This window comes from Rattus rattus, chromosome X (genome assembly GCF_011064425.1).
Source record: "Rattus rattus isolate New Zealand chromosome X, Rrattus_CSIRO_v1, whole genome shotgun sequence".
Classification (NCBI taxonomy): domain Eukaryota; kingdom Metazoa; phylum Chordata; class Mammalia; order Rodentia; family Muridae; genus Rattus; species Rattus rattus.
In genome coordinates, this window is record NC_046172.1 from 9,264,203 (window position 1) to 9,335,272 (window position 71,070).

Below are 71,070 nucleotides of genomic sequence, written 5' to 3' on the forward strand. Positions count from 1 at the left end.
ATGGATTTTTTTTTTAAAGCCCCATTGGTAAGCCTGGAGTTCAATTGCTAAATGACTGTAAGACCCGTAAATGTGGGGTCTTTGTATGTTTTTAAAAGATAGTTAACATTAACATTGTTAACATTACATAAAGTAAAAAATGCATTCTTACCATTCATGTATGGAGTGTTCCAATAACTCCAATAATAAATCCAGTAACATCAATCAGAAAACACCAGCTGAGGAGGCCTATAGGTGGCCTATAGAACTGGGATTTCCATTCTATACATACCTGTCATAAACGAATCCCCAGCCACACACCCAGTTGGGAACCCAGATTGCCCCTAATCGCAGCAGGTAGGATCTCTGCATACGATGCAGATGCAAGGCCTTAGCCCAGACCTAGGGGTGACAAGACTGGTGGAAGTTTGGGAGGTCTTAAAATCAGCAGAAGTCAACAAAGACAGGCTGGTTTCAAGTTTGCTCCCAGAAGCTCCAATTTGGTTGCCCAGTTGCAGAGCCTGCTTAGAATCTTCTGCAGAGAAGGCCTGGGAGTCTAAAGTCCAGCCATATGTTATAATCACGAGACCTTTTCATGGGGGATGAGGCTGGTGGGGGAGGGGCAACACTCGCAGCTCCACCTCGCAGTACTTCTCATTTCCTTGCTGATTTATTTCTCAGCTGGCATGACAGCCTCCCTTGCCTTGCGCTCCCTTGCTCATCCACTGCGCTTTGCTTTCACTGAAATCCTTTTCCGAGTGCAGGATGGATATATATAAAATCGGCTTGACATCAGGGTCAGCTCCAGAGGGGCTTAGGGGAGGGCAGGCAAGAGCCAGACCTTAAGCATCTGAGGCAGACACTGTGCACCCCCAGATCCAGTAGCGATCCCTTTGAGTGAGGGCATAAGAGGGGGCTGCTTTTCAACAGCTCTTTCCCAGGCAACAATTTTTGACTAACCAGGCCAATGGGTGTGATCCTTCTCCACTTAGGGACCTGGGAAAATCTCACATTTTAATTCTCAGTGAGTCAGAAACACCCCCCCCCCCACACACACACACACATACACACTTGTGTGCCTGCCTCTTAGGACTCCCTTAATAAGATATTTTTAAAATCCCACGGAATTGGAAAATGCAGTCCCTAGGAGATGGAAGAGAAAGCTTTTAATCCCACCAGCCCACTGGAGAACACCGTGGAGTCCAGAGACTCCCGTAAAGGACGGGGTGACTGCCACAAATTATGTCAAAGGCGAATTTACTGGCTTGTTTGTCTCCAGCATCAAATTTCTCCAGCAGGCAGCCTTCGCCCTTACGGCACCCCCCCCATTCATTTTAGTTCTAGGACTTAAAGTTAGACAAACAGACCCCATTGTCAGCAGTCTCAGGAAGCCCTAGGACTCCAGAGGCCTCAGGCTCCAGGCTTACCTCCTGGATTTTCTGAAAGTTCTGGACAGTTAACATAACTTGGACGTTGGGAAAGCCTGTTCCTGGGAGAATTGGGAGGTGAGAAGAGGGGGAGAGAAGGTGGCTGGGCATCGAGCCAGGGTTTCTGCGGTGTGGCCTAACCGAGCCGGATGAGCCTGGCACTGCTGTGCTGTTCGTCCAGGCCAGCCCTCCTGCCCAGCCCACAGCCAGCCGCACAGCGGCCTTTCTGCCTGGAACCATGTTCAGAGTTTCCCCACAAATACCCAACTCCAGCTTTCCCGGTTATTTAAGACTTGTTTTGAATAAAAGGAGTCGCTTCAAAAAGAAATGTTTCTCTACAACACACAACCAGGCTTTCCCCCCCCAGCTGTGTCTGTAACTTCGCATGCTCAGTCTAATAACTTTTAATGTCTAGCCCTAAAACGTCTTTATAAAAAATAGCTTTACAGCATAATAGTCCAGGTGTCTTTCTGCTTGTTACCGGAGATTAAAAAAATGTGTAGGTTAGCTTTCAGAGGCACCCCCTCCGCCCCTCAAGAAAGACCAGGAGGAAAAAGGCGTGCATTCCATTCTGCAGGCACTGGTCCTGGAAGCCTTAGCGGCCCAGCCAGCACAGCTAGGCACTACCCGCCGACCTGCCTGTCTTTTGCATCAGTTGTTACAAGCAGTTCTGGAGCATGAAGATTTAATTCTGTTCAAAGTTTCGGGTTTCAAACGGTAGAGATGTTTCACTTCTGCTTTGAGAAGGGCTGTTTTTATAAGTATGCTGAGAACTAAAACAGAATGAATAAAATTGCACCTAATATCAGTCCCACAGTCAGTAATGGGTGTCATTTTTAAAAGGGAAAATATCTTCTAGCTAGAGATGAAATTTTGGCCTTGACCTTGACTTGGTAATCAACTTGAGATGCTTTTGATTAATTTTTGGCATGTAGACGCTCCAGGATATTTAAAAACTTTCCGTGTGGGTTTACTAGCCACTTCCATTTCGGACTTAGGTTCTCATCAAGCCTGCACCATCCTGTTCCTAGGCAGAAGACATACTCCAGCCCATCCCAGAATCGAAAGACCCCATAGAAGCACCGAATGGGGTAACCTTTTGGCCTCGGTGTCAGAGCTCCCAGCCAGGGTGCCCTGACTTCCCTTCCCGCCAGCTTTATGAAGTGAAGCTGGGTTTGCCCTTGAGGCTCTGCGCTCGGGGGAGGCCGGAACCTCGCTTCTCGGCTTCCCCCTTTCGCTTGCCTGCCCTTCCCCCCTCTGGCGCCCAGAGCTGCTCCTGGTGCGTAGGAGAAGCTCGATACGTGTCAATTGAATTGAACTGCTGCGGGCGCAGGCTGTACACTGCCGCCGAGTCCTGATCTGCACGACGTTACCGAGTGAAAATTTATGGGCTGAACGGTGAAGCCAAAAGTTGTTCCCGGCCAAGTAAAATAAAACGCGGGAGATACTCTCACGAGGCCGAGGTGAGAGATGAGGGCAGACCTTTCAGCCATCGCAGGTCCGGGCCGTGAAATGCTCAAAAACTGGGAGAAACTCAGGCGCATCCCGGTTCCCTTTACGGTCCTCCTACCCCCTTGTGTCCCCGGGAACACCCCCCCCCTCTACACAATTCCCACACAATTGAAATGTCCGGGGAGCAAGGGCGCGGAACTGCCACTGTTGCCCGTGGTGGTGTTTTCACGTAGCTCTTAACGCCTGAAGGGGAAGTAGCTCCTCTGGGAAGAAGGGGCGAGGTGCTGTGGGGGTGGACGCCCACGCACACTCAGGCTTTGCTGGGCTGGGTCTCGGAGGGGACGCTAGGCCCGGAGAGCGCAGCGCTGGTGGCGAGAGGAGGCAGTGGCGCCTGCCGCTGGGGTTTGACAGCTTTGGCTGAGAGGAGTGCGAGGCGCTTTATGGTAATTGCGGTCCTCCACTGGCCTTCTGGGTAGCAAGGGGAGTCTCGGCGCGCTGCAGGAAAAGCCGCCCCCGCCGCCCCCAATTCTTGGGGCTGGGGATCTGTTGGCCGACCTAGCCGTCGCCGCTGCGGAGTCGGTCTCCACTCCCCCTAGGACGTGAGCCCTGGCTGGGCGTGAATAGCCAACTCGGCCGGAGCTGGGACGGAGAGGACAGAGGGCGGTAGAGTTGGGGGGGGGGTACTACGACAAGACCCGCCACCCAGGTGGTTTGGGGTTCAGATGTGGCGAGGCCCCAATGCACCCGGCTGGGAATCGGTGACAGCCGGGGAAAAGTCGGGCGATGAACCTTTCCTGGGAATCACCCTCCTGAAACCCCACTGCGGAGGCGCTGCAGCGGAGGGTGAGCGGAGACTGGGGGGATCCTAAACTTGCGAGAGCTGGAGGCGGCGGTGGCGGTGGCTGGCGGGCGGTTGTCGCCCGAGCGCTGCCCTGAGGGGGGGAGGGAGGCGGCTGTTGGGAGGAGAGGAGGGCGGGCGGAGGGAGGGGGAGGAGGAAGAGGAGGGAACCTGGGAGGGGGGACGCGTTGGGATCGCGGCGTGCGGCAGCAGACGGAGCCCGGGCTCCCAGCGGCAAGGTGAGGCAGAGCCGCGCTCCGGGCTGAACGGCGGCCGAGCTCTTAAGCCGAGGGGGAGACGCGCCGGAACCCAGAGCACGACCGAGAGCGGGAGCGAGGCGGGCGGTGGTGGCGGAGGGGGACCACGCGAGTCGCCGGGCGGAGAGCCCGAGCCGCGCTGTCGCCGCGGAGGGACGACTTGGCCAACACACTCGCTCACACACACCACACACACACCCAGCCTGAGCGGGCGCTCTCGGCGAACCGTCAACATGGCGCTGGGGCTCTTGCCCGAGCGCGGGCGGCAGCGGCGGCGCGGGAGCTGCTGAGGCTGACGGAGCCCGGTCCAGCTGCGGGAGGAGAGGATCGCGCGGGGCCGTCGCCACCTGCCCTAAGCTCGCAGCCCGCCCCGCCCCGCCCCACCCCCACGCGGCCCAAAGCCCACCCCTCTGCCGGGCCGACCCCTTAGGGCAGCAGAGCCGCTGCAGACAGAGGCGAGCAAGCGCGGCGCTGGGAGTGGACTGCGGGCACCCGAGGAAGCCAAACTTTGCTGCTCGCTGCGCTTTCCCGGCCGGGCTCCTCTGCTCTTTAGCGTAGCCGCCCTCTCCCGACCCCGCACACGTCCACCCAGCCAGCCAGCCAGCCGCCCCCGGATCTTCCTCGCCGCCTGGACTCCGCTCCGGGGAAAACTTCAAAGCGCCGGATCGAGGGCTCCCTGCCTACTTCCCGACTGGGGATTTCAGGTCAGTGCCCGGAACACCTTTCCCCGGGGGCCGCGGGCGGGCTGGCGCGCCGGGACTGCAGCCGACCTCCTCCCTTAAAGGGTTTCTCCTTCTACTCCAGTAGACCCCCGTCGGGAGGTTTAGCTACCTTGCTCGCTTTCGTTTTTACATCAGAGCTGCAAGTTATTAAAAATGCAGCCAACCTAAGCGGCCCCCGCATGGGCACCCGGGAGGGAGGGACTCGACGGGGGACCTGCCGCCTCCCGAGGGGTTGGGAGGACCGAGAGTTCAGCGAGTGGAAGTTTGCAGCCTCTGTGTGTCTGCGCGGGAGCGCGGTCGTCGCCGAGCGTCGGGAGTCAGGCGCGGGGGGGGGGTGCTGGGCTGGAAGCTAGGAAGCTCGTCTCGGCGTTACCTCGCTAGCAGGAAGGGGAGGGCGGCGGGTTCCCGTCTGCTTTCTTTTTCGACTCGGAAAAGAACTGTAAAAACCCCCAGCCGCCGCTGCTTCGTCTGGCCTCTCCAGGGGCCGGTGGTGCCTCCGAGTGGAACGACGGCTTGTGCGTGCGCTAGTGTATGCAGCGGGCGCCTCGGACGGAGCCGAGCTCGACCTACCGTCGTCGCTCAACTCCGGAGGGGAGTCCCGGGTTTTTTCTTGGCTTGCCCCAAAGCATGAATCACGTGGAATAACGGGGGGAAAACTACTAGGAAACCTTGGAGAGCTCGAGATTCGGACTGGGCCAGTCCGCCGGCCGGCCAGGTCAGATGCATTGTTTTGTAAAGGTTCTTTTAAGATTCTAATTCGACCCCCCACCCCGTTTTTCCCCATCTCTTCCCTTCGCGTAGGTTTTAAGTTCGGAGCCTCCTGGAGCCAGTGTAGACCGCTTGTTTAGGGGCGGCGTGGGGGGAGCGAGCAGAGCTCTCAGCCCTCCGCTGGGCTGTGGGGAACCTGGTGGGAAGCCCTGATGGGCGTGTGAAAGTCTGCGGCCCGGGGAAGTTGGTCCCACTCGGAGGGCGGGCGACGCGAAGGCTCTAGGCGAAGAGGAACTTGCGCACCGGGCGCGATCCTCGGCTGAGGCGGGGAGGGCGAGGCGGCACAGGGCCAGCGCTTGGAGCAGGCGGGAGGCTGCGCTACAGAGCCGCCACAAACCCGGGGACTCCGGGCTGTGGCGAAGAGCGCCTGCTATTTACGAAGAGAGCCTAGGAGCGCCCTGAACCGAGTAGGGTGGCTCGTGGCACGTGTAGTCCCAGCGGACTTCTGGCTGCCCGGTTGCTCAACGGAACACGTACCCACGTCCCGAAGAAGACCGAGCTTGTCCCCTAGTAGGCCGAGGCTGAGCCAGGCTTAATTTGCTGTTAATGAATCTTTTCCAGAAAGTCCGCGACCTCCAGCTAGACGCTTTGAGTGCCCGCGCGAAGGCGCGCGCCGCCGGTGTCTAGAGGGTGGGGGTTGGGGGAATAGAAAAGCGAAGAAGGAACTGGAGGAGGGTTATGTTTATTTAAAAACAAACCTTAAAAGAAACCAGCGGGCCTCAAATAGGTATTCATCCTGCCTGGTTGCGTCTAGACTAGACAGTCCAGGGTTTTAACTGTGTAACCCCCTCCCCGCGCACCCTTATTGAGAGAATGCTAGGGGACGAGTACTGCTACTTGGTTCTAAGGTGAGCTCCTTGGACAGAAAAAAAAAATCCTTTAAAATGGACCGGGAGTTTAAAAAAAAAAGAGGAAATAGCCCACCCCAGAAGGTAGTGGGTGGTGAGTAGACAGACTTGGTATTTCTAGCCATCTGACACTTCCTGTGGATTGGAAACGGACACCTCCGGGAGAGATCGACCTGTACACGGTGCTGGATTCTGCCAACAGAATTTCTTGTGTGGAAGGTATTTTAATTGTCGACCTCAGAGACGCCTATATGTGGACTCTTGGGGGAATACTCTCTTCTCGATCCTTTCCACTCCATCCCTGACTTGTTACCTGGTCTGGGTTGCAGTGTCGCCTCTGCTGTTTATTTGGGGTTGGATTGTGTCGCATAGACGCGAAGGGGTGATGATTAATTTGCCGTCCAGGTTTAATCTGAGGCTGGCCTTTGGTGTGCCGGTGAACACCACCACATACGTGAATTGCCTGCGGTGGTTAGGGGATCACGCGGGTTTCGGTCACCAGGCGCTGGGCGGGTAGGTCTGGATTGGGGCTCGATCGGCCCCAGCTCTCTCCTTTGAGGCGCTGTCACCAGTAGGTGACTGAGAGTTAATTAGGAAGTGTTCTCTGGATCAATGGGCCGCACAGCTCATTAGCGATTCTCTCCAGCCCTTTGCAGGGCCGGCCTGGCCTCCGCCTCCCACACAGCCCGGGCCCCCGCGGTCCGGGCTGCGGAGAGTGCCGCTGGGAAGTGGGGAGGGGTGGTCAGTGAGGGACAGCGGGCAGGCCAGGATAACTTCGCAGGGCTGTGTGTTGCGTGCGGCGCCGCGAGGTCCTCACAGCCCGCTCTTTCTTCCTGCTCGCGGCGCCTCCACTGTGTCTTTAACTCGCTCTAGCTCGCTTTGCTGCCTGGCTGCTCCTCCCCGCCTCCCTCGCCTATCTCTTGTTCTCTAAGCACGACGCCTGTGCTCCCCGCCCAGTTTGGGATTAGACAAGATAAAAATAGGACTGCCCAGCGCGCAGAGCTGTGACAGTGCCGGGGTAGCCTGGCTGATGCGAGCGCAAGGGGTAGGGTCTGGGGAAGACTAGCAGGGTGCTCGGGGCGGCCAGATTCTTATTGGACCCTCACCCCCTACCCCGCAGGCGCCGTCACGCTCGCTGGACTCCTTCCGCTGTGAACCGTGCGGGCCAGGGGGACCTGAGCAGGGTCTCCGCGCTCTCGCGGGTGTTGTTGGTGTGCGGGTGATAGATCGGTCTAGACAGGCATGCAGACTCCCTCCCGGCTGAAGGACGGGGGGTGGGGGGCAGTGGAGACCGCAGCAGACTCCCGAGAGCTGTGAGCCAGCAAGCTAAAGCTAGCCTGCAGGCCCAGCAAGCCAGGCTTGCTTACCGGGTGGAAAGCAGGTTGGGGGGGGTCTCTTAACCCTTTAAGTGCGGTAAATAGTTTAATGCGGGGGGTCGAGTCTAGTAAAAGTGACTGGGGGTAGAGTGGTCCGCGGGGTGGGGGCCTGGGTTCTAGACCTACTAGTGTTTTCCTTTCTCTTCTGTGTGCATCCGCCAATTCTTTCACAAATCGAATGCAGCTGCTAGACAGAGTACTAGCTTGACCTAGTACTTCTGTGTGGGGGAGCTGTGAACACAAAATGGGCTCCCTCACTTAAGAATCTGAGTTTCAGAGCAGACTGTGTAGACCTCTGTTTCCAATGGGGACCTGATGCGTGTAGGGGAGACTTGAAGTGAGAGAAGAAGGTTAATTGGGCAAAGGCGCTGACCCAAACTCCTCCAGATTAAAGGCCCCAAGCCTGAGATGCCAAGTACAGTGTGCATGCACTGGTGGGAGAACATAAAGAAACACTTAACCACGAACTTGTGAATAGTTATAGTCAGACATGTGCGGGAGACAATCCGAGGTGGTCTGGACACTTTAAAAAAATCTATCATTTGTATATCAATGGCGTAAAATTTAATGTAACTCATCATAAGTTAGTCTAGTTTAATTCTGAGCTGAATATTGATAAATAGATCCCCCAATAGATAACTTATTCCTTCCCTTCTTTTCCCCTTAACAGTTTGTGGCCTAAGGTTCCTCTGTTTACACTTAGACTGCAAAGCCATGCTGGTTTGGCCAGGAAATGAACTTCATTAGACTGATAGCCAGAGAACCTAAGGAGTAGAAAGGAATGCTCAGATTAAGATGTATCTCTGAATGACAAGTGCTGGGACAAATCAAGAGGCTTTGGTCCCTATGTCCTAATAGAACAAGAGATCATCAGAGCTAAAGAACTGGTCAAGAGGAATGTAAACATGGGTGTGCGAATGTAGGAAATGCATAGTGATAGTCTAAAAGGAAAACTAGAGATGGCGTGACGCTGGAACCTGGGGCAGGGTTTCTATGTGTTGCCAAGACAAAACCCATTTAAAGAAGTAAAGAGGAGGGTCACTTGGGAAGGCACAAAAGGCACAGAGATGCATACATAGCCTGTGCTTAGATACAGGGGCCTAATTACCAAGACCTCCGCTTTGTCTTGAGGTAGACTTTCACTAGTGATACTTACTGAAAGGAAAGGGGCAACTGTACGGGACTTTAGCTCTCAGAGAGCTAATGCTTGGGCACAGCAGCCTTCCAAACAGGTGATGGCCCTTGTTTAGGATTACTTCTAGTTCTAGCCCTGCTGCCTAGGTAACAGGAATTTCTAAAGAGCCTGGGAGTTCTTGACCTTGGGTGGCTGGAAGGTCTGTAGTAGTGGCCGGGGAGAAAGAGATGGGAGGGTGTGGTAAAGTTGGTGAAGGTGGAGCAAGGCTTGGCCTGAGAGAATCGAAAGAAGTGTGCCTTCTGGGAGGAGCAAGAGGGAGAGCAGTATGCTTGCATTTTGGCTTTATTATATATTTTTCCTCCCTGCTGGAGGACACTATGCTTGTGCAGGGTGTATTAGCAGGCGCCTCAGTGACCCCAGACATGTAAACTCCTGCTAGGGTTTAGTTTGCCCGAGGCACTGATTTGCCTGCTCCTCTTTGTCTAAACCCAGTCAGGAATTCCAGGTTTTATTGGGAAGATCACACTTGGGTGGAGCCCAGGGAGAGGGTGTGCTGGGCTGCGAGGAAGGCTGACATTCTCCTAAAAGGCCCAAATGCTGCCCCTACCCTAACATGGCCCTCAGGAGCAACCACCGTGATTCCCTCAAGGATTTATCCAGACAGACACCTAGCCAGGCAGGGTAGGGGACTCAAATGGGCCAACCTCGGGGCTGAGCCCCACTCCAGCTAGGAAGGCCCTTTGTTAGGCCCTAGTGTCCTAGGAGTCGATGAAGAGTGTAAATACACGTGTTTTTGCCTAGGAGTCTCTTGGGACACTCTGGATCTGGTCTCCTGGCTTTGTCTGGCCACCATCGGAGGAACTTGGTCAGTGTTGATGGCCAATGGGATTCCTTGCTTTTCTTTTCCTTTTTTCCTCTTTTTTTTTCTGCCCCAGAGTTGGTCTCCCTGCTGAGACCTAGGTGATGTGTTGGGGGAGGGGAGCGAAGCACAGGAACTCTGTCCACCTCTGTGGTCACCCAACAGGGCTCATCCCTGAGCACTTGGCCCGAGGCATGTATACTTTCCTAACAGATTCCCAAACTTGCTTCCAACGTGTCCCTCAAGACAGGACATATATATTTTGTGGAGTAGCAGTTTTTGTGCTCTTCCCGGGTATATTTCTGAAGGTTCTCATTCTAGGCTGACTGATGCTCAATTCCGTGTGTCTGTCCTCAATCCATATTCTTGTGGTATGACCCCATTTATTTTTTTCAGAGGGCAAGTATCACTAGCCAGCACCCACACAGGCTGGGCTCCCCACGATTAGATAAATGGAGAAGTCCACTCAGAGAAGATCCTGACAGCATAAAATATAATTTGTGATCTAAAAGACAGTTTCCAGTATAATCTCATTATGCACCACGGACTCCCGGTGTTATTTTGTGGAAGGCGGACAATGATCAATTTACATTGACCCGGGGCTGGGCGAGCTTTTAGATGGTAATTGCCATATTGATTTGCATGCAAAAAGGAGACCTGCTAAAATTAAAGACCGGAAGCTAAATTAAACTAAATTTATTGTCTAGGTGCAAACCAGGGGAACTATTGGGGGAGGGAGGTGAGTCAGGCTAGGTTGCCAGGGGCAGAACAGGTAAGAGGCTAACAGAGCTTGGGGGGCAGTTTACAACTTTCCCCAGCTATCTTTGCCTTGAGATTTCAAAATGTGGGAAAGGAGTCGAGTTTAGGGGAGTTATAAAAAGGTACAGTTTCAGTGAAGGCCTTAGGTCTTTTAATACTAACGGTAACTATGGGGGGGGTATAGGGTTACAGGGGTGGGGTGTCTTCCTGCACCATTTCCGGCATCCCCCACCTCCCATTTCTATTGTTTTGATTCTGAGGCCTTCGCTACGGTGCCAGGGACACCAAAATCTGAAGAGAGAAAGGAAGCGCGGAGGTGGGGGGAGCCCTTCTCTGTTCCCGCCTTGTCCCTTCCCCTGCCCTCTCTGGAGCGGGAGACCTTGTGGTGGGCGTGAAGGTGTTAGAGGGTAAGTACGCCCTCCACCTTGGCGAGGCCCGGTGGGTCCCCACGGATGGATAGGACTGTGGGCAATTGTCTCACGATGGAAGCTAAGGTCGCAGGCTCGGCTGGATGGCAATTGCCCGGGAAGCCGCAGACTCCAGGTGGCCGATGTTGAGGGTGGAGGGGGATGGGTGGATTGGATTGGAGTGGGAGAGGGTGCCTACCAGAGCTTCAGGCCTGCCCAGTGCTAGGGTCAGGGGGTCTCCTTTACAAATGCTGCCGTGCTAGGCCAGTTCCGAGCCAGGCCAGGCAGGAGCTGGAAACTCATCTGGCTAGCCAAAGCTGGAAAGTTTTAAAAAGAGAAAGAAAGCCACTTGCTGGAGGTCTGGCTGGGCGCCAGGTCAGCTGGGCCGCATGGCCACTCAGGGTTGGGGGTGGGGTGAAGGGAAGGAATATACGGACCTTCTCTCCTCCTGGACCCTCTCCCTCTTCCTCCCGGTGGCTCTGCGGGGTCTATTTCAGGGATCCTTTTTGAGTCTCAGAGGCTGGCAGGGGTGACCAGATGTCTGGTGCCTGAGCCAGTCCTCACTGGGCAAAGGTGAAGATTAATAAGCCTTTTGGTTCGAAAATTCCTAAAGCAACTGAAAGCTTGGGGTAGGCTTAAAAATCAGGAGGAAGTGGAGAGAGGATCTTTAGGCAATATCCTGGGAGGAAAGGTTGGGAAAAGGAAAGTCTTCCATCTTGCCTTGGTTGGCTTTTGGTAGGGACATTGGGGTACTCAGTAAATAGGGCCTGGTATCTAGAAGTCACTTGGCTGATATTTTCTCCCCCACCTGGTCACTAGGGTTGCCTCATAGAGTTTTAGGAGATACAGACAGATATGTAGGATTCTCTTCCAAAGGCCCCTTGCTCCGTCTAGATATTCGATTGCATTATGTGACAAGTTCAGGGTGGCCACCTCAACCATAGGACGAGAACAGCAGTCAGCATTTTCCCTGAGAACAGAGAGGCCTGGCCACCTACTACTGTGGGCTAGCACCTGGAGAGAAGGCCGCAGGTACCTTGTTGGATGCCTCGGTCTCCCCAACAAGGGCATCTCATTGTGAGAGATTTGTAGTCTGTAGGGGGAGATTATGAAAACCTTTTCAGTGACCTTAGAGATTGCTGTGATGTTTAGGGGAAACTGAGCTCTGGGCTCATACTGAACTCACCTGAGGTGAAGGAAGACAATATGTGAAAATGGGGATTTCAAGTCACACAATTAGGCCAATAATTGGCTCCTCTCCGCAACTCCAGGACTGAGTTTGACCATGGCCCATTTTTACTAGCTGTGTGACCTTGGGGGCAAGTTATTTATGGCCTCGGAGCCTCAGTGTGTTTCTTCATTTGTATGACTGGGAATAATTACCTACCTTTAGGATCAAAGACAATGCTTGGCACATAGTAGGCCCAGAGGGTTAATAATTGACTTGAATGACTGGTCATGTTTCTAGAAGTTGCTCCCTAGTTCTCCAGTGTCCCATGGACCAAGGATGCATTCAGGTCAGATGCTTCTGCCAGGGGCATTCCTCTGGGTAGGCCTATATGGGTTCCTCTCTTTGTTTAGAGTTCTTTGCCTTATGCCTTTAAGGGATTCCATATGCAACGACTTGGATTTCTCCTCCCCCCCAAGTCCCCCACCCCCAGTCTTAAGTGGGATCATTATATGGGTCAGAATTGATTCCAGAACTGGTATCTAGGTGCTGTTTGGCAAATTTTCCAGTCATTATTCCAGGGGAGGGGACAGGGGCTGCCAAAGGAGAAGACCTAGTTGGAAGAGGTGAAGGAATGGCCTGCTGCAGCAGCCAGAGGTGCTGTGGCTTGATAGGGATTAAGTCCGGATGTTATGAAGGCTCGATGTGGTTTTCAATAAAGTCAGCCAGAGATTGCTTCTTTATATCGCGATGTATTTAAACGAAATTACCAGCGCGAGAAGAGAAGCAGACCTGTATGGATCCAGACCGGTAGTAAGCTACTGTGATCAGGTTCCCTCTTCGTCTCCCAGAGGGGAAGTCAGCTTTTGATTGAAGCTACACTTGGTTCTTGACTCTCAGGGGATGCCTGCTCTGAAACAGGAGCTCTCGCTCCCTTTCCCTCCCCCCTATTCCCTTCTTTCCCTAAAAGCCTTTGTGCTGAAAGAGCTTCAGTAGGCATGAATCTCTGGTCCCTCTAAAGAAAGCTTGCAGCCTTTGCTGACGTTGGTTTGTGAGCAGTGGCTTTTACCAGGCCAGCAGTTTTGCCCCCCACCCCCCTCGTTTTAGCTCACTATTTTAGAGGTAGTGTATGGGCAGGATGCTCCCAACTATGGTAGTGGCTGCAGTGTGGAGCCCAGCCGCCTGGAGTCTGAAGGCTCTGTAACCTTTGAAGGGGGGCCCCTCCGGAGGGGGCAGAGGTGGGGAGCTTGAGGACCCAGGATTGTTTTCGAGGGTCTGTTTGTTTTCTCCAGCCCGAGAGGGTGGAGACAGGCAAGAGTGTGTTCTAGCTTTGAGTCTGATTTTAAAAAACTTGATTTAATTGGAGAAACTCCGAGGCATTTCACAGTTCTGTACAAATGCAAACTTGAAATAGCTCGAGACCTACGTCATTTAGGAAGGGATAAATGAAGTACAAAAATGTTCAAACTATGTAAATCCTTGGAGTTGTCTGCCCTCCCATAAACACATGACAAGTGCCAAGGCATTTCCAGTCAAAACACCCATGGACCCAGCAGTCTTCATCCTTTGTATTTATTATTTTATTAACAGCATTTTACACAGCATTTAACAAGCCCAGACTGCCCGCTTTCCACAGTGACTGGGTGGAAAATGGGTGGGGGTGGGGGAAAGTGGTCTACAAACCCACAAGCTGGTGAGATCTCCAGATGGAGAGGCAGTTTATTTCTACTGGCCAAAAGGAGCCAAAAGTAGTACTGAGAGAGCTCCCTTCCTATCCTAGGAGCGTGTTTGGGCTTCTAGAATGTGTCTGCTCCCAGCTTCTACTTGGAAGGTAAAACAGGGTCTCCTGGCTCCTCTCTCCTCTGCCCCTTGGTTCTTGGTGCTCTTCAAAGAACGAGTATTTGTCTGTCGTTATTCTATATCCTGGTGGAAAGTTTCTAACGAAAAGTAATGCCTTTCTTAAGTCATAAAATGAGCCTTGTATGATTATTTAATTAAAATCTATTTAAGGACCGATTAGGCGTGTAATTTGCGCTAATAATGACGATTATGGAAATGTTCAACTTAACCAAAAATCATAAAGGAGACATTTTGATCAGTGGGGCGACCAGTAAGTATTCAATGAGTTGGGCAATTTCTGAAAGACCAGAGGCGGACCTTGTGGCCCTGCACAGAATCCCAGACATGCCCAGCCTCTGTGACAACCTCAGGGGCCACAGGCCTCCCTGTCACAGCCCCAGCCTAGCCACCCAGTTGGCCTAGTAGCGTGAGCAGCCCTCTCTTCCCATCCAGCTTCTCCAGAGTCTACCAGAGGCACAAACTCTGGGAGAGGCTACTAAACCACAGTGAAATCACTGCGAAATGGCGGTGCTCTTGGGTTTAACAAACTGCACCGAGAAATGCGCGCTTCCTTGGCTGGCCTTGGCTAGAGCCCGGAGGGGTGGGGTGGGGGGAGCCAGGGTCCCTTGTTCCGGAGAAAGCTGCCAGCTGCTGGTCTTGGTGCGAAGGCGAAGGCAGACACAATGCTGCTGTTGTTGGTTTGATCTCTAACTGTGGATTGTTAGTCTGGCTTTAACTATGTGGTAAGGGGGGAATGTGAAGGCTGTTTACAGCGAGTGCAAATAATGTGACAGCTGTTGGCGCGCGAGCAGCGCTGCGCCTCCTTAGCACTCACACAAAGCGCGCACTATGCAGGCAGGCCCGTGGAGGAGCTGCAGAGGTGGCCACCACTTTGTGGCTGGCGCTTTCGGATGAGAGAAAGCTGGGTCACATCCCGTCACCAGTCAAATCCCTAGCACACATCTTAAAGACTGCCCAAAGGATGGGGCAGGGGTGTGGGGTGGTTTATATGTTGTGGCTTAGGGATCTTGTTAGACAGAGGTGACAGGAGAAGGCTGGAGGAAGGTGGGGGTAGGGGCTGGAGTGTCACTGTCTAGAGGGGTTTGGCCAAGATCCATGAACCTGGGTCCTCAGCTGCTTGTGACAGAGTTTGCAAGATTTGGGAAAACAACCAGCAGCCCCAAGTAAGCTGCTTTGGAAGACTTGGTAAGAATGTGTTAGTAACTGAAGGCTTTCTGGGGATCCCCGAGGCTCTGAAGGCTGTTCTTCCTCTGCAGTGGCTCTATTCAGATAAGTTAGAGACAGGCGCTGCTGTGTTCTGGGCACTGCGCGCTGTTCTTCAGGATGGAAATGCAAGTGTGTGGGTTCAGGATCCGAAGGAGTATGCATTTTCTGGGGAAGGGATGCAGGTTGACTTCGAGCCACACGGTCTCATAACCTTCCCCTGTCAGAACACACGGCCTTCAGCTACAGCCGCAAAAGGCCTGGTGGAAGAGGCACTACTCTCTGGGCATTCGTTCGGGTGGACAGGAGAGCAGGATGAAGGGGATGATGAGGACTGTCACTCTGTCTGTCCACTCATGGCCATGCCTAGCTAGAGTCAAGAACTTGGTCTGTCTCTTGGGTGGCCTGGGGCAAGCTGAGAGTAAAGTGCCTTCCCAACACCCCAGGAATCCCAAGGTCGAGAGAAGCCTTCTTGGGGTATAGAAAGGCTGTCCCCAGGATATAGGAAATCTTTGCAGGCAGACTTAGTTCTACAATCTTGCCTTCTGTGTTACCTTGGCCCTTATGAGGACAACGGATAGGATGTCTGAGTCTAGATACTCACCACCCCCCAGGTAGGATTTTTCCTACATAGTCCCCTTGGGGAGCTGGGAGATGCTTCTGGAGTGATACATGAACTTCGGTGCCAGTTCTATAAATTGGTCTCTTTTTATGACGTGTGCCATTTTCTGTAGGAATGTTGCTTGCAAAACGAGTTTCGCCTTGGAGGAAAGGCGGAAAGATAAACAAGCCTGCAACGCCAAAACACTGGCGGTCTTTCCTTCCTTCCAGCTCCCTTAAAGCAGCCGGGCTGTATTTCCAGGATTAGACTCATGCTTGTAAGGAGGGGCTCTGTTGGCTTTTTTTCCCCCCAAGCAAATGCAAATTAGAGAAAAATAATTTTCTTTCAACGATATGCAATGTATTAGTCACTTGTTATCGTGCTCCAAGGCAGGCCTCATTTGCGCGTCTGCCAGCTCGCTCACATCTGCTCGGCGCTGTTGGGGCATTTTAACCTTGGCGGTGTCGTGTCTAGTCCCATGGATCAAGAAAGAGTAATTAAGCTCTGAACAGCCACAAAAATTCTTGGGTCCCCATCTATATGGCTTTGTTTTGGGGTGCTTTGAGTTCCAAGACTGAGTAGCAGACATGGAATTCTTATTGTTCCTTGTAAAGAAAATGAATCTCTCTCCTGCCTGTCCCCAGCCCCCCAGTCTTCCCAGGACTTCAAGCTCTGCACAGTCACCGAGAAGCCTGCGTACAGATTTCGGGACCCTTGCATTTTGCATCTTACTTCCTTAAAAAGTTCTTTTGTGCTTCCTAGGGACAGCCTTTTGTAGAACTTGTTACTTTTTGTAGCAAATGTGTATACGAAGCTTTAGTGGAGACTACTAAGTACTCCACTACTTAACCAAGTACTACTAGGGCCTGTATTTAGGATTCCTCTCTGTCCGGGTGGATTCCCCAGTGGGGGACAAAACTCTGTTGGGCCAGGCCAGGTATTAGGAAGGGGGTGGGGGTGGGGAAGAGGATGGGATGTAAGAAGGAGCGCTGGCTTTCTTCCTAGGTTCTGGGTGCTGGACCCACCTTCTTTTCAAGGACTTCTTGTTTCCAAATTCACACCTCCTGCACTTTGGATGCAGCTAGAGCTCGCTGACTAGTTATGTGGCACAGTCTGAAGGAGTGGGAAAAGAACAAAAGGCAGGGAGAGAGTCTCTGGCCATTCCTGTAGAAGGGAGGGGGAATGGCCATCTCTGTCCTCGGGTTGGGAGCAGTGGTAAATCTGATCCCCATAGCTGGGGCTCTGCCTGAGTAGAGGATGGATGCCCGGCAACCGACTTTTAGTAGACTCCTGGGCTCTGTCCTACCCAGGGCTCCATGCCTGTCCTATTTTACAGTACACTAGACTCGGCTGTCATCTTCTCAGGGGAGGGTCCAGAGGAGCAACCCTGTAGTCTGACTGAGGGAAGCTCACAATGAAGGGAGGAAGGGTTTGCAGTCTTTACCCGTGGGCTTGGGAGCATGTCCCTTAAGGGCTCGAATTCTGCCCGAACCCAATCAAAAGTTTATTTTTGTTTGAAATTTGATGGTGAAGACCAAAGGAGTAGTGAAGACTCCGAATCGGAACTCCGGAAGTTCCCATGGGAACCCAGGGTTCCAGGCGTCAACTAAGGTCTTTGGGGAGGTTGGCTGACCAAGGGAGAACTGGTAGAGTTTCTGGAAGGTCTGAGAGGATTTCTGGCCCAGGACTACTACCTCTTCCTGCTGGGACCTTGGCAGGGGGCTGTGAGGAGGGGCAGAGGGGGCTAGTGAGCTTTGAGCCGGGAGAGTGTGCGCTGGGAAAGACAGTCCCTTTGTTGCAGACGCGTCACATCCAGCTCTGCAGAGGCGTGGAGAGGGGGCCGCCCCTCCTCCTCCTTTCTCTCTTCACTGCCACTGAGGGCCAAGTTTATTCCCTATCCTGATGGCTCTCTGCCGTGACCCTGGAGCCTCAGGAAGAAACTGGGGAGGTTCTGTATCCTAGGAAGATCAGGTCTGTGTGAACATTGTCGTCGTCCGTCTCCTCCTCCGCCCCTGCTCCCTGACTTTTACTAATATAAAATTTGGGGTTGTGGGTGGTGACACCCACGGAACCAGTGGTTGCGGTTTGGAGTGTGCACCTGGGCAGCCTGGCTCACACACCTCTAACCCCACACCTCAGATAGATGCTAAATGGCTCAGGACCTGGGAGCCATTTGAGGGTCCCCTACTCATCAGCTATATGACATCTGGGAAAGCAGCCCAGGAGGACCCGCCCTGCATTGCACATCCGGGAAAGCATTTTCGTTTCCAACCCCCACATAGGCCCTCCCCCCAACATTCTAAAATAGGAACGTCTTCCCCCTCCCTTCCTTGACACCCAGAGCGTGGTGCTGCTGTGACTCAGTCTGCGTTTGGAGCAACCCCAGGAAGGGCTGGCACTAGCTTTAGGCTTGGGTGAAATCCACACCAGTCTGTGTTACCCCCTCCTGGTCTGGCCCCTCTGTATCTCCTTCCTCAGCTCCCCACCCATGATAGATAGAAGACCATGTAGCCATTCTGGGACTATATTAACAGTGTGTTTAGTGGGGTCAGATGCTGTCTGATGGGGTTAACCGTGACAAGCTCCAGCTATTGCCAGGTAAAACTCAAGTCCATAGTGCAACCAAAGCCTCTAGAAAACACAGGGCCAAATTTTTACAGAGGAGGACCAAGGTTGGAGAGATTCGGCCACCTGCCCAGGGACACAGGGTGGGTGAGGGTGAGAGCCTAGGAGAGCCAACAGGTTTCTTTCCTCGGGATCTCACTGACTGGGACCAGGCTGCCTGTGTACCACCTAAGTTAGACGCTGCTACAGACAGGTTTGTCCAATCTTTGGCTGCTGCCCACATAACTGCCTGTAGGATGGGGGCCGGAAGGGCCTTAGGGAAAGAACCTAGAGAAGCCCCAAAGAACAGACTGCCGATGTTGAAGTGGACAGGTTTTTGTCTCTTCCCTAGTCGCTGCTTGGGAGCGACACTTTTCCTATTGTGGGTGCAGGTGGCATTGATGGCAGTGGAAAATGGTCTGCTACAGTGGGGTGGCAGTGGGGAACAACAGGGACAGTTAAGCCTAATGTTGTCTCTCTCTTCACTACCCTTTCCTCAGCCTCCTCACTTTTGTCTGCAGGGGTAAATCTTAAATGTCCTTAAAGATGAAACAAGTAAGTTGGCTGTGGTGGTATATGACTTTAATCCCAGTAGATACAGATCCATCCCTTGAGTTCCAGGCTAGCCGGGACAGAAAGACCTAGTCTTTTAGAAAAGGAAAAGGTGTGTTCTTTTTCTGGATCTCTACCGCGCTGTCTTGGCAGGGATTGTACACCCTGGGGGTCACCTCATGAGGCAATTGGGCTCCTTTTCAGAGTTGCGGGGGTTGGAGGGACAGCACCTAATCTTGGGCCCTCTGACCTGCTTCTGCCACTCAGGCCAAGCATGGGTACTCTAGCCACAACCTTTGGCTCAGGAGCAAATAATTGCTCAAAGTCTGTTCAGGTGACTCCTCTGCCTGTCTGTTAAACCCAGTACGTTCTACCCAAGACCTCGGTTCCAGCAGGCAGGTACTGCACTTAGCAATCAACCAGTTCCCTCACAACAGGCTGGTGCTTGTAAAGTGCTTTTTCATGAGTGACGCCCCACATCTTGGCACTTCTAGAGGCACAGCCTGCATGTGGAAGAAGGGGTAAAGAATGAGTCTCTTCTTTATATATAACAGCCAAGTGCCTTGAGGTCTTCCATATTCCATCTACCACATTCCACAGCCAAGGGTCAGCAAAGTCAGGTAGAGAGAAATGTCCCGGCTATTTTACTGGGACTTTCTAGAAACTGGATGGGATGAAGTGTTGCTCTCTTTTTTTCACCCAGGAGTTTGGGTGATGGTACTCCCTGCTCCTCCATGGTTTAGTAGAGGCAGAGTGCTTCTCCTGAGTGTATTTCTGCTGGGTTCTTGGGCTGCCCTTGTTTGTCACCCTAGAGAAGGGTCTCCTGCTTAGCAGGGCCCATCGTCATTGACTCTATTTCGCTCAGTCGCTCTTTAGCCAGGCACCTGAAGAGTTAAAAGTCCTTAGCTTGTTGCAATGAAATTATGGCTGGCGGTGGCGCCACTGTTCGTTCAACAGACCTCCACTTTTAAATAGTTCAAAAAAAAAAAAAGTTCACAGGGCAGCTAAAGATTTCAAATGTGGGTACACAAGTGCGCACAAGCACTTGCACATGTGTGTGCAGTCCACGGTGCAACTCCCCCTGGTTTAACCCGCTCCCTGCAACCACATACAGAGGAGAATGAAATGCACCCCAGGCCTTAACTCAACTCTCAGTCTGTCCCTGTGTCTGTGACACTTCATTCTGATGGCTAGTGTTATTTATCTGTGACAATAATATTGAAAAAAAATGATGCGTGAACCCCAGACAGGGGTTAAAGTTTCAGTTCTCCAGGCCGTTCCTTGTCCCTCACAGTCCGGGTGGCCTTTTCTGGAAAAACAAAAGCTACTGGGCTTTTCTGGGAAGAGGTCAGGCCTTCTATGCTGATTTTGATGGTTCTTGAGGGTCCCCGAGGTACTCTTCCCAAGGTTACTCTATGTAGGACACAGCTGGATTTCAAGCCTGAGGAACTGGACCATGGAGATCTGACTTTTCTCAGGCGGGTTCTTCTGAACCTTTTCCCTGGGGCTTGATTGTGGGATTTCTGCACTTCATCCGGGCTCCATGAGGGCATGGTCTGGCTCCTGCGGTGGCCTGCCGTTCAGGACACCTGCGCCCAGAGACAGTGCTCTTCTTGGTCAGACTACCCACAATGTCTTCCCTTTGTTGTGAGAGTGGGCAGGAAATCCTCAGGAAAGGGACACTCGATGGAATGGGTCTTGGGTCTTTCCAGTCCCCGTGATGTGACATTCCCTGCAGGAAGAAATGGTGAACAGCTCCCACACAGCCTTCCCTAGTACCCCAGTGGGTTCCTCCGTGCTCTGTGGCTAGGACATTTGGAGATCCCGTCTGAAGAAAGACCCTTCCCAGGAAAACAGCTTCGCCAAAGTCCATTCCCATGATGCCGTCACAAAGTCCATTCCAAGCCTCTTTAGGGCCCTCCCCTTCCAGCTTCATTGTTGAGCTCTAGCTGTGCGTGGTGTGTTGGTGCGTGTTGTTCTAAGGTTGGGGGGCCGGTGGGGGTTGCTGGTGGAGAAAAGGCCTAGTTAGGACAAAGAAAGGAGCATAGCTGAGCTTTCGGATTCAGTCCTCCCAAGCCTTCCCCACCCCCACTCCAGTCCCTGGCAGAAGAGTCCCTGGACGGGGTGCCTCCACCCAACCGACCTGGCAGTCTGCTTCTCGTGTGCTAAAGTGTAAAAGCAAGCATTTGCATATTTTCTCCTGCTAACAAAGGAAATGTGTCGACTTAAGGGAACATTTGGGCTTTCGGAAACTGTGTGGGTGGGTGTGTGAGGGAGGAGAAAGAAAAGTTCCCCTGATGATCATCTGCACACCCATTATTTCACACTCGCTTTTGGGTCCCGTGGAAAAATGCCGAGGCCTGTCCTGGACAAGGGAAACTGAGATGTGTTTGTGAGCAGGGAATTGCCGAGGGCCAACGGTCCCAGGCATTAAAGGCTCCCCTACTTATTAACCCAGCATTTAACAGCAGGATATGGGCTGAAGCGCAGTCAAAAGAAACGGCTCAACCTCCAAAGAGCAATTAAAATCCTGCACGAGGATAAATCACGCGCCGTGATAATCCTGTTAATAAAATGCAGCTTGTCCTGACCCTTTACTCATGCAGCAAACTAGAATGTGGTGTGGGTAGGGGCAGTGGGCTGAGAAGGTAAGTGGGGGAGGTGGTCTGGGCTCCTTTGCACCCTCCCCTCCACAGCTTCCCCCTCCCATGAGGTGGAAAATGGGTGGCTTTTGCCTGTTCCCTGTGCGCCAGCGGCTCGGAGCCCATGAGCATCAGCCCTGGCTGCAAAGACTTATGCGCTAATGATTTCTTGTCCCCAGCGAGCAGGCGTCATTGAATTACTCAGCCGCCTCCCCCTGCAGCTCCCCGGCAAAACCACCCCTGTTAGGTGCTTAATCTAATCCAGGGCTCCAGTAGAGAGGTTCAGCAGCCCACTGGACTCTCTCTTTCACCCTCAATCTTCGCGTTGGGCGCAAGACAGCTTTGAAATTCAGTCCTAACAATGTGCCGTAATTCGAGTCCCAAACCTGCGTCCTCACACTGTTCCTGCCTCTGCCACCCCAAAAGAGATGAGTGTGCCAGTGATCTAGCAACCTGTGCCTTTCTACTCCCTCCTCAAATATGGCTGCTTTCTCTGGCAAAAGGGTGGGCAGGCCCAGACCCGTGACTAGGATGGGTTTCTTCCTGTTAGCTTGCGCCTGATCTTCTCCACTCACTGGGACAGGTGTGTTCTTGGTTCATGGACATTTGTAGACAGTCTGTCAGGCACAGGTTATGTCCTGTGTGAATTACCTTGAAAGAGGCTTTGCTTTACCCAACCTCACGGGAAACACCCCCCCCCTTTCTTTTTTTAAACAGACTAGACGCCTGAAACCAAGCTGCCATCCAAGGAGACGTCATGCTTTCAGCAACTCCTCTGTATGGGAACGTTCACAGCTGGATGAACAGCGAGAGGGTCCGCATGTGTGGAACAAGTGAAGACAGGTGAATAGTCTCCAGGGCCAGGCCTGGTGAGGGAGAACAGGTCTTCTCCCCCACACTCCTGAGCAGAGCCCATGCATGCCCACCCCACCCCCCCTCCTCCTCACAGCCAGAGAGGGGGCCCCAAAGGTCTGGACAAGAGATCTCCTAGCTGGTGGCCCTTGATTTACAGTTTTAACAGGCAGCCTGGTTCAGCTGAACATTGCCGCCCTTTAAAAGATTAGCCCCTAAAGCGGCCTTTCAGTGCGCTTTCGTCCTTAATTTATTATTTCATATTTATGAAGGAGAATTAATCCCCATCTATATGCTGCTTTAACTCTAAATGTCAGGAGTGTGGGCCCAGGTGGATCGGCATTCGATGTGCTTTTAAAACCAATAGTTTGCTTAGTAATAAATGAGGAGATGGCTATCCTTTCCTTGGGTACAACCCAAGGCTTCAGGTTGCCCTCTGCTGCCCTTCTGTGTGGCTATTGGCCGGGATTCTGTACTGGACAGCCCAGTTAGGCTTTCTAATCCGAGGTGTTGGACTGAGGCAGAGACAACTGAGCTGGGGGTGATTGGAGCAGCTTTGGGGTAACTGTGAAGCCTTTCCTCTGCTGCTTCTCAGTGATGTTATCCTGAGGATTTGGAAGTTGGCGTGGAACACTGTCTTTATCAATGCTCTCTGATAACAAGTCCCAGGACAGCCCACAGCAGCCTAGCCCAGAAGTGCGGCTTCCTCTTCTGCCTGGAGTAGCTGACATGTCTCTGATATTATTGTACATCCCCACACATCTCCACATTGTTTTGATAAAGGCTGTAAATATAACTTCACTATCACCATGGAAACTAGTCTCCTGGACAGGGTCCCTAACTTGTTTGGTGGGGTGGGGGAGAAAGTTTTGAACGCCTGCCCTTGGGGTTAACGCAGAGGTGGGTAGATGAAGGGGCTAGCCTGTAAACTTCTAGCCCGCTTGGTCCATGGCCATTTGATTTCATTTCTGCCCTCCAGAACAGCTCGTAAGGGTTAGCTAAGACAGCACTTGGCCTCTGTAGAAAAGGTCACGTGAGAAAAGTGTGCTTAATTTCTGACTTGCCCACCTCTGGGACATATGTGTTATTCATGTCCCCACACATGAAAGGCCTGCCTTCGCTTTGTTCTGCCAGGGTAATATTGAATCACCATTTGGGAGCGACTTACACTATAGGTCATGGCAGGGAGGGTTAAGACAGTTCAAAAAAATAAATGAGATTAGTAGAAACTGCTCTGGTCTGGGGAGATAGATGAAAGATAGATTCAGCAAGAAATGTTTTCATGAAATTGGTGTGTCTTTTTAAATAGGAAAATTCCTGTGAATGATGGCGATGCTTCAAAAGCCAGGCTGGAGCTGAGGGAGGAGAATCCCTTGAATCACAACGTGGTAAGGGATGAATGGCCTCTCTGGATAGGATGGCTATCAGTGATTTGTAATCAACTATGCATTAGTTTGTATTTAATTAGGGAGTGTGTGTGTGTGTGTGTGTGTGTGTGTGTGTGTGTTAGCTTATGTGTGAGCTCGCTCATGCACACAACGTGAGTGGGGGAGGGCAATCAGGGCCTAGCTATGTATTGCTTTTAATACAGTCTGCCCTCGCAAACCCTTGGCCACTTGGAAGCTGGGCCTTCCATAACCATCTATCCTGTTAATGCTCCTAGCTAGAAAATAATTTTCTAGCCTCCAAGTACTTCCTGAGGTTTACATGTTCGCAAGTAAAATAGGAAACACTGGACTGTCCTTTAAGGCACAAGGGAAAGGAAGTCAAAAGATGCAGCCATACTTTAACCATCCCCTTCCCAAGCTCCTTCATTGATTTAGAAATAAGATAAGCTAAAAAGTTCTTCATACCCATTGTCCTGAGGAAAATTGCTTCTTGTCCTGTTAAATACCTTTCTGTGTCCAAGAAAAATGAATACCCCTCTCCCCAATCCAACCTGACAGGTTCCACAGGGATAGTATCTTGTACCCCACTAAGAGTGGTGCAGAGAATGTCTTATTTGGTGTTTTCCGTGCTATAGCAAAGACTTGGGACTGCAGAGGAAGAGTGTTGCACAGATGAGACTTCTGAAGGATTTGAATGTGGGAGGAGTCAGGGCACTGGACACAGCAAAGCTGTCTAACTTTTCTGTTGGGGTGTTAAGGGTGATGTCATGTGACCCAGTGGGTGGCCTTTCTTCTGGATCAGGGCTGCTGCTGTGACAGGCGTCCCAGGTAACGTGTGTTGTTCTTTTATAAAGGTGGATACCAGTGGAGCCCATCGGATTGACGGCCTGGCAGCACTGAGCATGGATCGCACAGGCCTCATCCGGGAAGGGCTCCGGGTCCCTGGAAACATCGTTTATTCTGGCTTGTGTGGATTGGGCTCAGAAAAAGGTCGGGAGGCTACCCCAAGCTCTCTCGGTGGCCTTGGGTTTTCTTCGGAAAGAAATCCAGAGATGCAATTCAAACCGAATACTCCTGAGACAGTGGAGGCTTCTGCTGTCTCTGGAAAACCCCCAAATGGCTTCAGTGCTATATACAAAACCCCACCTGGGATACAAAAAAGCGCTGTAGCCACAGCAGAAAGCTTGGGTTTGGATAGGCCTGCCAGTGACAAACAGAGCACTCTCAACATCAACGGTGCTAGTTACCTGCGGCTGCCCTGGGTCAACCCTTATATGGAGGGGGCCACTCCAGCCATATACCCTTTCCTCGACCACGCCAAAAAGTATTCACTGAACATGTACAAGGCCTTGCTACCTCAGCAGTCCTACGGCTTGGCCCAGCCGCTGTATTCTCCTGTCTGCACCAGTGGGGAACGCTTCCTCTACCTGCCACCCCCACACTATGTCAACCCCCACATCCCGTCCTCCTTGGCTTCGCCCATGAGGCTCTCTACACCTTCGGCTTCTGCAGCCATTCCACCTCTCGTCCACTGCTCAGACAAAAGCCTCCCGTGGAAGATGGGCGTCAACCCTGGGAACCCAGTTGATTCCCACACTTATCCCCACATCCAAAATAGTAAGCAGCCCCGGGTGACCTCTGCCAAGGCAGTCAATAGTGGCCTGCCAGGAGACGCAGCTCTCCTGTTGCCCCCGTCACCTCGGCCCTCAACCCGGGTCCACCTTCCAACTCAGCCCGCTGCAGAGTCCTACTCCGAGTTCCACAAGCACTATCCCAGGATCTCCACCTCCCCCTCAGTCACCCTGACGAAGCCATACATGACAGCCAGTAGCGAGTTCCCCACAGCCAGGCTGTCCAGTGGCAAGTACCCCAAGGCTCTAGATGGGGGTGATTGTGCCCCATCCATGTCTGGGCACTCCCGGAAGACAACGGTTCAAGACAGAAAAGATGGTGGCTCACCACCTCTGTTGGAAAAGCAGACCGTTACCAAAGACGTCACAGACAAACCGCTTGACCTGTCTTCTAAAGTGGTGGACGTGGATACTTCTAAGACCGACCACATGAAAAAGATGGCTCCCACAGTTGTGGTCCACAGTCGGGCTGCAAGTGGATTAGTGCTCTCTGGAAGTGAGATTCCAAAAGAAACATCTCCTCCGGGAAATGGCTGTTCTATCTACAGATCAGAGATCATCAGCACTGCCCCCTCATCCTGGGTGGTGCCAGGGCCAAGTCCTAATGAAGAGAACAATGGCAAGAGCCTGTCACTGAAAAACAAGGCTTTGGACTGGGCAATACCGCAACAGCGGAGTTCCTCGTGTCCCCGCATGGGCGGCACAGATGCTGTGATCACTAATGTTTCAGGGTCTGTGTCCAGCTCAGGACGCCCAGCCTCTGCATCACCAGCCCCCAACGCCAATGCAGATGGCACCAAGACCAACAGGAGCTCTGTGGATACCACGCCATCAGTCATCCAGCATGTGGGCCAGCCCCCATCCACGCCTGCCAAGCACAGTGGCAGCACCAGCAGCAAGGGAGCCAAAGCCAGCAACCCAGAACCGAGTTTCAAAGCGAGTGAGAATGGCCTCCCGCCAACCTCAATATTTCTATCTCCAAATGAAGCATTCAGGTCCCCACCAATTCCCTACCCTAGGAGTTACCTCCCTTACCCAGCACCAGAAGGCATCGCTCTAAGTCCCCTCTCTCTACATGGCAAAGGACCGGTGTATCCTCACCCAGTTCTGTTACCCAATGGCAGTCTGTTTCCTGGGCATCTTGCCCCCAAGCCTGGCCTGCCCTATGGGCTGCACACAAGCCGGCCAGAATTTGTCACTTACCAAGATGCCCTAGGCCTGGGCATGGTACATCCCATGTTGATCCCACACACACCCATTGAGATCACAAAAGAGGAGAAGCCGGAGAGACGGTCCCGCTCCCATGAGAGAGCCCGTTATGAGGACCCAACCCTCCGTAGCCGGTTTTCTGAGATACTGGAAGCCAGCAGCGCCAAACTACATCCAGACGTCCCCACTGACAAGAACCTGAAGCCAAACCCTAGCTGGAATCAGGGGAAAACGGGGGCCAAAAGCGACAAGCTAGTCTACGTAGACCTTCTCCGAGAAGAAACAGAGGCTAAAGCTGATGCAGGGGCATCCAAAGCAGGCCTTGTAGCTGAGAATGCGGGTCAGAACACAGACGCCGCCAAGCCCTCAGCTGACCCCGTGATCCAGCAACACCGTGAATTCATCTCCCTCAGAGAGGAACTGGGCCGAATCACTGACTTCCACGAATCTTTCACTTTCAAACAGGCCCCGGGCCAGCCAGTGTTCAGCTTAGGCAAGGATAGTGTGGCAGCAGGAAGCAACAAGGAGAACCTGGGGGTGCAGGTAGCAACTCCATTCTTGGAGACAGCTCTGGGCAGCGAGGGCCCTGCTGTGACTTTTGGGAAAACCCAAGAGGATCCCAAACCATTTTGTGTGGGCGGTGCCCCTCCAAGCATGGATGTCACCCCCGCCTATACCAAAGATGGAACCGATGAGGCCGAATCAAACGATGGCAAAGTTCTCAAACCGAAGCCATCCAAGCTGGCAAAAAGAATTGCTAACTCAGCAGGTTATGTGGGCGACCGATTCAAGTGTGTCACCACCGAACTGTATGCAGATTCTAGTCAGCTCAGCCGAGAGCAGCGGGCATTGCAGGTGAGTCCCCCACTTGAATTTCACTAACTTTATCAGTTGTCAGTTTTTGTAATGTACAAAGGGGATTTGGGGGAATGTGATAGGATAGAGCACCAGGCAGATTTGGTTAATAACACTTATGCTAATTGGAATGTATGAAGTGCGTTCAGTAAGGGGACGGCGGTGGTAGCTTTTAGGAGGTTCATGTGTCTGGATACTTTAAGCTATTCTGTAGATTATATGAGAACTCTACTGAAATGCTGATAACAAGTTGTAATTATTTGTCTAAAGACTGCATGACGTTTACCTAGCAATTGCTTTGATGTCTCTGCCTGTAAGATAACAGATGTATCTGGAAGCATTGCTTAGAATACCTTACTTGATACTTGGTGGAGATGTGTAGCAGTCGCATGTTTGTGGGAATCGTGCAATTTTTTTTTCACCAAAAGAAAGAAAGAAAGAAAGAAAGAAAGAAAGAAAGAAAGAAAGAAAGAAGGAAGGAAAAAATTCGCTTAAAGGGATAGAGTATGTATTTAATTTGCTAGTGAATTATGATAGATGTTGTATAGGAATTTCCTTAAGATATTTTACTTATAATTAAAAGATGAATAAAGCCAAATTGTTTTGCAATTGTTAAGAAAAAAATTGGTTTATGCTGATAAAAATGGATGAAGTTATCTAAATGATCCATTGAGTGCCCATTTTAATTACATAGATGGAAGGATTACAAGAGGACAGTATTTTATGTCTACCTGCTGCTTACTGTGAGGTCAGTTCTTCAAATTTTTATTACTAGAATCTTCCATAAGCCTTTTGAGTTCAATTTCATTTCCAAATATACAAAGGGAAGTTTGTGGGCCATGGTCGTCTTTATTCATTGTACATTTTGTTTCTTTTCTGTTGTGTTTTCCTTTTGTTTCCTTTGCGCTGTGGCTTTGTTTTATTTATAACCTTCAAAAAAGAATGTCTGTCTCTATGCAATCGTGTACGTATGGCTATACATACACATTGCGTCTATATCTATATACACACACGACTTTATGGATAAAGAATGTGACTATTCACATATAGACACTCTTAAATTTTATCTGCTAAACTTTAAAATATCTGAGTTGCATCTCATAAATTGTGGTTGGCTTTGGGCAAGCTTTTCTTTGAAAACACTTTCCTTTATAGTATAAGGCACATGAAATAGCCTTTATGGTAAGATGTTGTTTTTTTTCTTTTTCCATCTCCGTTTTCTTTCTAGCGTGCAATGATGCGCTTCTCAGAGCTGGAGATGAAAGAGCGAGAAGGTAGCCACCCAGCAACCAAAGACTCCGAGGTGTGCAAATTCAGCCCAGCCGACTGGGAAAGGTTGAAAGGAAATCAGGAGAAGAAGCCAAAGTCAGTCGCCCTGGAAGAGGCCATTGCCGACCAGAACGACACTGAGAGATGTAAGTATGCCGCTGGCTGCGGCACCACATTGGTGAGCAGGGCCACCTGCTTCCAAGGCCTGGGATGGAGAGGAAGTGATGGGACCCAGGAATCTCCCACATGACAGTCTACTGGGGATTGGGAAAGGGACTCAGGTTTTTTCCATCTAGACTTTGTTGAGGTGTTGAAGGTTGGTTAAAGCACCAGAAAGACGACAACAGGTATTCACTGAGTTTGTTTGCTGTCATTGGGAGTTATCACTAGAACCCAAGAATAGCGTATGTGAAAAAGGCTACCAGATAGATGGTGGTTTATGGTCTGGAGTAAATGTGGGAAAAAAAAGTGCCTTCCTGAGGATCTTTCAGTCTAAACAATGGGTCCCCTGCTGGGTTGGACTTTGGAGAGTTTTAAGGGTGCAACTCTTGGCGAAGGTCTTTGCTTTCCTCTAATGTGTATGCCTAAGGTTTGAGGCCTGCTCTGGCCTTCAGAATCCTTGCTAGGGAAGGTGAACTAGAAAGTCAGGGGAAACATGGAGGACAGCAGTTGCAGAAGCCTCCTAGACAAGCCAGTCAGTGATGTTGAGTGTTTGATAGTCCTGTGTTGTTGCCCTTGAAGGTGTAACATTACCTGGTACATACAGTTCTTGGTGCCTGAAGGAATTGGAGGATTTCTGGCCCAAGAACATGTGGTTTTGGCTATCTAGGGCGCCATCTTTCCTTCACTACCTCCAGTTCATCCTTAAGATCCAGCAATGCTCTGGCCAGCCTGCAGCAACAATCAGACCCAAGAAGGTTTGCTATGAGTTAGTCCTAAAGAAAAAGGTGGTTTCTATGGCAAGCAAGTGACACCCTTGGAAAGGGGCTCTTGATGTGCATCTAAGTATCGGAATGTTACTTCCTCCACTCTGGTGCTTAGAGTGGACACAAAGCAACCAAATCACCAGTACCTTGTGAGGTGCTTGGCAAGGAAGGAGGCCCGTAGGAGCTGAGAAGTAGTCAAGGTGTTTCTAGAAGGGAGGAGCTAGCTGCAAGTGGGAGTCCCCTTTGTTCCCAGTGAACGCTCGCTGAGAGATGCTGTAAGAAGAGGTTGAAAGGTTGGACATCTTCCAGCCTTTTGGCCTTTTCTTTAGTTTTCAAGTAACAGAGCCAGGCCCCAAGTGGCCACTACCATCAGATAAGAATCTGTGAGGCCTCCTACCTACCTGCCTGGGAGGTCTACCTCCTCCCTACTTGTTCTGTTTTGTTCACACCCCTCCTCCCCCCAAACCGTAAGAGATAAGGAATTGGAATGGCTTGGGGGGTCCTCCAAGGCTCAGACGGTAGGCTCTTTGGTAGGGGCTGGGATACCAAAACAGGGTTCCTGCCACTTATAAGAGCCGGAAATTGCCATCAAGTGCTCTCTCTGTAGGTTCTGTGCAAAAGGCTTGTTTTTCAAGAAGGAAAAAAATGTCACTATCCGGTAGATGTAGCAGGGTTGGGGTGGGTGGGGACTATGACCAAACTGTTTGCATGAGAACTAGGGGGGATTTGGAGTAGAGGGGACAGGATTCTAAGCTCTACTTATTCCGTTTGGGGCTTGTTTGTTTTGCTGGGAATGCAGTAACCACTCATCCCAGGCTGGCCTTAGTCGTCCTGCCTCACCCCTTTGGATGCTGGGATTATAGGGATACATGGCCAGTCTCTGCTCCCTTCCCTTTCTGAGGCAGCCCCCCTCTGCTCTGAGGTGGTGGGCACATCTTGTTGTGGGGGGGGCATGGTCAGGATTTTCATTTGCCCTCTTTCATAGGGTGGCTGAGTTAAATGATGCTAGAAGTTGATCAAATGAGTGAAGTGCTTCCCTTCCAACCTGACAATTCATGGGAAGGAATTCTCCGGGACAGTTTAGGGATGGGGAAGGGCAAGGAAGCATTAACTTGGTCTTTGCCAGTCTCTTGGGTGGGGTGGGCCCAGGAAACTACTAAATGATAGCCTGAACAGGAACTGGAGGGAGCCTGAGTCAGGGGATTTGTAGGAACTTCTCGTCTGGGGAATTTCTTCCCCAGGACAACAGCAGCATGCTTTATAAACTAGAGAGATCACCTACTCTGCTCAGCAGTGTACCTGCAGAGGGGAATGACATCTAGGATGGTCCTCAGAAGTCTTCAACTCTCCCATCTTGTTTAGGGCTCACTGGGCATGGCTGCCACAGTGATGAAGTTGCTTTGTTGCCATGGCGATTTGTAAATGTTGCCATGGCGATGCTTCTACAAGGTATAGTATGGCAGCACAGTCATGATAAATTATGGGATGTATGTGCTACAAAGTCATATGACCATGCTATAGGGAGCAAGTTTCAAACTTTGAGCGACACAGCCACACTCACATCTGCCTACATGGCATGACCAAGGGGCCAACAGTACGATCAGTGGTAGGCAGTAGAGCCTGGTGGTTAGGGCCTCACTTGCTTGTTCTCTATTGGCCCATGCCCTTTGCTGTAAGGATAACCTTGTTGGTAGTGGTTGGCCCTGTTTTAGAGTGGTCCAAGGGAAGGTATATAGGAATGATATGGAGCTTCCTGTGGCTGATGGCAGTAGGGGTATGTTTGCTTCGAAATTGTTATTAGCTCCTCAAAGATCACCCTGGTGCAGATCTTTGGGGCTTCTCTGAAAGGAATGAGAATGGTTGCCCTAAGAGGCTTGGAGGATGGAGGAGACTTGAAGGATGGAGGAGAAGTTGGCTATGCTGATGGTATGTGGACTGGTGTGAACCTCAGATTCATCAGTAAGAGTTCTTGATGGTAATTGCGGTGTGGAGAGAACAATAGGCCCTGCTCTGGCCTTTCCTCAGGATGAGGCAGAGGGAGGCCCAGATGAATGAGGAATGGTGAGGAGTTGAAGGAGCCAGTGAACAATGTGTTAACTCCTCTTCCCTACCAGTCTCTCTATCAGGGAGTCGTGGATGGTAATGGGGTGAATGGGGTGGTAGGGGCACCCCCTGTGTGTAGGTTTGCTCAGATGGGAAAATCCCAGAAAAGAGTAAGATGGCCCAACCCCCCACCTCCACCCCCGGTCTTTAGGGATGCTCCTGTCATGTAAGGAATGGAGGCAGGCCCCTCTCAGCTGATGGTAGGCCATGAAACAGTCTTGGGGTGGTTTTACCAGGGCACGTTGGGCAACTGATTGAGATAAGCTTCACTTCCCTGTTGACAGTGAGGCTGAATGAAAACTTGAGTGGAAAAGCTCCCCAAGAAAGATAGATAGCTTAGGCAGTGATACAGGTGCCTACTCGAGACCTGGAGTTCAACTGTTAAGACTAGGAAGTGAATGTAAAATGTTCAGGGCAGAGAGAGAGTCTTAGCGATTGATTGGCAGGAGGGGATATGATGCTGGAACAAGGCAATGGAATCTGGGAAAGACCCCACACTGAATATGCTGCTATCTGAGAGTGATGGATTCCATCCATAAGCAGTTATGACAGTACCCAGTTACCTTCCTCTCACATCACCTACAAAAGGGAGAAGTGAACGAGGTACACTTTAAAATTCTGGGCTAAATTGAGCTGGTTTAAGGATCCTGCATAAATAATTTCTCTGGTCCTTGCCATCAGCCTGAGCAGCCAGGGTTGATGAGGGAAGAGGAGAGGCAGCTGGTCATCCTGTTCCCACTTTATAGCCCAGTGCGGCCAAGTTGTAGGTGTACTGTCAGCGGCAGAGCAGTTAAGAGAGTCACAGAGTGGCTAGCACAAGCGAGACCGGGCAGCCTGCTATCTCCAAGACCCCTGCTGGACTCCGTGCAGTGGTCTCTGGCAGTCTGCATGTCTTCGCAGCCTTAATGGCGGGACATTGACATTGCTGAAGACGTGTTTTGACCATGTCCTTGAGTTAGATGTACTTGAACTGCAATGGCCTGCCATACCAGGGGTCCAGCTGCTGGCTGTTCTGTCTGTAAGGTATATCACCATGAGGAAGAGGAGCGGCTGGGGACGTGTAAGCATTCCTTAGCTCAGATTGGATCTAGTACCATGTTCCCGAAGGTGCTGCTCACCCGCAGCTGACAGCCACTCAATGCTGGATTGTCCTTGAGAGAAGTCGATGATGCATGAGCAGAGCTGGTCGGAAGTAGAGGGGGAATTTGAAATGTATCGAGCTCATCCTATGAAGTGAATGTTTATTTCACCTGCAAATGACTCCTGCAGCGCTATTACCAGAACACCAGACCCACACCCTTAGGAGACCCACACTCCCCGGAACATGTGGAATCATTTTAGTGATCGGTGGGCAAGCATTGAGCCTTATGGTGGTTGTTACATAGTGGGTTTTTGTTGTTGTTGTTGTTGTTGTTGTTGTTGTTGTTGTTGTTTAGGGGATTTATTTTCCGTGTGCGAACACGTATCACAATACGGATGTGGAGGTCAGATAATAGTTCTTCTACCTTGTAGGTTCCAGAATGGAAGTCAGTTCCTCAGGCCTACCTTTACCTGCTGAGGCAGCTCACTGGTTCCCATAGTGCTTCTATTTTGTTGGTATTGGGAAAAAACTGCCATACCATAAAAACTGTGGGCTGCTTCTTGGTTAGAGTAACAATTTGGAAGTGACACTGGGCTGTGGTGATTCAGGGAGAGGGTTGGTGACGTAGGTGTCTACTGGTCCTCTTCTCCCTTGGTCTGATATAGAGAACTGACAGAGCCCTGGAGAGCTGGAGCCAACAGTTTTGTTAATGCTTGACTGGTTACAAAAGACTGTGAAGGGGGTGAGGTCTTGTCTATAGATGTTTGCTTGAGAGAAAGAGCACAGGTTAGGTGACCTGAGTCCCCGTGGGGAATCCCCTACTTTGGACACTAGATGGGAGCAGCTTGATTGAGTGATAAGGATTTCTGTCTCTCGCTCGCTCGGCAGCCATCACATTGAGCCCTTTGAAGTTGTCTCTGAAGTTGTAGGTTTTGCTAAGGTATCCTTGCCTTTGGCTCTGCTGGGCCCCCTCCTCCCAGCAGCCCTAGGTCTGCAGGGGTTTTTGCCCCCTCTTGCCCACCCAGGTCCTGGGCTTCTTTCAACACTCCCCCATCCACATTCCTCATTTTTTCATCATCTTTTGTCTGTCTGTTCGGGTAAACATAGATGTTGCCCCTTGGGTAAATGACATTTTGGGAATATCTAGTCTTTTACTACAACCCTCTGCCCCTCTGTATTTCCAAATAGTGACCTAACACATGCTTCTCCGAAGATGTTTTAGTTTAAGCACACTTGGTTGGGAGTGTGGGTACCCCAGACATTTCTGGGTTCCCCTATCCCCCAACTACAAAAAGATTAAAGACAAGGTACCTACCTTGCTGCAGTTGCTGACTCGCTTTTTGGCATGCCCTTTCTCTGGAAAGTTCTGTTTATTCTGCTTCCGTGCTCCTGATGGGTGAGGAGATCTGTCTCCCAAGACCTGTCAGGTGTTCATCCTTGGCCTTGGCTGAGGCTGTCCCGCCTACTCCCCCATATCCTGCCTCCCTGCCTCCGTGTAAGGACCTAGATCTTTATTTCTGTATTTTCTCTGGCCCTCATAGGTGACTATAGTACTGGAAACAAACATGATCTCTTTGAAGCCCCAGAGGACAAAGACCTTCCTGTGGAAAAGTATTTCTTGGAGAGGCCGCCTGTGAGCGAGCCACCCACGGACCAGGGGGTGGTGGACATGTCACACAGCCCCACCCTCCGACTAGACAGGAAACGCAAAGCGTCAGGTGACAGCACCCACACTGAGACCACTGTGGAGGAGCTAACTGAAGACCCTCTGAAAGCCAAGCGGAGACGGATCTCCAAAGGTGAGCTCGTCCAGCTTCTGCTGCTTGCTTGGGTGGCCTGTGCATGCAGTCGCAGAGGGCACACTTGCGTGTGGTCGTGTGGGGTCACAGTGGGGTTATTGCAGCACCTCTCCCCCTCCCTCCATAGACAGCTTTGCTCCTCCCACAACGCCTCCTGAAGCCCTGGGGAGGCGGCACCCACCTCCCCTCCCTCCAAACCCAGAGGCGGCCAAAGAAAAATAAAGCGACTTGCCAAGCAGAGACAGTGGCCACACCCTCCCCCTCCCCCACCCCATTGGTGCTATGTAAGACAGTTTTTTCCCTCCCCATGGGGCTTTTTGATTAATTTGTAGTTATTTCTCCATTAGATGACTGGCCTGAGAGGGAAATGACAAACAGTTCCTCTAACCACTTAGAAGACCCACATTGTAATGAGCTGACCAACCTGAAGGTGTGCATTGAATTAACAGGGCTCCATCCTAAAAAGCAGCGCCACTTGCTGCACCTTAGAGAACGCTGGGAGCAGCAGGTGTCGGCGGCGGCCGAGAGCAAACCTGGCCGGCAAAGCAGGAAGGAAGTGACCCAGGCCGTGCAGCCTGAGGTCACCTCCCAGGGGAATAACATCACTGAAGAGAGGCCTGGCAGGAAGAAGGCAGAGGCCAAAGGCAACAGAGGCTGGTCTGAAGAGTCCCTCAAATCCTGTGACAATGAGCAAGGTATGCAGAGACCACCTCGTGACTACTCACTGTGCCTCTAGAGCATAGGTCGTGCATTCCATGGGAAAGGGCCTCTTGGGGAGCACGGGAACTTGGGCCATCCAAGTTTGTGGCAGGTGGTGCCGTTTGGTGCTGTCCTCGCACACCCCATTGCCTGTCTTTCCACTTCCTTCCTGAGTTCCCAGTATATGGCTGGGCAGGAAGGAGAGGCCGGGTGGCCCCACAATCCTTCCAGGCTCCAGCTGCCTCAGTCATCTGGGTTCCTGAGCACCTGAGCCCAGAGGGTGGGGGAGAGCAGGAAGAACCAGTTTCTGTCCTCTAGTCCTGGCCCTTTGAAGAAACTTACCACTTGGCATTTTGAGGGTTAACCTATTTGCCATTTGAATGTGGGATAATTAAAATATTAATGCTTTGAAAACATAATTGGTATATCTTTAAAAACTGAAGCCGCTCCAGTGATCAGTGCTAACAATGGGCTTTTCTTTCTGCATCGGCTACAACTGTGTAACGCCTGCTTCTTCTCCCCCTCCCCCGCCCGTCACCGCCCCCTCCGTATTTAGGCTTGCCTGTGTTCTCCGCCTCTCCGCCCATGAAGAGCCTTTCATCCACCAATGCAAGTGGCAAAAAGCAGACTCAGCCAAGCTGCACGCCAGCCTCGAGGCCGCCTGCCAAGCAGCAGAAAATTAAAGAAAGCCAGAAGACAGATGTGCTGTGCACAGAGGAAGACGAGGATTGCCGGGCTGCCTCCCCGCTGCAAAAATACACAGACAACATCGAGAAGCCGTCCGGGAAGAGACTGTGCAAAACCAAGCACTTGATACCTCAGGACTCCAGGAGGAGCGTGCAGATCACAGGAGAATACTATGTGGAGAACACTGACACCAAGGTACCTTGTGTCCCGCTCTCCCCTCGTGCCTGCTTCTCCTGGAGGAAGCTCCCATTTTCCTGGACTGCACCCTCCTTTCCATCATTCCCACTCCTGTCCTAGAGTGGCATGTGCGCTAGGTGGCCATGAAGTTTCAAAGAGTGAAACCCCGCCCCCCAACCCTCCCTTGACACACCCCTCCCTTCCTAAAAAAGAAAGATGTCTCTAGGTTTGTCACTCTGGAAGAGGAAGGGGAGAAGAAGCAATGGGGGTGTTAAAGGGTCACAGTCTTACCTGTTCATTACTTTTGTGACAGATGACTGTCGGAGATTCAGAAAACTGACCGAGCCGGAGCCCGGACTATGATTTGTCACCACCAGCCAAGCAGGAGCCAAAGCCTTTGACGTTTGCAACAATTGCTACCGCCACCCAGGCCACAGCTGCCACGCTCAAATTCTCCTCAAGAGACCACCCAGTCTCGCCCCATGCCGCCAGAAGCTCGGAGACTTATTGTCAATAAGAATGCTGGCGAGACCCTCCTTCAGCGGGCTGCGCGCTTAGGCTATGAGGTGAGTGTGTACTTGTGGGCACTCTGGGTCTGAAGCCTCCCGCTGCTGCTGCTTAAGGTTGGGCATAGTAGCTTCAGGAAGGAACTTGGAGAGCAGAGCCCAACCTCTCCACAGCAGGAGGTGTTCCAAGGCCCAGGAGGATGTTTGTTTTAGACCCTCTCTGGCTGCTGTCTCTTTGGTAGCTAGATCTGTCAAGGTGGAAAAAGAAAGGCCTCAAATGTTTAGTTCCTGGTCAGGCAGGTAAGCTGCCATGCCACGATTGCTCCCTTATCTCTGATAGATAGTCTGACATAACCCAGGACTTGGCGAGTGAGGTACATTTTAATGATTTCTTTTGGTTTGTGATTAACAAGGGTGTAGAGAAGCGATTAGCTCTATTTTCGGTGGCTTATACTATTGCTGGTAGAAAGGTGGTCTTAGGGGTCGGAAGTGACTGGGAGGATTCGCGTGGACCCACTGCAGTGGGGAAGGCAGCCTTGACTGGAATGCTATCTGAGAAAGTGGCAGCCTGAGGGGGCTCTGCCCCAAACTCACTGCTGCCAACTGGACCTGTGCCCTTAGTGTCGCACTCCACGGTGTGCTCGCAGGCCTGCATGATCCACAGTAACTCATCTTCTTTCTCATTGTCTTTGGGCTGGCAACTGCGCCTTCGGTTGAGGAAAGTTGCAGAGCGACTGAAGGACTTGGAAAGATACTGCCCCTGAGGAGTGACAGCAAAGCCCAGCCCTCTCCCATCACCCCCTTCCCCAGCCCTTCTTGGAATCTCCTCTCCAAAGGCTTCAGGAGGACTGTTCTTTTGGCAGTTTAGAACCTCCTGGAGCTAACCACCTACTTCCACCCTGTACGCACCCCACACCCACTTGCCAATTGAAGTTGCGGTGTGATAGCCCACAGGGCAAAGACTTTTTTTTTTTTAATGCTGACATCAGCCCCCTGGGAGTTGGATGGTCAGAATAAAATTCAGTTCAGCAAGCCGCTTGTGGAAGTGTGAAGGAAACGGGTGGATACACCGACCCACCGTAGGCCAGGGCCAGCAGGATTTGGCCAGCACCCTTACTTTCTCCCCAAGCTGGGGACCAAACCAGGGTCTTGAACCCAGGGTCTTGCGCTTGCTGTTGCAAGCGCTCTACCCTTGTTCTAAATCCCCAACCCCCATCCTTACTTTCATTTTGATAACATTGTACCTGGAGGTGGGATCACCCTAGCCTACATTAACCAGTGACCCAGATCCCAGCCTGAGCCTTGTAGCTTTGCGGGTGGGAACTTGAGGGAAGGATGATTCTTCCGGGCACTTGTTTCTGGTTGCGTGTGCTGTTGTTCGCATCAACACATCTCTGTTTTCTATCTCAGGACTATCTCAGAGATAACTAGAAGGAAAGATTGATAATTAGCTCAGTTACTGTGGTTTAAGTGCAAGTGGCCGTTGGTTGTTTAACCACAGGCACCAAGAGCATCGCCACCTAGGACGAGGGTGAGGCTTCGTGCTCTGCATCAGTTTCCTTTCAAGGGACTTCACCAATGCTATACTTGGGCTTCTGGCAAGCTCAGCAAAGGAGCCGGTGAGGGAACAAGGGTTCCCTCAAGGGCAGCAGGCTTCTTTGCTCATAGAGAAACAAGGCTTCTTTCTTAGCCCTTTGATCTCGGCATCAGTTCCAAAGGTCTTAGTCCTTTGCAAAGAGAAATGGTGAGGCTCAAGAGACCCTTGTGGCTTCTCTGAGGAATAGTTTTTATGCAGCCAGTAGGTCTGAGTCCTACACGAAGGAATACGTTTTTAGGCTCTGTTCCTTTGACGGCCTGGAGAGTATTTACTGAACTTCTCCATACAGGCACGTGCAATTTTCAGTGTGTAAATTCCAATACCCAATGTTTTAACTATTAATGTTAAAACCATTTCACTCACCCAGAGTCTGACTTTCCTGGGTTTCTTTTGGTAGAATTCAAGGTGTTGGATGATATGCCATTCCGATATGGCAATTTCAAACTTCCTAAATGAGGGAAGGACAATTTCCTGGTCCTGTAAGGAACTGTTGGAAACATGTAGCTATGGAGAGTTTTTCCAGCTGTGAACTTTGCCACCATTGTTTCCTAGTGGCTAAAAGTGCTTCAAGGACAGTAAAAAGGAAATCCCTCTTACCTGGACTTCATTCTCTTTTAGCTAATGTGGGTCTAGGGCTTTACAGCACCCCATCTCTTCAGGGGTGTCTTAACTAGATAGACGACTGATCAGTCAGCAGACCAGGCACACTCAACGTTGCTTGTCTCCTACTAAGAAGGCTTCTATTTCTCTAGCTAAAATGCCAGCACGCAACCACATGCTTGTGCATTTTAGTGGTGATGGTTAAATTTTCTATGAATTAAATAAATCATGTTTTTAAAAAAGTTAATGAGGCATTTAATTAATTAACAATGTCGGGTTTATGGCCTTTATGGTTACATTTTGCGGTTAATGGCATTCGGCTTATGGCCTCTTAACAGAATTGTCCAACAAAAACAGTTTGATTTTTGTTTAGGAATGGGTGGGTTGTCTTTCAAACACCCATTTCTGATGCAGAAAATAACAGAGAAGTGTATCAGGCAGGCACACATCGTCACCATTCTCTCTGTCGGGGACAGCAGTTGGCATCTGTAAAGAGGCCATCACCTTCCCACCTAGGAGAGTGGTATTAGCTTGCTTGACCCCAGCAGAGGGTCAGCCAGATGCTGATAACAACTGGATTGAGGCCCTCTAGCCGGAGCCTTTCCTTGGGCCTTTTGAGGCTTCCCAGCAGACCTGGGACTTGGCTTGAGTGAGGAGTAGAATATTTCACCTTGGTTGAGAATCTTCGCCCCTCTGGACCACAGTCTCCCAGAGTGTTAGATGGGAACACTCCCACTTTGCTTTTCCTAGACTTTGGAGAGTGGTGTGGGGCAAGATCTCAGGCCAAATGACATCAGAGCGGCTGAATGAGGATAGGCCGTGGCAAATGCCTTCACCTGGTGTGTGTTCACTGCTGCCTTTCCAGCCCTTCCCCCATGAAAAGAGCGAATTGACTTGGCCTTCTGCTCTGGCTTCTTTCATTTCTAGGTTCCCTCAAATCAGCCCTGTAGTGAGGTAGGCTTCCAAGGTGAGGGCCATAATTGTCAGAACAAATAAAACCCTGGGTTGAGAGGACACCGGGCAGACCGCCGGGATCCACATAAATTGATCTTTGCACAGCAGTCAGTGGTGCTCGCTGATCCCAGAGTCACGTGACGCGGTCTCTTCCTGGCTGGGGCACACAGCTCATTAGATTGCAGCCGTCCACTCGAGTCTGGCTAGTGAGGGCCTGCTAAAAGAGCAGCAGCTTCATGCGGTATCCTGGATACCGGTGCTCAGGGCAGGTGGCCTGGGAGCTCAGAGCATTGTGGGCTTTCTGGCAGGTTAGAACCTGAAGGAAGAAATGCCGTGGCAAGCATGCCTTTTCTCTTCCTCCCCTTGTTTTCCAAGGGAGCTGCCGTGACGACCTGAAGCGGCAGGGCACAGATGGTCAGATTTACCAACGTGCAGCTTTCGACTCACAGCGAGGCATCTGGAGCATTCTAGTTAGGACACAAGCGACCCTTTACCTTTGACTGAACTGTCCCAGAAAGGGCATTCGAGATTTTTTACAACCCACCTCATGTCTATGAGTGGTCAGCAGGAGCCCCATTTTATGTCTAACAGATGAGTTTCCCCAATGTCACAAAGGGAGGCCCCAATCTTACCTGTGAGGTTTCCCTTTCACTGATAGGCTATGTGTTAGGCCACCCCCACACTTGCCCATTCTTAGAAGTTAGGAACGATCTGCTTGGCATGACTTAGAGGAAGATAGTGTAACCGGTTTCCTGGTGACAGATACTGTTCAATGTGTTTGAAAACTTGCTTAATCATGGTAATAAGACATGGAATAAATTACTGCGGTGCTTACTGGGAGTGGTTCATAGTAATATTTTAACATGCTAAAGAAGCGAGATTAATAAGAGTGATTTGGATGCAAACTATTGACACAAACCGCCTTCTGCTGAGGGGGAGGGGCGGGCTTGTTCTGTTTTGTTCTGCTATGTGATCTATCTGATTCTTGTCATTGACTTAGGTAAATAAGAGTGTATTTCATTGATTCAGTCTTGAGTGAGAAGTGAGGAAAGGTGGGGTTATTTGAGGTCTTAGTGTCCTTGGTGGTATAAACCTTGCCTCCCAAGCAAAGGTTCTCCTGCTGAACTACTTACTGTCCCCACCCCCCCCCCCAGTCCTCTTTATGTTTTTTTCTTCCCCACACCTGTCTGGTTTGGGGGTGTTTGTTTTTAAGAGTGGATTTTTCTTCATGTCCCAGGCCATCAAGGCTGGCCTCAAACTTAAAGTCCCCCCCCCCCCCAGTCTCTTGAGTTGCTGGTATTAACAAGTATATACAACCTCACTTGGCTTCATGATGTTCCTTGGTGGTTATGTCTAAGATACCTGGCAAGAGCCCCGGCTAGATCCCTGCCTCTCATCCAGAGGCCTGGCTGCCCAGCCTAAGCCTCCTGTCTGTGATTGGAGCTGGAATCTGCCTGACCCGCTCTGGGTTGCAGGATGTGGTGACGCTGTTCCATTTTGCTTCTCTTCGATCTTAAACTTGGCTGTTTACTATCTATAATGACCTGTGGAACATAAATGCCATTGTACAGGTGAATGCACCCTTGGATTTGTTAAGGGTCTCACGTATGTTGGTCTGCTGGCCTCAGCCTCCTGAGTGTTGGGAATTACAGGTGTGAGCCACCATGCCTGTCATTGAATGAGCCCTTTTGAGATCTCTGCAGCTGAGTCTCTGCATGGTCCCTCAACACTGAGCCAAGCATATTGGGGCGGCACAGCCTTGGGCCACACAGAGCCCTTCACACTGTTCTGAGCCCCTCAATAAACATTCGGGCACCACCCAAACCACAGTGGGTTCTCAGGCCCCAGTGTGGAGTCTTAGAACTATGAAGAAGTCTTCCTTGTGAGGTGACTGTGTGGTGATCGGATGGTATTTCCCGTTCCCTCCCCACAGGAAGTGGTCTTATATTGCCTGGAGAACAAGGTCTGTGATGTCAATCATCGAGACAATGCTGGTTACTGTGCTCTGCATGAAGCTTGTGCTAGGGGATGGCTCAACATCGTACGCCACCTCCTTGAATATGGCGCTGATGTCAACTGCAGTGCCCAGGATGGAACCAGGTCAGTGGTGTGTCCTGTTCTCCTTGTGCTCTCATCCTTTGGAGGAGGAGACAGTAGCTCTAAGGGGATGCAGAAACCCGAGTGAGGGGTGGGGAGCACAAATCGCACTTGCACAGATTCCAGCCTAGAATTGAATGGAACAGATTTTTCTGCAGATATAGGCATACCCCTCCTAGTCTTGGCCAGTTCTGTAGTTCTCCCACAGACGAGAACTCCTGGAGAGTCTTTTCAAACCTGAACTGTTCATTACTGTCTGAGAAGTCACTATTCCAAGTACTTGTGAGCTGAAACACCCCTGGGGACAGACTAAAGGCCACGTGTCCCTCCCTCTACTGCTTCCTCAGTCACCACCCACATCCAGCCCTGGTGTTCCCCTTTGTCCTTAATCTTAGTTCTGAGTCAGCACAGCACCTTGAGGAGTACACTGCTGGAAAACAGGGCATGAATCTTTTAGGCTTTTGTTTTCGTTCTTTTTGGAGAGAGTATGTAGCCTTGATTATCCTGGAACTCTATGTACACCTGGTTGGCTTTGAAATCACAGAGATCCGACCACCTCTGCCTCCCCTGAGTGCCATGGCTTCTAATAGCATTGCCTCCTGTGCCCTCCTGTGAATATACCATTGTCAGGCCCTTAAGACGCTTTCATCATAGACTTACGTTCTTCCTTGGGCCTAAGAATAAAATAGATGTGTGCTTGAGATCTGACCCTGAAATAGTCCCTTCATTGGTCCTTTTGAGGAGAGCTGGTTCTGACTTTGAGCCAGTTGTTTCCCTAAAATGGTAGTGATACTACATCCAGGATGCTCACTGTAAGAGGTGTGCCTTTGCCTCTAGATCAGACAGCTTGGGAGGCACATGCATGCATACATAAATACGCATGTGTATTTCACACAAGCTTAATGCCACTATGTTCCTCTCTCCAGGCCTTTGCATGATGCCGTGGAGAATGACCACTTAGAAATCGTCCGATTGCTTCTTTCCTATGGTGCTGACCCTACTTTGGCCACATACTCAGGGAGAACCATAATGAAAATGACCCACAGTGAACTTATGGAGAAGTTTTTAACAGGTATGATGTAGTCCAATGGTTGATCTTATTCAAAACTGTGATTCACCTGTACACAGTATGATGGTGGTCACCTACAGTCCTAGGTACTCTGAGAACATAGGGATGGGAGATGCTCATGTAAGCCTGACTGACTTACAAAGGACCGATAGATGAGCACTTATTTAGCATAGGGGAAACCCTGGGCTCTTACACTATCCAAGGGGTGGGAAGAGATGGAAAATGGATATTTTTGATTTGGGTATGACTAGGCAGAAAGAAAGGGGTGGGTTTTTGGGTTTTTTGTTTGTTTGTTTTTGTTTTTGTTTTTTTGATAGTATAATCCTGTTGTAGAAAAGCCATTTGGCTTCTTCGTGGTAGCTTTGTCTGATTGCTTGTTTGTTTGTTTGTTTAGTTTCCTTTTCTACAAATCTCCCTTTCACCTAAGTATGGCCCATAAGTTTACATAGCAAGTCTGTGTGGAATTACACAATCGCCGGGGCATGCAGTTTTGGGTGATGTCTTTGGTCTTAGGATAAAGCCATCATTTAAGCCCAGATGTTATGAGATCCCCAAAACAAAAGCACAGAGGGTCTCACAACTATCAGGACTTGCAGTTGCGCTCCTCATCACACACTTGCCGGAAGAGAATTCCCTCAGTCGGCCCAAGACTCACACATGCCCATCTTGAGTTGGACTTACTGGGAGAAGTTGCTCAGTTGATCAGAGACAAAGTGTAAAGAAAGATACAGGTCTTCCTTGGTTTTATACAAAGTATCCTAGTAGGAGTTCAGAGGGGAAATGCACAGTAACTGGATCAGCATTTTGTTATTGTCACATGGGCTTTTGTTTTGTGTGGGGACATGATGCCATAGTGGGGCCCAGGCTGGCCTCAAACTTTCTGGGATTCTAGTTGTGACACCACATTACTTTGCCAGTATATTTTATCTTCCGTCACTCCCCCTCCCCCCTTTCTCTGCAGACTATTTAAATGACCTGCAGGGTCGCAGTGAGGAGGACACCAGTGGCGCTTGGGAGTTCTATGGCAGCTCTGTGTGTGGTAAGCAGCATTGTTCATGGTACTATGGGGAGTGGGTGACCTGCAGTGTTTCTGCCTACTCTGAGAGCGGGAGGTGGGCACTGGAAGAAGAACTTGGTTGCTGGACAATATTGTTAGAGGTCTGGATATCATGGCCGAAATCTGTAGCTAACAGATCCTTGTCTGTCATTTGTCTTCCATTAGAACCAGATGACGAAAGCGGGTATGATGTTTTGGCTAACCCCCCAGGACCCGAAGACCCAGATGAGGAGGAGGATGCCTATAGTGACATGTTTGAGTTTGAGTTTGCAGAGAGCTCCCTCTTGCCGTGTTATAACATCCAAGTGTCCGTCGCTCAGGGGTGAGCATGGCTCTCTGTGGCACAAAGTGGCCAAGCTGCTTCTAAGGCAATTTGCCCCATTAGGCAGATGAAGGTAGATGAGTGGGTGGCTCCTTAGCTGTCTGCAAAGCTTGGATTAGGGTCCAGATTGTTTGATTATTTATACCCAGTGGAAACGGGTGAAAACCTACCTCCTTATCTATGAATAGGACAGTCACACTTGAGTCCTTAATGTGTCACCAGATTTGGTTAGATCCCATGTTTCCCCTGTGGATATGCTGCTGCACCTTAATAATCCATCCTTTGGGTGTGTACATCTCAAGAAAGCGCTACTCTGTGTTGACAAAGGTGTTTACTGAGCACTGTTCTCCTTGCCTCTGAAGCTGTAAAACATCCGCCATTACAAACAGTGGCAGAAATCCTAAAGGGTGTTGGCTAGCGAGAGTATTAAGTATCCCTTCTCAAAAGGGTCACTACCAGAGAACTGAAGGGTGGGGGTGGAATTGGGAAAGGGGAGGAAAGATGACCTACTTCAGAAAGTGATCTGTCAATTCAGTGAGGGTCCTTGAAGAAGTCAAAGAAGTTGGGATGTAGGATGTTGGCTTTTCGGACTACAGCAGTCCACTGGAAAAGCAAGAAGCAAATTCTAGCCAGAGCTAGGTGGGCAGGACTTTCTCCATTTGTTTCCATCTGTAGCAGTCATGGTGGAGCTTGTTCAAATACTAGTAGATGTTCTTTGTAGCAAAGGAATCTGTCCTAAGTTTTCTCACCTGCAGTTACTCTCCTTACCTTAAAGTCCAGTGAGCTATGGTAGGAGAGCAGGAGAGTTGACTAGACGAGAGCTGGCCCTGGTTAGTACTCAAAAGTAGGCTGGTAGAGTAGTAGTACCTTTCCATTTGGCCAGAAATCTAAGCCCCACTCCTTTCTATTTTCTAGGCCACGAAACTGGCTACTGCTCTCAGACGTGCTCAAGAAGTTGAAAATGTCCTCCCGGATATTCCGTTGCAATTTTCCCAATATGGAAATTGTCAGCATTGCAGAGGCAGAGTTTTACCGACAGGTCTCTACGAGTCTCATATTCTCCTGCCCTAAAGACCTGGAAGCCTTTAATCCTGAAGGCAAGGAGCTGTTGGATCTGGTGGAATTCACCAATGAGCTCCAGACACTGCTGGGCTCCTCCGTGGAGTGGCTCCACCCTAGTGACACGGGCCATGAAAACTACTGGTGAGCCACCTGCCCTGTGTACAGTGTGTTATAGTGTTAATCCTTGTGCATATGTGTCATAATACAACAATTTCTGTAAAGAAAGGACACTATTACATATGAAAAGATCTCTTCTTTATATAAGAGAAGTTACTCCAGTCAGAAGAACCTAGAAGCCTGTGTTTTCTTTCGAAACTTTAAAGTCAGTTTTTATGAAGCTGTTAAGATGTCTTTATTTTTCAGTGCACACATGCTTTGAGATGTATGTTCGTTTTTACCTGGAACATTTTTCTTTTCTGTTCTTTTCTAAGGAGAAAAAAAATAAATGACTAAATGAAAAGGAGCTGTGTGCTTGGCGTAATTTCATACAAAGCTCTGGTGGCGGGTCGGGTGGATTGTGTGGTCACGACTATGTGCTTGCTTTGGGGGAGTGAATTGGGTGAAGGCACTTGGTGGTGGTGTACTTTTATGTTTTGTTTACGGAGTACCTGCTCACACCAGGTAAATGCTATTGGACTTGATCCAGTAGTATGTAATATAAATTTCAAACCATATCCACACACAACAACTAATTGTAATAAACTTTTGTATCCTAATTTAAAAGCTGTGAAATTACTTTTCACACATCAAACCGGATTGTTTATATGTTTAAACATTTTATGCTCTTATTTAAAGAAGACTTTGAGCTATTTTTTTCTGTACTCTGTAAAATATTGAAAACTAACATAATATGTTGAGGTTGCTTGAAAATGTACATAAAACTAAAATTTTCTGAATTGTGTGTTTATGTTTGAAATCTGTGTTTTAACTTTGTAAGTAAATTCTCTGCCTTTGTATTTATATTTTACAAAAATTTTACTTAAAAGGCAATAAACCTGTTGAGGAAAGGAGCAAATTGAAGTACTTTGCATCCTTTGTACTCCTGAAGAGTTAGTTACCCATCGTCACTGGGTTTCTCTTATATGATGATGATGGATTCCCTGTGGGCAACTTGTAAACAAGTTCGTCTCCACAAATCCAAGTAGACTAAGGGCTTCAGGGAAGCTATGCTGAGAACGTAATTTATCATCCCATTCCGAGAGTCTGATGCTTAGAACTCTTTCTCCCTTTTTGAGGTATTGGGGATCAAACCAGACTCTCACGCATGCTAACAACTATACTACCATTGAACCCCACCACTACCTCTTTTTTTAGAAAGTGTTCTCTCACTTTCTTCCAGGGCTCAGATTCGATCATCCTATGTCAACCTCCAGAGTAGCTGGGGTTATAGGTGTGTACCAGCATATCTAGAAAAGTCTTCTGTCCCTTTCTCCTTGCATTGCCCTGGCTTTTTTGCATTGCTTTTGACCTTTACCCACTGCAGTCCCACATCCAGTACACATCTTGGTCTTTTGGGAGAGAGCTTTCCCCTGAAATGCTATAGTTATTGTCACTTCTCTTCCTCTAGGTCCCTTTTTGTTCTGTTACTCTGTTTAACCTGATCAGCAAGGTCTGCAGTTGCACCATTTCTACTGCTTTTACTTTTTCTAGCACTATCTACTAGTATTGTCAATTAGTTCATTCCACAGTCGTTTAACTCCATTCGTCTACAGACACAGGCTCAAAAACTGGACTCCCTTGCAGCTCGTATTACCCTCCAATGACAGAAACAAAACAAGAAGATGGATTAGGGAAGCTTCTAGTTATTGCTGTAGTATTCCAACATCCAGTTATCAAGTGGAGTCTTAAGTATACCAAGCTGGGGAAGGTAGGGATGGCGGAGGTCTGCAAATGCTGACAGGCAAAAAAAAAAAAAAAAAAAAAAAAAAAAAGACATGGTTGGTAATGAAGAAATATAATGTGGTTGGACAACTCCATGAGGATTAGAGTAAGTTTGATTGGAAATATGGATTACCAAGTGAAATTTGGACTATATGCTGAAAAAAGGCAACAGGCAAGATTTCTGTTCCTTGTTTTTTGATCAACTTTTATGATCATGAGAAAAAAACCTATACAAGTATTATTCAACAGAAAGAAGTTCTTGTCATCCAGTGCCAACAGTCTCCCCAATTCAGACTGATTTGGGTGAGATTTGGTTATGTGGAACATTACCTCAAAGCATAGGTAGGAAGGCCAAAAGGGGAAAAAATGGATAGGAACCCAGTGTTGCCTGCAGAAGGGATTGAACCAGAAGAGTTCATGGTAAACTGAAACTAAGAGACTAAAAGGCTGCCAGGAGCTTCAAAGAAAATCCAAGCAAAATTCCAAGGTTATTTCAGCTGGAGGCAAAGGGAGAGTCCCAAGTTGGGCCTTGAAAAGGCTATGGGGACAAAATGAGCTCAGTGTGGGGAAATTGAGGTTCTGCCTCCATAAGGCTTTTAGGAAAGCTCGTAGAGAGCTTTCAAGAGGCCTCTGGATGTTGGGAACAAGTTTTAAAAGCTTGAGCTGATAAGATGGCTCAGCTGGATAGGGTGCCTGCTACCAAGCCTGATGACCTGAGTTCCATTCCTTGGACCCACATGGTGGAAGGAGAAAGCCAAGTTGTCCTTTGGCCTCTGTATATACACCAGCACACATGCCCCGCCCCCAACACACATAAAAGATGAACGTAATAAAATTTTAGCCAGATGGGGTGGCATTCGGCCTTAAAAGCCCAACACCTGGAATGGGAGGCAGCAGCAGGTGCTTTAAGTCTCAATATGAGACTAAGTTCCTGGCAGACAAGGCTACATAGTGAAATGTTATTCCCAAAAATGTGAGGGGGAAATGGTACCACACGCCATTAATCCCAGCACTTGGGAAGCAGAGGCAAGTGGATCTCAGCCTGGTCTACAGAGCAAGTTCCAAGATAGCCAAGGCTATGCAGAGAAACTCAAACAATAAATGAATAAACAAATAAAATAAATTTAAAATCCAAAACTTGAAAAGAAAAAAAAAGGTTGTTCTTCCACATCAAATTTATGGGGTACTGTGTTGTTTTAATTGGAGTACTGAGGTTAGAACCCAGGGCCTATGCATACTAAGTAATTACTGTACAATATAGATACACTGTTAGCCCTCAGATTTCTCTCTGTAAGCCTATTTATATAGCTTTCACATTTGAACAATATACATGTTTGTATTATTAGGGTTCTCTAGAAGAATAAAACCAATGGAATAGTATATATAATATATATTAAACGTATTAAAATGCCACACATTAAAATAGTTACAACAGCTAAATCATACCTAAGAGGCTGAGAGTCCAGTAGTTGCTTGTTCCTTGATACTGAGTACCTCAGCAGCCGCAATCTGGCACTATAAAACCTGGAAGGTTCCACAGGGCCTCCCCCTGCCCCCTCTTCTGACGTTCTGATACCAGCATAGTAACGAGCAGCAATAGTTCCAGCAAATCAGCATGGCAGCTAGAGGCAAAGCCAGGTAGAATGCTCTTCCTTATGCCTTCCCCTTTTTAGCTAGACTGCTAGCAGATGGTGCGGTCCATAGTTGGAGCATGTCTTCCCATATCTGTCAAGGAAATCTGGACGGTTCTTTGGGTGAGGCTCCCTGCTCAGATGATTCTACCTTGTGGCACGTTGACATGAAAACTGACCATAATAATGTTTGATTTTTTTTTTAAAAGAGACATTGGGTGAAAATAGATGAACAAAGACAAAGACCAAATTTGAATATAAGCCAGAGCCAATTAAAGCTTTGTCCCATTGATGACATGGCCACACAGAAAGGCTTAGACAATGTTCCAAAGATAGTACTGTGATCCCCCTGAGTCAGCTGCTCAGGCTTGCCTCATACTGTGCTACCTTTTAAAAAAAATTATTGTTTTGTTGGGTAGATTTATTTGTTTGAAAAAGGATCTAATGTAGCCCAAGATGGCCTTACTTGGTAATGCAAGGATGACGTTGAACTTGTGCTCCTTCTGCCTCTGCTTCCCAAGTGATTATAGGCATGAACCATGATGGCCCGTTTATACAGTGCTGTGATCAGACTCAAGGCTTCAGGCTTATTGCCAAGCAATCTACCAACTGAGCTATATCTCCATCCCAGACCACAGTGCCTTTTCATGTTAGTCTCGATGGACTATAACCCAAGCACAAAATGAGATGGGTCATAGATCTTGTGCACTTGGATCAGCAGAGACCCAGCAGTAGTATCTGTGTTGTACTGCTAAAAATCTTTCATATAAATTGTAGGGCCGAGCAAATACTACACTTGATACTACACAGTCACTGTGATTGATGGGACATACTCATATGGAATGTGGGGAAAGGAGAACAAAGCTTTTTTGGATGTCACAGATAAATTAGGGTTCAGGAATCAAATTAGATTTCCAAGCTTGGTCTCTTAAGGGGTCCAAGAAGCCCTGACAGCCTAGCAGCCATGAGTACTCACTCTCAGCACCAAGTTCTTGGTCTCTAAGCACCAGTTTTTATTGCCAACACCTTTTCGCTTTTGTAGACAACTAGCCAAAGTCTGTATCAAGGCCCGCTGATATGCCTGGCTAGGTTGGGGATAGCCGGGGTATGCCTCTTGAGATAACAAATAATAAAGAGCATTGAGAGAGACAGAGAGAGAGAGAGAGAGAGAGAGAGAGAGAGAGAGAGAGAGAGAGAGAGACAAGATTTTTACTATCAGGTAATGTTTTACCTGAATCCAGTTTTGAGGAAACAATAAACCCAGAATGTGGGCCATTCTGTAAGACAATGAGCTTGCTGCTGCTGCTTCTGCTGCTGCTGCTTCTTCTTCTTTCTTCTTTCTTCTTCTTCTTCTTCTTCTTCTTTCTTCTTCTTCTTCTTCTTCCTCCTCCTCCTCCTCCTCCTCCTCCTCCTCTCCTCCTCCTCCTCCTCCTTCTTCTTCTTCTTCTTCTTCCAATCTTATTTTATATATAAGTACACTGTTGCTATCTTCAGACACACCAGAAGAGGGGCATCAGATCCCATTACAGATGGTTGTGAGCCACCATGTGGTTGCTGGGAATTGACCTCAGGACCTGTAGAAGGCAGTCAGTGCTCTTAATTAGCTGAGCCATCTCTCCAACCTCCTCCTTCCTCCTCCTTTCTCTTCTTCGCCTCCTTTCTTTTCTTCTCCTCCCCCCTCCTTTTCTTCTTTTCTCCTCCTCCTCTTCTTCCTTCTCTTCTCCTTCCCTCCTCTTCCTCTTCCTCCTCTTCTTCATCATCACCATCCTCTTCGTTGTTAAAAATCAGTGTCATGGAAAAGAAAATTAGGGAGGAGTAATGTCCTAGATCAGAGAAGGCTGAAAATAAAGGACAGAAGAATACAGAGCATGGACACTGACAGACTCCTAGATGCCAGCAGGGAGTAAATAGCTGTAAGCCGTTGGTGGTTCTTACTGTGTTCTTCTTATATGTAATAAAAGAATTCAGAGCCCGACATGGTAGAGCTTACCTTTTGTCCCAGCATGCCTCTGCAGGTAATGATCACTGAGTTCAAGTCAGCCTACTCACAAAGGGAATTTCAGAACAGCCAGGGCTACACAGAGAAACTTTGTCTCAAAAAACAAACAAAGAAACAAACAAAAGAGAACTCATGTAACATTTTGTTTTCATTTTGGAAATTTTACACCCATGTCACTATTCCTAGTTAAGAAGCTACTGAAAAACTAACAGCTCACCTGCTTTCATGACGCACACCTTTCGTTTCTACACTCAGGAGCAGGCAGGTCTTTGAGGTCAAGACAGACCTGGTCTATAGAGTAAGTTCCAGGATAGCCAGGGCTGGCTACATAGAGAAACCCTGTCTCAACAGAAAGAAGGAAGGAAGGAAGGAAGGAAGGAAGGAAGGAAGGAAGGAAGGGAGGAAGGAAGAAGGAAGGAAGGGAGGGAGGGAGAATGAAAGAAAGAAAGAAAGAAAGAAGGAAGGAAGAAAGAGAAAGAAAGAAAGAAAGAAAGAAAGAAAGAAAGAAAGAAAGAAAGAAAGAAAGAAAGAAGGAAGGAAAGGAAGGAAGGAGGAAGGAGGGAGGAGGAAGGAGGGAGGAAGGAAGGAGGAAGGGAGGGAGGAAGGAAGGAGAAGGGAAGGGAGGAGGGAGGAGGAAGGGAGAAGAAGGAAGGAGGAGTGAAGGGAGGAAGGAAAGGAGGAAGGAAGGAAGGGAGGAAGGAGGGAGGAGGAGGAAGGAGGAGGAGGAAGGAGGGAGGAAGAAGGAGGAGGAAGGAGGGAGGAAGGAGGAAGGAAGGGAGGAAGAAGGGAAGGGAGGAAGGAGGAGGAAGGAGGAAGGATATGAAGGAGAAGAAGAAGGAGGAGGAAGGAGGAAGGATATGGAGGGAGGAAGGAGGAAGGAGGAAGAAGGAGGAGGAAGGAAGGAGGAGGAAGGAAGGAAGAAGGAGGAAGGAGGAAGGAAGGAAGGAGGAAGGAGGAGGAAGGGAGAAGGAAGATGATAGAAGGAGGAGGAAGGGAGGAGGAAGGAAGGAAGGAGGAAGGAAGAAGGAGGAAGGAAGGGAGGAAGGATGAAGGAGGAAGAAGGAGTGAAGGAAGGAGGAGGAAGGAAGGGAGGAATAATGAAGGATGAAGGAGGGATAGAAGGAAGGAAGGAGGAGGAAGGAATAGCGAAGGGAGGGGAGTAATGAAGGAAGAAGGAGGAAGGAGGAAGGGAAGAAGGAGAAGGAGGAGGAAGGAGGAAGAAGGGAGGAAGGAGGAAGGAAGGAGGGAGGAAGGAAGGAGGAGGAAGGATGAGGGAGGAGGAAGGAAGATGGGAAGGAAGGAGGAAGGAGGAGGAAGGAAGGAAGGAGGAAGGAGGAGGAGGAGAAGGAAGGAAGGAGGAAGGAGGAGAAGGAAGAAGGAGGAAGGAGGAGGGAGGGCGAAGGAGGAGGAAGGGAGGATGAGGAGGAGGAGGAAGGAAGGAGGAAGGAGGAAGGAAGGAATAGCTGAAGGGAAGGAAGGAGGAGGGAGGAGGAAGAAGGAGGAAGGGAGGAAGGAGGAAGGAAGGAAGAAGGAGGGGAGGAGGAAGAAGGAGGAAGGAAGGGAGGAGGGAGGGAGGAGGAAGGAAGGAGGAAGGAAAGGAAGGAGGAAAGAAGGAGAAGGGGAAAGAAGGGAAGGAGGAGGAAGGAAGGGGAGAAGGAAAGAAGGTCTCAATACTCAAAATTTTCAGGATCTTTCCTTTCAATGCCTCCTTCCCATACCCCCCACAGATGTGGGTGTATAGAGCCACCTGGGAAGTTGAAATAAAGACTATAAATTACTGGGGTAGAGAGACAGATTAACGATTAACAGCACTAGCTGCTCCTCCAGAGGACCATCTCTGTAGCAGCTCAAAACCATTCACAACTTCAGTTCTAGGAGACCCAATGCCCTCTTCTGATCTTTGAGGGCTCAAGGGACATACGTTATATGGACATAATCATACCCACACACGAGAGGGGGGGGAGAAATACTTGTACATATAAAATCAATATTAAAACCCCAAAACTATGAATTAGTAAGTAGCACATACCTTTAATGCCAGCACTCAAGAAGCAGAGGCAGGGAGATGAGAATCTTCTTTTGTTGTTGTTGTTTTTTGGTTTTGTTTGTTTGTTTTGTTTATTTATTTATTTATTTTTTGAGACAGGGTTTCTTTATGTAACCTTGGTTGTCCTAGAACAACTTACCTTGTAGACCAGGGTGGCCTCAAACTCAGAGATCTGCTTGCCTCTGCCTCCTGAGTGCTGGGATTAAAGGCCTACGCCACAACTGCCTGGTAGAAGATGAGGATCTGAAAACCAGACTTGGCTACATAGCAAGTTGGAGGCCAACCTCCAACTGGGTTACATGACACCCTATCTCAAATCAAAAACAGGAAAAAGCTTTAGGCATAGATGTTAGGCCCAGGAGATATGAGAGATATGTCACACACACACACACACACACACACACACACACACACACACACACACACACACACACACACACAGAGTTCAGGATCAGAGTTCCAGGTTTAGATTTAAATTTGGTTTGGGGTAGGAGTTTTTCCTCACATTGATGCTACTGTCCTCCTAATGCACCCTGGATTTACTAGTCAGATCTCCCTCTGAGCAGGAAGGTCCTCATGAACACATTGAAACAAGGAAGGCAGAAGCCAGCTGCTAGGGAGAAGCTAGGCCACTGTAAGAAGAAGCTCAAACCTTCTTGTAGGGCTACAATACTCTCGCTCATTCACACATTGTTTCCAGTGCTAAACTCATTCATCCATCCAGGTAGGATGCAAGTCCAAACTAGCCCTTTTGGCTCCAGAACTCCTCAGCCTGGCTGACCTTTCTTAAAGGTAAGTTGGCTGTCTTCTTGGGCTTTCCCTACTCATCCTCTTTCTCCTTCCTTCTTTTCTTCCACACCCATCAGAAGGCTCCTAGGCTAACAGCCCCACCTACCTTCTCTACCGTCTCTACCTGTCAACACTCATGGTGGTGAATCATCAGAGTCATATACATTCTGGACAAGCTTGTGCTCAGAGTAGGACCTTGTCCCAAAATACCAAAAGGAAGGGTATATGTGTGTGGAGAAGTAGGGTAGGGAGGAGGGGAAAAGAAAGGAAAAGACAGAAAAAGTGCTTTGGATGAGTGGCAGGGGTCACAGAAGGCCCCTAGAGAGAGGAGCCACGAATGAAAAGTGGACAAAGAAATGAGCGTTGCTTGAAACAAGATGCTATATCCCAGCTGCGCCACTCAAGAAAGAAATGTCACACACATAATATCGACCAAAATAGAAGGCAAATTGCGGAAGAATACGTATAATATGACACATTCGTATAAAGTTTAAAAATAGGCAAAATACCACGTTATAGTCTTAATGTGGTTCTGACTAGCTAGTGATGATGTAAAAAGAAAAGGATATGGGCTGATCAGTAGCCCCAGCTCCAGGGGATTCTAATGTTCTGCTCTCTACACCTGTACACGTGAGCACACACCCACAGGGGTGCACACACAAGTACATGTAAGTTAAAATGGGGGGATGGGGAAGTACCTCCTCAGGTGAGTATGCAGGGAGCATTCATGAAGTCTTGGGCTTGATCCCTGGCACTGCAGAAGCAGAGATCAGGAGTTCAAGGTCATTCTCTAGGACAAATTCAAAGCACGCCTGCTCTATGAGAAACCCTATCTTAAAGCAAGAGAAACAATAACCTTGGGACAGGTATGTTGATGAGTAAGAAGAAGCTCCCACGTCCATGAGACCATCAGAGGAGATGTCTGCAGCAGGCAAATCCACAACAGAAAGTTAACCAGTGAGTCCCAGGAACTGGGGAGAGGCTAGAGGGAATCAGGAACCTCTGGGTTTTGCAAAGGCTTCATGAAGTACAGTGTGTTTAGTTCATTATGAAAATAATTACACAACATTGTGAATATATTAAAATCACTTGATTGTACAACTGAAATGAGTGGATTTTATGGTACGTAAATTATACCTTAATAAAGATTTTGTTTTTTAAAGGAGCTTCAAGTCTCCAAGCAGGAAGAATCTGTCTGCCTAGGAAGCTGCAGATTGTCTCACCCCTGATCCACTGGGCATAGGCTTCGGTGGCGCAAGGACTGGGCTGGAATCTTCTAGACTAAAAACCTCTAAAACCTAGAGGTTCCTTTACCCCATCATCAGTTGGTTCTGGGCTCGAAAACAGCTGAGTCTAACAACTGAACCAAGTTAGTTTTGCCCGTGGCCCAGGCCTCTTGCCTTCATGGTAGCTGGATGAAGGAAGGGGTTATTCACAAACTGTTTCCTTCCCTGATCTAGGTGTCAACATCACACATTGTGACTTTTGCCACATCCTTTTTGCTAGAAACCAATGGCTAAGACCTGCCCATATTTTAGAAGAATCTATTGGAGCTTGCTTGCTATGAGAAGACATGGGGAACTGATTTATTTAGATATAGGGTCTCCTGGTGCCCAACCTGGCATCCAACTCAGTAGGGAACCAAAAATGACCTTGAGCTCTTATTTCTCCTGCGTCCATCTCCTGCATGCTGGGTTAACAGGCTGATTCCATCACACCCAGTTTATGTGGCACTGGAAATTGAACCCAGAACCTAGTAATAGGCAAACACTTTACCACTGAGCTACAACCCAGTCTGGTCTGCAGAGTGAGTTCCAGGACAGCCAGGACCACACAGAGAAACTATGTCTCAAAATAAAGAAATCTTTCTTTAAAGGTTTCTTCTTCTATATTTATCTGTTATTTTTTTATGTGTGTGGGTATTTGGCCTGCATATATGTGAGTGTACCCCTTTTATGCCTGGTACACACCAAGGCCAAAAATAGACATCAGGTAGCCCCCTGAACTAGAATTACAAATGGTTGTGAGCCGTCCAATGTGGGTGCCGGGAACTGAACCAGGACCCTCTGCAAGGGCAGCAAGAGCTCTTTCTTAACTGCTGAGACATCTCTCCAGACCCTTCTCTATTATATTTGATAGCTAATGTGGCTTTTTTAGTGCACTAGAATTTTAAAACTTTTTTTATATTTGGTCTTTAAAGCTTTATTTGTGATGAAAGAGCATACACAGGTCACATATGTGCAGAGGTCAAAAGACAATTGTGGAAGTTAGCTCTCTGTCCTACCATGTGGAGCCCTCTGATCAAACTCAGCTTTTTAGCCTTGTGGGCAGGCATCTTTAGCGGGCCTGTATTTTGCATATTGAGACCCAATCTCACTCTGCAATCCAGACTCAAGTGAGACTCATTCTGTAGCTTAGGCTGCAGTCAAGTTTACAAAGATCCTCTTGCCTCAGCCTCCAGAGTGCTGGGATTACAGATGTTATTTCATCAGTGGCCTGGGTTTCTGTTTTGTTTTGTTTTGTTACTTGGTTGGTTTTCATTGTTGTTGTTTTCCCTTTTTATTGTTTGTTTTGACACAGGGTCTGACAATGTGGTGCAGTAAAAATGATAAAAAGGCAAAACAGTTCCCGTGCGTACCCTGGCGATCGCTCTCTAGCTAGTTCCAGTTCCGGTGGGCCATTGGAACTATCGCTAATTTATCTCAGCGTCTCCACACGGCTCCTAAGTGCTCTCTGACCCAGGCAGTTCACAAGCCGCCCTGTCCTCACTCACAGCTCCCTTGGCTGGTTGCTGCCTCGCCAGTTTCATACAGAGACCGCCTATCTCGAGGCTCTCTTACTGTGGACTCAATTAAGTCACCCAATGAAAGAACACATCACACAATAACCTCTGATCCAATTAAGATATAATCTGCCCATGTAGACAGCACAAAATCCTGTACACACCCATCCCTTAAAAAATAGTCATAACAACCTGTGTCTATTCGCAGAGAAGAATCTTAACATCAGCTGCCATGTTCCCCCAGCTCCTCCTCCTCCGGCTCCTTCTCTCCTTTCTAAAACTCTTCTCTCGTCCATCCTTCCTTCTCGTCCAATGACAGGCCTGTTTATCCTGTACCTGCCTTCACTTGCATAATGACATCAACCTACAACTATGTATATATAGCCCTGGCTGACCACCATGCCTGGCAATGCCTTGTTTAAAAAAAAATTAAATTAGATTGATTAATTGGCTGGCTGTTTGCCTGCCTATATTCACATGTGCAAGGGCCTGAATTTACCATGGAGAGTATGTGGAGGTCAGAGGACAGCTCAAGGGAGTTGATTTTCTACTTTACTATGTGGGTCCTGGGTACTGAACTCAAGTCATTAATCTTGGCGGAAAGGTTCCTAACTTACCAAACCATCTTGGTAATCTTGTGTTTTGGGTTTTGAGACAAGATCTCTTTCTTGTAGCTTAGTCTTGCCTGGAACTCACTTTATGGCCCAGGCTGACTTTAAACTCAAAATCCTCCTGCTTTGCCTTCCAAGTGGTAGGAGAAGAGAGACAGACATGTACGCCATACCTAGTCCAATACCATGCTTTCTCAGTCATTCACAGCTTTGAATTTGAGGGCTAAACACAAACAGGCGAATAATAATAGCAACCACCCAAATAATACCAGTCCGCCACAGTAGTGATGCAGGTCTATAGTCTTGACACTCAAGAGTGTGGAATGCAAGGACAGCCTTGAATTTGACACCAACCTGAACTACCACAGTGAGTCTCAAGCCAGGCACGGATCCATAGCAAGGCTGTGCCTCAAATATAAACAGCACAGCTACAGACAAGCCGACTAGCATAAACATCTCCCTGCCCCCACCCTCTGTCTCCAAAGCCTCTAACAGTGGAGTTACAGGAGGTTGTGAATTCCTGACATGGGTGCTAGGAACCAAACTCCTGTCCTCCTCAAGAACAATAAGGGCTCATAATGGTTGAGCCACCTTTCTGCCCCCATCACAAAATCAGAGCATAATCACCAGTCATTGGTGGGGAGTTTCCAAATCTTTCTTTTCCTTGCACTCCATCCCCAAAGCTGCTTTTCCTTTTGATCCAGTACCACAGTTTTGAAAATAAACAACACACCATGACGTCCCATTTAGACCTCTAAAAGTTTAGGTGCTGAGGATGCAGCTCGGTGGATAGAGTGTGTGGCATTCTTGAAGCTCTGGGTTCTATCCCAACACTACACTAACGGGACACAGTGGCACTCATGCCTGTAGTGGAGGGATCAGGAGTTCAAAGTCATCTGGGGCTACCTAGCAACTTTGAGGGCAGCCTAGGATACCCGGGACTCTGTCAAGAAAAGAATTCCATGTTGAAAAATGAAGCTTCCAGAAACCCACAGAAAAGTTTGTTCATTTTCTTTTCTGGTCCCAGGTGCCCTACATTTCTGTTCCTGGGTGTCCTAAGTTCCTTGAAGATAGTCACCAAGGTCTACTCAGCACTCTGCTGGACAATGGCCCCCTCCATCAATGATGGAGACAGACTTGGCCTGGGTCCCTTAATTACTGGTTTAAAGGAGACTGACAATCACATCTCTCAGCCCTGGGTTACTCTCTATACACTGGCTACTTGGTATCCCAGGCAACCTACCTGCAGGAATTTGTATTGTCTGTTGCTAAATTGGAGATCTTGGTGGCTGAGAATTTTCTTTGTGTTCCCTCAGCCTTGGTACCAGATCCAGCTGGGGGAAGGCCTTGTCTCATGTGTGGAATTGTCATTAGTTAGCGAAGAGAGAGGACATGTACTCTTATACCCTCCAGGAAGCCTAGTGTACAAACACCACCCCTTTTACTCATTTGTCTCTTTGTTTTTGAGTTAATTAAACGATCGGAGTCTTTCTGGAGCTAAGAGGCCCAGCACAATTTCAGATCGGTAATCTCCCCAAGGCAGCAGGACCTTCAGCCTTAGAATTTGATGTTCTCTCGGGTACTATGACAGCTAAGGTTAAGGGGAATCACTTGAGCCCAGGAGTTGTGGGAAAGCCTGGGTAACTGAGAGCTTGCCTTAAACAATCAAAACAAAAGAAAACAAAAAGCAAGCTAGTCAACAAAAGGGCTGAGGTGGAGTGCTTGCTCACTATGTGTGAGGACCTGGACTCAATCCTTAACAGCAAGCACCAATTAAAAGAAAATGAGAGGACTTGAAAAGGTCTAAAGAAAAAACGAGGCAGAAATGTCCCAAGAGCCTCTATTCCCAATCCCCTCCCCAATCATTTATGCCATCCCATCTGAGTCCTCTACAATTGCCTGGAGCAGAAATGAAATATCCTACCAGTCCCCTGCCTATGTTTTGTTTGCTTGTGTTTGAGGCAGCATCTGACTGTATAGTCTGGGCTGTCCTGGAACTCATTAAGTAAACCAAGGTGGCCTTGAACTAACAGAGATCCACCTGCCTCTGCTTCTGCCTTCCCTAGTGCTGGGATTAAAAGGGAGCACCAGAACATCAAGCCTCTATTGCCCTGCCTAAACCATGGGCTTAAGAGCAAAAGCTAGCCAGGTATGTTGGCCAATGCCTGGAATGCTGGCATTCAGGATGCCGAGACAGCGGGTTGCCATGAGTTCTAGTCTGGCCCAGGCTATAGAACGAGACTCTACCGAAACAAAATGACAACAAAAGCCCTGGGCTCCATTTCCAGAACCTCTTAAACCAGGGGTGATGGTGCATGATGGTAATCCCAGTACCCAGAAGGTGGAAGTAGGAAGAAGAGGAAAAGGATGGGGAGGAGGAGAGAAAAAAGAAAAGAGAAAAGGCTCATGAGAGGACAAGGGGAAGAGGCCTTAATGGGCAAGGAGGTAATAGTACTCCTGTGCTGTGAAGGTAGGTGGGAGGGGATACTGAAAGTTAAAGTTTCAATTGGAGGGGCTGGGGATTTAGCTCAGTGGTAGAGCGCTTACCTTGGAAGGCAAAGGCCCTGGGTTGGGTCCCCAGCTCCAAAAAAAAAAAAAAAAAAAAAAAAGTTTCAATTGGAGATTGGGAGTGGAGGAATAGGGGTGGGCTAACCAAATCTAAGAATGCATAAAAGAAAGGAAGGAAGGAAGGAAGGAGAGAGAGAGAGAGAGAGAGAGAGAGAGAGAGAGAGAGAGAATATTTATGGAAAGCAGTGACTGTGTAAGCTAATTAAAAATCATGACCAGGTGTGGTGGTACATAATGGTAATCACAGAACTCTAGAGGTAGATGCAGAGGAAAGCAGAACTCTGAGCTCAAGTCTGGTCTACATAGTGAGTTCACGGCCAATCAGCACAACATAGTTAAACCCTGTCTTAAGGGGCATGGGGGGAACCAGGTATGAGTATGCATAGTTTTAATCCCAGCATGCAAGAGGCAGAGGCAGGCAGATCTCTATGAGTTTGAGGCCAACCTGATCTACATAGTAAGTTCTAGAAATATTCAAGGCTACATAGTGAGACCTTGATCTTAAAACACACACACACACACACACACACACACACACACACACACACACACACACACAAAAATCTTCTGCTAAGAATGGAGAGACTACTTCCTCAGATGAGACAAATCCATCAGAAGCTGAGGGTTCAAAGTCAGTAGTCTCCTTTTGGTCCTCCCCCCCACTTCCATCCCAAGTTTCAGAATCTCACTCTTTACCAGCAGTGCCTTTAGTTTAGCTGTTAACTCTCTGAGGCTGGGACTTGAATTTTCATTGTAGGTCAGCCAATCTCATCATGAGGTCTTAGGTTTGATTTTCTGAAGTTAAAGCTCTTTGGCTGCTAGAGAGAAGATTCTTTCCCAGGAAACTCTTAAAAAATTTTTTTAGACTGTTTGTGCAAATCTGGAGCTGGTTAATTTTTTTCCACTGAGTTCATACTTTTCCTTTGTCAATTTTAAGCTTCTAGACACCAACATTTCTATTTTCCTCATTCTTCCCATAAATTGTCCAAAGTTTATAAATGGTGCCACTAAATTCCTTATTCTTCAAAGGAGTCTGAACTCAGATGCTCTTCGTGAGTGGAACACACTTCTCCCAGAAGACATGAGTTATCAAACAAAAATCTCAGTACCATGTGTAGGCTATTTCTCTATAAATTATTAGTCAGGGAGGCCCCAGAGGCCTATAAAATAGCACAGGCCATTGCTGTTGCTCTTGGTTACCCACTATATGGCAAAAGCCTATTGCTGAAGATGACACATTGGTTCAGTCATGGAAAAATCAACCTGGAACTGATGTGAAAAGGTCTTCCCTTCTGCTTGAGTTTCTTAGTGTCAGCAGGTATCATGCAGATATCATGGTACCAGCCAGTGGTGAACTCTTCTGCTGACCTGCCAGGCAAGATGTGGCCATGGGTACAACAGTGGCACAAAGCTTATGACAACAGCCAGTTGTTCTCTGATTGGATTTGAGGCCTGCTTCACAAGAGGGAATTCATACCTGGTACTGTAAACCTGATCTAACCCCCATGGCTCAGAGGTTCTTGTGTGGAACCTATAGTTTTGCTAAATGGACACGCTATCAAACTGTATTCTAAATATACATGTTCAGATTGACAGACCTGCTGTCAACTTTGGTCAGGGAAGCTTCATTCTGCAGTGGGCAGCCGTGAGTGCAGAGACTCAGAACTGGTCATGTGATAAGAGGTGACTGTTGAGGTGACTGTTGGGACATCTATACCAAACTTCCAAGGTTCAGGGAAAATTGAGGAAAAGCAGGTTGGAAAAGGATGAGAGTAGAAGGATGAATGGAAAAGAATACTAGGAAATGTCTTAAGGACATGACCTGGCTATTGTCCTCATGAAATCACTGCCACCTGCACAAGATCTTTTCAAGATCAAGCCACCAAGATCAGTCATCATTCCAGCAGGCGACACTAATTGGGTTCAGGGGGATGAAGATGAAGAGGAGGAGGAAGAGGAGGAGGAGACAAGGACAGCATGAATGTGGGGGAGGTGCATTGGGATGGAGGGATGGATAGGATCATATATATATATATATAGATATAGATATGTATAATATTGTCAAGGAATAAATAAAAAATTTGAAAGAAAATTTAAAAACCTTGTTGTTTTAGCCACTAAATGTGGATGATACTTTGCTCCATATCATGAATAACGTCAACACTGAGGGATTTGCGAAGACTTTTTCATTATAAATTAAATAAGATCAACCAGCAGGCCCAGCAAACATCATAATCTTGAATTAGTGATGAGTAGGAGTATGATCAATATATTGAGATAACTGAATCAATTGTAATCTGATATGAAAAGCCTGGTGATTTTGATTGGCAATGAAGTCCCAGGTGCCGCTCAGAGGGTTGTACCCGTTGCAGACTTGTATATCCGGAAGGAAATGCTAAGTAGCGAGGGTAAGAAAAAGAAAATGAAAAAAATGTTTGCCATTCAAGTTCACAAGTCCCCTGAATTTGAGCTGTGGATGCCAAGGTAAGAATCTATTTCAGAGAAAATTCGGGGCATCCCTTTGATGGCTGATCCTGTGCTTAAGAATTCAAGGACACTGTCTTTGTAGAGACCTGAACAGACTGTATTTTTATATGTGTATCCAGAAGCTTTAAAAATACCCCTTTCATTCCTCTGTTTGCTTTCGGTCTTTCCCATTCTTCCATTGACCTGCCCCTTAAAATTCTCTCCCTGTTCTTCTGTCTCCTCCCCCCCTCCCCATCCCTCATCACTTACCTAGACTGAATTTAGGAAGGTTCTAGGTCTCCAGTCCTGCCGGTTACTCAGCTACCACTCTTTTCTTTTTTTTTTTTTTCCGGAGCTGGGGACCAATCAGCTTACTTTAGGCAAACGCTCTACCACTGAGCTAAATCCCCAACCCTCAGCTACCACTCTTGAAGTGAGCTTCTTAGAACACAAATGTCTTGTCCTGTAGGGATTGATTTAACTTGAGTCACGGGGAACAGAGAAAGGACAGGCACACATACAGAAAAAGCTGGGATTGCTTGGGCTGTGTGCTCTACAGCAGCCAAACTCCAGCAACTCAGAAGTTTATAGTCTACAGCTTGCACCAGGCGGAGGGGGTTTAAGCTGATCTCAGTAGGAGGTCTCTAGGGGAGCTGTCTCAGGTTGCAGTCACCTGGGAAGAGGGAGGGGGAGGGAGGAGGAAGGAGGAGTCTGGGTTGATAGCTTCTGCAGCAATGTCAGCATGCAGACCCTAAAAGGAAGATGCAGTTGATATTTTCTGCACACATTGGTGTTTAGCGAAAGGTCGACCACTGGTCAATATTTGCACTTGGACCAGAGGAGGAAGGCTTTGTTATTCCTCTGAAACTGGTCAGCAGAGAAGGCCTTGTCATTCCCATGGCTCTGAGGCATTGGGATCTTTGGCATGACCGTGCTCATGTCAATAATACACATTCACTCAGGACTTTATCCGCTCCCACAAGTCTTCCTTACCAGGTCCGCTGCCAAATGATACTGGTAAGGAAGGGCTGACTTGTTTATATAGCGCTTGCCAGTAGCTGTCTCTTCTTTCCTAATGTCCACTTTCCAAGCCTGTTTATTTGTTTTTTTTTTTTTTTTTTTTTTTTTGATTCTTTTTTTCGGAGCTGGGGACCGAACCCGGGCCCTTGCGCTTCCTAGGTAAGCGCTCTACCACTGAGCTAAATCCCCAGCCCCTTGTTTATTTGTTTTTGAGACAGAGTTTCTCTGTGTAGCCCTGACTGTCCAGGAACTCACTCTGTAGACCAGGCTGGGCCTCAAACTCATAGAGATCTGCCTGCCTCTGCTTCCTCAGTGCTGGGATTAAAGCTGTGTGCCACCAACACCAGGCTCCCCAGGCCTCTAATGCATTTCCCCAGGGCTCAGGCTACTGCCAGCCCTTCTGCTCTTACTTGAACATCTGCCCATATATCCCCTAGGGTAAAATTGACCTTCCTGTGTAGACCAGGCCTGAGATGGGTGTGGCACACAGAAGGATCGCTGTGACACAAAAGACTACCTGTTTAGGACTAGCATTATATAGTTAATAGCGTTTTAGGCCAGCCTAGGCGACATAATGAGAATATAAGGCATTGGGGGTGGTGTCACATGCATGACAGTCCCAGTACTAGGGAGGCTGAGCTAGAAGGATGGCTGAAAAGTTGAGACCACAGCAAGTACCAGGTGAGGTAGGTCTCACAAAACCAATCATAACTCAACCAACGAATAGCTGCGAGTGGTACATTATAATCCTGTTGCCTAGGGTAGATGCAGGAGTTCCAAGTCACCTTACCTGTATAGAATTCAGGCCCAGCCAAGGACATATAAGCTCTTGCCTCAAGCAACATAGCAAAAGGCTCAGTGAGATGGCTCAGTCGGGAAGGGCACGTGTTGCTGGACCCGACGATCTGAGTTGGAGCCATAGGGCCCACCCACACAGTGGAAGGAAAGAAAAGGCTCTCTCAAGTTGTCTTTTGACTTCCAGTCTTTCACTGTGATGTGTACACACGCCCCATAGATATATAAATGTTAAACAAACAAACAACAAACAAAAAGAACAAATTAAAAAACAAAACCACAACCTCATCACCTTTTGCAGAACTGAGACTGCCTGCCCTGCCCATTCCTTCCTTCCTTATTGGTCCATACACTCCAGCCAAGGGAGGACTTTTGTGGGCTTTGCGAAAACACATGTTACTGATGTACTGCAGACACACAGAAAGTGCAAGTCTTACCAATGGATTCTCATAAACTGAAGAGACATGTTGCACTTGGACACAAACAGCACCCAGTTAAGGAACAGAACATTCCCTGACTCCCAGGCTGTCCCAGTGGCCACCTCCCATCATCATGTCCCTCCCTAGAGTGAGATAACCATCTTTCTGGCTGCTGACTGCATGGGTCAGTTTGCTTTGAAACTCTGTCTACAGGGAAATCATACAGTACTTGCCTTCCTATATCTGGATCCTTCAACCCTATACCATATAGAAGGGATCCCTCACACTGTAATGTGCAAGGATCCATTGTTGCTTCTCACTGCTGTATAGTATTTCACTGTGTGAGCATACCACAGTTTCTTTTCTCATCCTGGCGTTGATGGGCAGTTGGGCAGCTTTTAGCTTGGGGCCATTACTAACAGTCCCATTTCCTGGCCACTGAGTATTCTTCAATATACTTTTTTTTAAAGATTTATTCATTTATTATATATAAGTACACTGTAGCTGTCTTCAGATACACCAGAACTCTTTACAGATGGTTGTGAGCCACCATGTGGTTGCTGGGAATTGAACTCAGGACCTCTGGAAGAGCAGTTGGTGCTCTTAACCGCTGAGCCATCTCTCCAGCCCAATATACTTTTTTTTTTGAGACCTGGTAGCCCAGGCTAGCCTCAAACTTGCTGATCCTTCTGCCTCGGCCTTCTAAATGTTGTGATTAAAAGGCATACATCACCATACTTGGCTCCAAAGCCTTTTGTGGAAGTAGCTAGAACACTGGGTTGCATAGCACACTATTGTAGACTGAGCATCTTTCTTTCCTCTTTGTTTTATCCTGGGGATTGAACCTAGGGCCTCTAACATGCTAGGCAAGCACTGTAACAGTAAGCCACACCCTCTTCCCTTCTTTATACTTTGTTTCATTAACTTTTACATTCTAATAGCTGATTGCCTAATGGTGGTGGTGCCCACCTTTAATTCCAGTACCAGGGAGGCAGAGGCAGGCAGATCTGAGTTTGAGGCCAGCCTGGTCTACAGAGAGAGACCCAGGACAGCCAGGGCTACACAGAGAAACTTCATCTTAAAAAAACAAAAACAAAACAAAAAACTGCTCAATAAATATCTTTCAAATGAATGAATATTGAGAGAGTATTTCCAAACCGCTAGAAGAAAGTACTGTCCTTATGGCTTTCCTGTAATTACATCCTTGTACTCTTAGCGCAATTCCCTCTGGGGTTAGGATGTAGCTCAGATATGCACAAGGCTCAGGCTTCAATCACTACTAACCTAAAAAACAAAGAAAAGCCCCTCCCTGTTCTACAGAGTTCGTTGTTCTGTTTTGTTTGTTTGTTTTTAGCTTTCTGAGACACAGTCTCCCAGAGCTCCGCAGGCTGACCTGCTTTGTTATGGAGGGTAACCTCCTACCATCTGAGTGCTAGGACCTGAGGCATGTACTACTATGGTTTTTTTTTTTTCATTTTGTGTGTATGTATGTGTTCCTCTGTGTACATGTGTGCATGGGAGTATGTAGAGAGAATATCTTGTGTATTGCATGGATATATCACCTGCCAATTAAAAAGCCTATGGCCTATGGCTTAGGCAGGAAATAGAGGTGGGCAATCTTGGAGGCAGAAAGGACGTTGGGATAGAGCCGAGCTGGATATTGGCTGGGAAGATGTGATGAGACAAAGGCATGTTACCTGAGCACAGGTAAACAGCCATGTGATAGAATGTAGGTTAAAATAACTGGAATATTTTAAGTTATATCCAGTCAGAGTAGAGCCTAGCTATATGACCAAGGTATTTGTAAATATATTTTGAATCTGAGTCTTATTTTTGGGAGCATGGGACTAGGAGGAAGAACCAGGGTTCAATAGGGTTATGTCTTAGTTAGGGTTTTACTGCTGTGAACAGACACCATGACCAAGGCAACTCTTATGAGGGACAACATTTAATTAGGGCTGGCTTACAGGTTCAGAGGTTCAGTCCAGTATCATCAAGGCAGGAAGGAGCATGGCAGCACCCAGGAAGGTGTGGCGTAGAAAGAGCTAAGAGTTCCAAAGGCAGACAGGAAAAGACTGGCTTCTAGGCAGTTAGGACAAGTCTTAAAGCCCACACCCACAGTGCTGGACTTCCTCCAACAATGCCACATCTAATCCAACAAGGCCACACTTCCAAACAGTGCACTTCCTGGGCTAAGCATTTCCAACCACCACATTCCACTTCCTGGCCCCCATAGACTTGTTCAAACATATGAGTCTATTGGAGCCATACCTAAACATAGTATAATGCATTTAGTCCAACTTCCAAAGTCCCCATAGTCTATAGCAGTCTCAACAATGTTAAAAGTTCAAAGATCAAAGTCTCTTGAGATTCGACCGATCACTTAACTGTAATCCCCAAAGCAAGACAGGAAACCAGCTGGGCAAACTCCAAACTCTGCATCTCCATGGCTGATGTCAAAGTGATCTTCAGATCCCCAATTCTTTTTTCATCTTTGTTGACTGCAACAAAATTCTTCCTCCTCGACTGGTTCCTCAGCAGATATCCCACAGCTCTGGCATCTCAAAAAAAAATCTTTGGGTCTCCAAGGCAACGTCAATGTTACAGCTTCTTGTTCCAATGTCTAGGATCCACACATGGTCTTCTGGGCTCCTCTAAAGGGCTGGTGTCACTTCTCCAGCTTTGCCCTCTGTAGCACTCTAAGCTCAGGTTGATCCACTCCACTGCTGCTGCTGTTCTTGGTGATCATCCCATGGTACTGGCATCTTCACTGGGGTCTTCCACTGCAACTAGGCTTCACCAATTACCTTTCATAGGCTCCCTTCATGTTGCCAAGCCTCAACCTCAGTTCTAGGCCATCAACTGAGGCTGCACCTTCACCAATGGCCTTCCATGGCCTTTCACAGTGCCAAACCTCAGCTGCTGTCCACGACCCCTTCATGCCTTCAAAACCAGTACCACCTGGGAGACTTTTAACAAATTACCAAGTCCAGCTGCAGCACAGGTACAACCTCGGCTCTCTCTGGAACAGCTTCTCTGTGCTCTCAGAAAACACTTCCCAGAAGATTTTACCTCAGCAATGTTAGTCTCTTCTTAAACACCACTAATTTCTTAGCTCCACCTGACCAGCATCAATTGTCCCAGTAGTCCCTTCTATTCTTGACTGTAAAGCCAGAGCCACATGACCGAATCTGTGAGTTCTGCTTGCAGGAGTTGGAACATGGCCCCCCTTACCTATTACATCATCAACAGCTTTCTGTTTTCCAATTCCCTCACTGCCTAATCTTGGCTGTCTGGGAAATTGTTCAGTAGATTGAACTCAGAGATCCCGGTGACTCTGTCTCCTGAAGTCTGGGATCAAAGTCATGTACCGCCACACCTGGACTTAAGCTTCTGTTTGGTATTTTCTCTATACCAGGCTGGCCTTGAACTCAGACATCTGTCTGCAGGTCTCCTGTAATTAAAGGCACACAGCACCTTGCCTAGGCCTAAGCTTTTCATGGCCACTGTTCAAGATCCGGATCAAAAGCCTGTGTGTTTCATTTCTGGATTGTAGTTCATTCCAGATTAAAAGTCCAAGTGAAAACAATAACCAAGTAATAATAATGCCTAATATGATAGAACTATTCCTTGTTCAATGGCAAACACATAAACAATAAGCTTAGCTGGGTAGGATCTTGCCATAAAGTCACCGCTCCCTTAATCTATTTATCTCCTCGAACACAGGACTCAGCTCCATTTCATTTCCAGGTGGCCCTCCATTACTCGAACCATTCATTTTATTTTTTTCCTTTCGAAGCTTGCTACCATTGCTCAAAACTCACTTCATGAGAGTTACCCAGAGAACAAAGTCTCTGTTAGGCTTTTTTGGAGACTTCCTTTGTCAACACAATTAATACAAATCTCTTTACCTCAGTCTACCTCAGGTAGACTTTATAGACAGGGGCAAAAAGCAGCCACATCCTTCACCAAAATATCGAAAGAACAGTCTCTTGGCCACATATTACAATTCTTTTCCTCTGAAAGTTCTAGAGCCAGGCTTACACAGTTCAACAACTACTCCAACAAGGCCACACCACCACCTGACTTGCCACTCCCTGGGCATCTACCAACCATCACAGGTGGGTATACATATAGCGGTCAATGACAGGTGTCACCTTAAATTATGTCCCTCCTTATGTTTTTGAGTCAGGGTCTCTCACTGACTCTGGACCTCAGTGATTCAACCTGGTGATTCGACTACCAAGCTGCAGTAGGGGTGCTGCTTGCCCTGTTCGGTTTTTTGCGTAGGTGATGAACTAAGTCCAAGTCCTTGTGCTTATCAAATCCTTTCTGGATGATATTCTCTCTCTTCTTTCCTCTTCCCTCCCCATCCCTCCTCTCTCCCTCCCCCCCTCCTCCCTTCCCTTTCTTCTCTCCTCTCTCATCTTTTCTCTTCTTTTTGCCTAATGTGAGCTACCATAAAGGAATGACACAAATTGATTCTATAATATCCCGATGTGAGGACAGGAAACAGTAGGAATCATTTAGGTCACACGCTGATCATTTTATCATTGGAGTTGTTGAAAAACTACCAAGAAGAAGGGAAAGAAAGCAAGTTACCTTTTTTTGGCAAGTCACCCCTCAGGGAGGGGCATACCTCTCCAGAAATGAATGATCCTGGTTTTCTCTTCAGACTTTAAGGTGTGTTTGCTTTCATTTTGACTGTACCCTCAAGAATGGTTCCTCTCTGTGAGTGAATATGCTAATGAGCTCTTGCAGAGATCCGACTTGCAACTACAAAGTGATCAAAAGAACTATTTAAAACTGTCTTACCGCCTCTGCTTCTGAGTACCGGCACAGCACGGGAAACTTGAGTTTGCTCCATCTCCTCAGTCTTCTCTCTCCCTCCCAGCCATGTAATGTAGGTTAGTCCTCCATGAGTTTTTGGAAAATGGTTCTCAAGGTTGAGGGGAAAAAACGGAGAGGGACTGGCAAGATGGCTCTGTGAGTAAAGAACCTCTTGCTATCAAGCCCTGACCTGAGCTTGATCCCTGTGACCTAGGTGGTGGAAAAAAAGTTCTGTTCTCAGCCCTGCAGAATGTTTGTGTGGGGGGGTCTGTGTGTCTGTCTGTCTGTCTGTGTCTGTCTGTCTGTCTCTCTCTCAGCATATAAAAAGCAAGAGTGGGCTGTTGGGCTGCGGCTGCCCACACCTTTAATCCCAGCACCCAGAAGGGGGAATCTCTGAATTCAAGGGCAGCCTGGTCTACAGTGTTGAGTTCCAAGTCTATGTAGAAAAGCCCTGTCTCAAAAAACCAAAGAACGAGAGAGAGAGAGAGAGAGAGAGAGAGAGAGAGAGAGAGAGAGAGAGAGAGGTGAAGTTAGGAAAACTGAGTGGAAGCTCCATCCACATGCAAGATATATTTATGTTTTAGTTATCTACTGCTATAGCACGGCACCCCACCATTAGTGGCTGGAAATAGCACCATCTGTTTCCTAGCGTGCCTAGAGGTCAGGGCATAAGGAGCACCTTAGCTAGGTACTTCTGGCTCTCACTACCTCGTGCTGTCGGTGAGATGTCAGTAGTGGCCAGGGTCATGTGAAGATTCAACTGGGGTCTGTTTCCAGGGATCTCTTTCCAAGATGGCTCTGTCACATGGCTGTTGACATGTGGTTCACTCTATGGTTCTGCTTGAACGTCCTAGCGATCTGACTGTTAAGATTTCCCCAGATTTCGAAGACTAAGCCATAATGCCTTTTATGTCTTAATACTGGGTGTCACACAGTCATTTCTGTCCCATTCTATTTATTAAAAAACGAGTCTCTAAATACAGCTCCTAACTCCAAGGGAAACTGGGCTCCACCTTTTGGAGGGAGGAGTACCAAAGAATTTGTGTACATATTTTAAAAGCGGTGCAGACAGTAAGTAGGCTAATTGAATCCAACCAAGTGTCTCAGCAACACAGGAGGTAGCTACAGATTTCTTTTCCTTCTATGACAGAGCTGAAACACAGTGTTAAAAATGAATCAGGTAAGGATTTACCTTGAACTTCAAACTTGAGGTTCAGAAAAAAAAATTCCACCTGAAGGGTATGGCCTTGGATTTTCAGTTGTCATGGCAATTTTAAATAGGATAGAAGCTGGGGGATGGGGGAGTGGCACAGTGATTGAGTGTGTGTGCTTAGCATGGGAGAGGCCCTGAGGCCCTGGGCCCATCCTCAGTATCCTAAGTCTCATTAAAGGTCTCTGTTGGCTTGTGTAGGGTGAAAGCATATTTTCCCTGGAGATCTCTACCCTGACTTCTAATTACTATCTAAATGTAATGCTGAACTGTTGACCAATGTTAAAAAGTTAATTTTCAGTGTCTCAGAGATGATTCAGTCAGTAATGTGCTTGCCATGAAATCATAAGGCCCCACATTTGGGTTCCCCAGCATCTATGCAGAAGCCAGGCACTTCTGCCCATGGCCGTAAACTCAGACCTGGGGAAGTGGAGACAGGCCAACCTAGCTAAAGAGGTAAGCTCTGGGTTCAAAGAAAGAGACTGTCTCCAAAATCCGAAGTGAAAAACAACAGAGGAAGACATTACACACGGGCCTCTGGTGTGCGTTCACAAGTGCACAAACATGCCCCTCCACCCACGCTCAAAAGACATTTTCAGTCAGGAGAGATGGCTAATTGGTTAAG

General features: G+C 48.5%; 1 protein-coding gene across 1 annotated transcript; it reads left to right on the top strand.

The window, feature by feature from the left end:
• Positions 1–4,137: 4,137 nt before the first annotated feature.
• Bcor (BCL6 corepressor) lies at positions 4,138–46,417 on the top strand. The gene is given in 16 exon segments (XM_032889758.1): positions 4,138–4,657; positions 22,175–22,300; positions 23,619–23,697; positions 24,552–27,392; positions 28,087–28,140; positions 28,621–28,807; positions 34,313–34,570; positions 34,918–35,265; positions 35,826–36,151; positions 36,447–36,532; positions 36,534–36,699; positions 41,724–41,890; positions 42,814–42,959; positions 43,918–43,995; positions 44,179–44,335; positions 45,251–46,417. Coding segments are annotated over 15 exon segments (5,271 nt in total). The 5' UTR covers positions 4,138–4,657; positions 22,175–22,214; the 3' UTR covers positions 45,543–46,417.
• The last annotated feature ends 24,653 nt before the right edge of the window (positions 46,418–71,070 follow it).